Source organism: Aotus nancymaae, unplaced genomic scaffold (genome assembly GCF_030222135.1).
Source record: "Aotus nancymaae isolate 86718 unplaced genomic scaffold, 86718_ANA_hifiasm-v0.15.2.pri h1tg000049l, whole genome shotgun sequence".
Taxonomy (NCBI): domain Eukaryota; kingdom Metazoa; phylum Chordata; class Mammalia; order Primates; family Aotidae; genus Aotus; species Aotus nancymaae.
In genome coordinates this window covers 30655073-30727161 of record NW_026988463.1, presented here as the reverse complement: position 1 = coordinate 30727161, position 72089 = coordinate 30655073, and the positions used below count along the sequence as shown (strand labels likewise).

The 72089-nt window shown below is 37.9% G+C and overlaps 5 protein-coding genes across 5 annotated transcripts in view; 2 read left to right on the top strand and 3 right to left on the bottom strand.

Annotated features, from left to right (window-relative positions):
• Window positions 1-4036, top strand: part of LOC105733947 (insulin gene enhancer protein ISL-2-like) — a 10765-nt gene extending 6729 nt beyond the window's left edge. The window contains exon 2 of the mRNA XM_064362761.1: window positions 3432-4036. Within this exon, the coding sequence (XP_064218831.1) occupies window positions 3432-4036 (605 nt within the window). The remainder of the gene's footprint in view (window positions 1-3431) is intronic.
• An 8396-nt stretch (window positions 4037-12432) lies between these two features.
• On the top strand, window positions 12433-13639 carry LOC135269117 (serine/threonine-protein kinase 35-like). The gene is given in 2 exon segments (XM_064362903.1): window positions 12433-13614; window positions 13617-13639. Coding segments are annotated over 2 exon segments (1203 nt in total). The 5' UTR covers window positions 12433-12434.
• A 7634-nt stretch (window positions 13640-21273) lies between these two features.
• LOC105733952 (DNA-binding protein inhibitor ID-1-like) lies at window positions 21274-22242 on the bottom strand. Its single transcript, XM_064362901.1, has one exon. It carries the CDS (start codon window positions 22143-22145, stop codon window positions 21681-21683), a length of 465 nt encoding a protein of 154 aa, XP_064218971.1. The 5' UTR covers window positions 22146-22242; the 3' UTR covers window positions 21274-21680.
• Window positions 22243-31601: 9359 nt separating this feature from the next.
• Window positions 31602-70352, bottom strand: LOC135269116 (KRAB domain-containing protein 5-like). Its single transcript, XM_064362900.1, has 4 exons — window positions 70319-70352; window positions 69579-69674; window positions 37636-37770; window positions 31602-31621 (listed from the first exon to the last, which is right to left on the bottom strand). The coding sequence occupies exons 1-4, from the start codon at window positions 70350-70352 to the stop codon at window positions 31602-31604; spliced, it is 285 nt and encodes a 94-aa protein (XP_064218970.1).
• Window positions 36457-37122, bottom strand: LOC135269115 (prefoldin subunit 4-like). Its single transcript, XM_064362899.1, has one exon. It carries the CDS (start codon window positions 37120-37122, stop codon window positions 36718-36720), a length of 405 nt encoding a protein of 134 aa, XP_064218969.1. The 3' UTR covers window positions 36457-36717.
• Window positions 70353-72089: the final 1737 nt, after the last annotated feature.

The window sequence follows — 72089 nt, the reverse complement described above, 5'->3', positions numbered from 1 at the left end:
ATTCTTCAAATTTTTCTCTCAGCCATTAAATACTAATTTCTAATGACTAAAATACAGAACTAAAGGTACAATTGCACCCTCTACTGTCCAACTGTTCTACCCCATATTGAGCACCTTGCTGTGTGTGTTTATTTAACACATTCATTATAAAAGTAACAGGTAAATAACTGGTTTCCTTTTGACATTAATCAGTGAATCCTCAAAAAATTAAGTTCTAGTTATAAAATTTCCATAGTGATACAATTGGAAGTTTGCCACTTTTAAAGTTACTTGTGCTAAACTAATTTAGAAAATACTTCTTAGTAAGGTACAGTCATGCATCATGTAATGACTTTTCTGTCAATGACAGACTGCATATACAACAGTGGTCTTGTAAGATTATAATGAAGCTACTATAAATAGTTGTACTTTTTTATGTTTTATACCATATTTTTACAGTACTTTTCTATGTTTAGAATCACAAATATTTCCCATCATGTTACAATTGCCTACAGTATTCAGTACAGTCACATGTGGTACAAGTTTGTAGCTCAGGAGTAATAGGCTCTACATATAGCCTCGGTGTGTAATAGGCTATACACCATCTAGGCTTGTGTAAGTACACTTTTTGGTATTTGCACAATGACAAAATTGCCTAAAGACATATTTCTTACTATGTATCCCTGTTGCTAAATGATCCAACTGTACTTGAATGAAATATTCATTAACTTACTGATAATAAATAGCAATATAAATCTTTTCAACATTACTCATAACAAGGAAAAATATGAAATCATTCAAGCACACAATTGGTATATTTTTCTAACTGTATAAAGTTCACCAAATTTCATTTCAATTTAAAAATCAGAAAAATATTAATGTTTCTCTAAAACTGTGTTTCAAAGTTTTAAAAACTAGTTTTGAGTTGATTGGCAAAATTTGAAATACCATTATGAGCCAAAATTAATAGCTTATTTGTATTTTTAAACCTATCTTTATCATTTTAATAGAGACTGTTTTGAATTCAGAATAAATTATTATTCAACACTTGATCTTAGCCAAAAGGCTGAGAAGTGATATACATTATTATTCCAAAGATTATCTTATCAATTTCTTCTTCTGATGATGGAGGATTAGTTTACTGATAATCGACTCTCCTACCAAGATTAATTAGAAAAGCTGAATCAAAAAATATAAAAATAAGGCAGTGGAAAACTCCCAAGCAGCAAGCAATTGAGGGGCCAATATTCCAAAGAAAAGAGAAGTCTAGAGAGTTCAGCTCAACATTCAGTGTTTTTCTGAGGTATTCAGCAATTACAAAATACTCCAGAGAATATAAGTAAGTAAGCATAAATTAGTATCTGAGAGGTTAGAAAGTTGAGCAAAGCCTCTAACATCTAAAGTCGCTGGAGGGACAGATACTGGAATCAGGCCCAACCAATTGAAATCCAGGGAGGCTAAATTTTAACAAGTAATAACCGGGTACTCAATGAATGAACCCTGCTTTATATTTGTTCAATCTTTATAGGTGATCTGACCCTAGTCTTCCTGACCATCAAGAGCAAAAGTAAATCCTCCATGAAGAAAGATCATGTAATCCAGAGCCTCACACTCTCTCTACAATTTTTCATAGCTAATGTTGGGATTCGATAAAAAATAATTAGGTCTACCCAGGCAACACCCCATAACCTAAAACTGAGGAAAACGTAGAAGCCATGCAACAGAAGGAGAGGTTGTGATATTGGAATTATCAGAAATGGACTTTCAAATAATTGTGTCAAATATGTTTCAGAAATGTGGTAAAAATGTTGGTAATTTTAGCACAAAACTGGAAATTACAAACAACTTTTTGAAACTGAAATTTTAGAATTTAAAAAAAGCAGTAACTGAAATGTAATAACTTTATAGTCAAGTTTAATAACAGAAGACAGAATTAGTAAACTGGAAGATAAGTCCAAATAAAATAGCTACAGTAAATAAAGAAAATGAATTTAAAAAGATAGCAGAAAGGACATGAGATGTGGGGTCATATGAGAAATCCTAACCTCTACATAACTGTAGTCTCAAAAAACAAAAACAGGAGAGGATATGGCAAAAGCAGTGTTTGAAGAAATAATCACTAGAAACTTTTCAAAACTGATGAAAAATACCATGTCACAGATTTCAAGAGGCACTCTAAATGACTAGCACAATAAATATAAAAGACACTGATATAGTTTGGCTGTGTCCCAACCCAAATCTCATCTTGAATTGTAGCTCCCATAATTCCCACATGTCATGGGAGGGACCCAGTGGGAGGTAATTGACTTATGGGGATGGGTTTTTCCCATGCAAGTCTCATGATATTAAATAAGTGTCACAAGATCTGATGGTTTTATAAAGGGGAGTTCCCCTGCACATGATCTCTTGCCTGCCATGCGGTAAGATGTACCTCGCTCTTCCTTCATCTTCCATCCTGATTGTGAGGCCTCACCAGCCATGTGGAACTGTGAGTCCATTAAACCTCCTTTGTTTATAAATTACCCAGTCTCAGGTATGTCTTTATTAGCAGCATGAGAACAGACTAATACACACACACACCACACACACACACACACACACACACACACACACCCCTAGGTATAATACAGTAAAACTGCTACGATGAAAAACAGAAAACTCCTAAGGGCAGACAGACAAAAATTTCTGCAACCTTCAAATGAACAATAAGGTAACAGCTCTTTAATTGAAGCAGTGAAAGCCATAAGACAATAGAATACTATCCTCAAGGCTGAAAAATAATCTGACAACCAAGAATTCTTCACAAAAAATATTCTTGAAAAATCAAAGTAAATAAGTGTATTTTTAGAGAAACTAAAACTACAGAATTTGTTACCAACAGATCACACTAAAGGAGATAACAAAATGTTTTCTTCAGACAGAAAAAAATGAATCCACATGAAAGAACAAAGATTGAAAGAAAATATAAGTATCATAGAAAGGATAAATATGACGGTAAATGTATATAAATTATTCTGTATAAAACAATAACATCTAACAACAACAATATAAGAGATAGTAGGGGGCTAATGGAGTTGAATGTTGTTAGGTTATTTCACTAGTATTAATAAATACAATGATTTATCTCTAATTTTACTAATTCCAGGATATATTACATGTTGTACTCTCTAGAGTAACCACTTAACGAGTACAACTTGTATAAATAACAAATTGATGATGGGATAATTGAATATTAAAAAAACAGATTCATTAAAGTAGAGGGAAAAAAGGAAAGAAAAATTAGCATAGAACAAAAATAACAAACAGAAAACAAACAGTACAATGACAGAACAAAGCCAAAATGTACCAGTAAATAAACTAAACAGATTAAATACTCCAGTTACTAAACAAAGACTATCCAACTGAATAAAATGAAACTATATGTATCTTACGAAAGACAATTGTTAAATAAGGAAACACAAAGGCTTATAGGAAAAATGGTAAATATAAGCCAAACACAAACCAAAAGAAAGTTGATAGGCACGTGCACAAGCAGACGGAGAAGACAACCCGCGTGCGGACTGTGCTCAACGAGAAGCAGCGGCACACACTGCGGACCTGCTACGCTGCCAACCCACGGCCCGATGCTCTCATGAAGGAGCAGCTGGTGGAGATGACCGGCCTGAGCCCGCGGGTCATCCGCGTCTGGTTCCAGAATAAGCGCTGCAAAAACAAGAAGAAATCCATTCTCATGAAGCAGCAGCAGCAGCAACAGCAGCACAGCGACAAGACGAGCCTTCAGGGACTAACAGGGACTCCTCTGGTGGCGGGCAGCCCCATCCGCCAAGAGAATGCCGTGCAGGGCAGCGCAGTGGAGGTGCAGACGTACCAGCCGCCGTGGAAGGCGCTCAGCGAGTTCGCCCTCCAGAACGACCTGGACCAACCCGCCTTCCAGCAGCTGGTCTCCTTTTCCGAGTCCGGCTCCCTAGGCAACTCCTCCGGCAGCGACGTGACCTCCCTGTCCTCGCAGCTCCCGGACACTCCGAACAGTATGGTGCCGAGTCCCGTGGAGACGTGAGGGGGACCCCTCCCTGCCAGCCCGCGGACCTCGCATGCTCCCTGCATGAGACTCACCCATGCTCAGGCCATTCCAGCTCCGAAAGCTCTCTCGCTTTTGTAATTTTTCTATTGTTATTTAAGAGAGAGGACCGAGAGACACGGTCTGGACAGCCCAAGGCGCCAGGATGCAACGTGCTTTCACCAGACTGCAGACCCCTGCTCCGAGGACTCTCATTTTTCAAAACCAGAATTTGGGACTTACTAGGGCTAGCTCTGTCCTCTCCTCTCCGCACTCCGTATGGCCGCCACTCTGTCTCTCCACGCCCCACCTGCGTCCCCACCTCTGCCACCCCGAGCTCGCCTCCGCCGCCCCCCGCCCCCCGCCCCCTACCCCCCGGCGGCTTCTCCCGGCCTCTAGCGGGAAAAGGAAGGTGATAACGCAGAGGAACAGACACTCAAACCCCCAAAGCACATGATTGCTGGGAAACAGTAGAAACCAGCGTTGCCTTGAAAGCGTTTAAGTTATTCGACGGAGGACCGAGCGTGTGAGCCTTTGCCGAACAAACGTGTTATTGTTATTTATTGTGAGAACAGCCAATTCACGGGGGGACTCGCATTTTGATCTTAATAAAAAATCATACCCTGGTGAAAAAAAAAAAAAAAAAAAAAAAGAGTTGATACAGCTCTACTATAATACCAAAGAATTAAGAAGGTAAGTGTTACTAGAGTTAAAAAGGGTCATGTTGTAATAATAAAATGATTAATTCATCCAAAAGTCATAATAATTCTAAATTTATACACACTAAATAACAGCCTTCATGTTGGCAAAGGTAAAAATTCATAATGCTTACAGAAGATACAGAAAAATCTAATATCTTATTAGATTTTGACTCATCTCTTAGAATAACTAATAGACCTAGCAGGCAGAAATACAATCAGTCTACAAAAGGTAGAAACAATATACTTAACAAATGTGAATTAATTGTAGTACACAGAATACCTTGTCTCAAAATCGCAAAATAATCATGTTCTAGTGCATAGGTATATTTATTAAAATTGACTATTTGCTGGACCATAAAACAAATCTCAACAAATGTCAAAGGATTGAAATCATGGTGTCTTGCTGCAGAGGGATTACACTGGAAATAAATAAAAATGATTATCTCAATAATTATGAAAAAGCATTTCATAAAATTCAAAATCCATTTATAATTTTAAGACAATTATTAAAATTTTGAAATAAGCCAGATGTGGTGCTCATGCCCATAATCTCAGTACTTTGGGAGGCTGATGCAAGAGGATCACTTGAGCCCATGAGTTTGAGGCTGAAGAGAGCTATGATTGCATGACTACACTTGAGCCTAAATGACAATGCAAACTTCTACCTCTAAAAAAATAAATAAATAAATGAATAAATAATGGAAATATAAAGAGTACTTGTCTGATAAAATATACACACATACATGCACACAAAATCTACCAAAAAACTCATACTTAATGGTGAATTATTAAAAGACTTCTCTATGGTACCACCGAAAGAAACATATCTCCATAATAATTACATTCATTCAACATTATAATTGAGGTCTGACTACTGAAATAAGAAAAGAAAAATAAGTAAAATGAATAAAATTAGAAAGTATTCCATATTTATATAGACCTACATATAAACTATTAAAATAAGTGAATTTGAGAAGGTAAACATACAGAAGTTTTATGTTAAAAATTAAAAATACATTTCTATACCAGCAACAAACAGAAAAACATTTGTGGCATAAGGATAATCAAATGGCTCAATAGATTACAAAGGAGAGCTTGGAAATAAACCTACATACATATACTACTTAATATACAACACATGTGACACTACACAAATACAGTCTTTTAAATAGTACTGCATCAACTACCCATAAATAAAATAAATTTTGTGTCCCTTTTTATGCCATACACTATAATTCTATTTCAGATGAACTGTAGATCTAAATATGAGAGATAAGATAAGCTTCTAAAAGAAAACATAGGAGATAAAAGACAGTTTTCATTCACTTAGAGTAGGTAATAATGTCATAAACAAGAAAAAGAAAACACTCTAAGGAAAAATACTGATAAAATAAATAAACTAAAATGAATAAAATGAAAATAAAATGAAAAACATGATAAAATTTCCACATTAAATTTAGGAATTTTTTTTGACAAAAAGACATCAAAGTAGATGTGTATCATTATACATTTGTAGAAACCTAGAGAACCAAGAGTGAACCCTTGTGTGAATTATGAATTTGGAGTGATGATGTACCAATGAAGGTTCATTGATTGTAATAAATGTGCTACTCTGATAGTTGGGTAAGCTGTGAATACTGAGATAGGAGGTATATAGAAAATCTCTGCACCTTTTGCTAAATTTTGCTGTGAGGGCAAAACCTAAAAAATTAAGTATATTTTGCTTAAAAAAAAGAAAAAAAAAAGAAAGCAATCATTAAGACAGTCAAATGGCAAACTACAAAGTAGGGAAAGATATTTATAAAATATATTTAATTACCAAAAATGTTATCGTCAGATGCTATCTGGAATTCCTAAAATTCATAAGTCAAGACAGACAACCCCACAGAGAAATGGGCAAAATACTTGAACAGGCATTTCCTAGCAATAAGAGATTTCATCCATTATTAGTGGGAGTATAAACTGTTATGGCCACTTGGGAAAATTTAGGTAGAAATGTTTACCTAAACTTATTATATGGATATTTCATAATATAGGAAGCCCAATCCTAAGGATATATCCAAGAGAAATACATACCTATTATTATCAAATAATATGTGCACAAATATCTGTAGCAGCATCATTTATAATATCCCAAACTGGCAGTAGCACAAATGTCCATTAACATTAGAATAGATAAATATATATTCATCCAATAGAATATAAAGGACAATAAAAGTAAGTGAACACTGCTACAAGCCACACCACCAATAAAACTCAAAACAATACTCAGCAAACTATACCAGACATAAATGAATACATATCACATTGACAAAAAAATGTATGGTGAAGATAATAGTTACCTTTGAGAAAAAGGGTGGGTCTGGTGATTGCAAAATGGCATGAGGAAGGCTTTTGGGGATCTGGGAAAATTCTGTTTTGTAATCTGAGTGGTGATTACACTTGTGTAAGGATAACTCATTGAACACTTATGAATTATGCACTTTCCTTTATGCATGCTACAATGTATTACAAAAGCATAAAACAAAAGTCATATTGACTTTACTAAGAGCAACTGTCAAGGAATTACTGAATATAATTTTAGATATCTACTAGGTGCAAAGTCTCCATGTTCAATCCATAATCAAACATTTATATTACAGAATAAACTTCAATTCTGGAAAATAAAAGTTTCTTAGATATATATCCTTCCTGTCAGATATAGAATTATCTACATAAAACTGACTTGGACCATGATATGTATGTGTGTGTATGTGCTCACATACACACACATAATGTGTATATATACACACACTACATATATGTATGTATGTGTGTATGAATACAGAATGTTTACATTTTAGATCTCAAAAATATCTTGATTTACTGTATCTTAAATATTACAATAAAGGAGCTTAATAAATGTATAACTCAGGTATGATTTTCATGCATATATATTCAAGAAATCAGAAAAAAAACTTTTAGTGGGAATACGTCTTAAGAAATGGGATAGAACAGGAAAAGATTTCATTTGCTCTCACCTCAGAAGAATATAGTATGATGTAAATAGATGGAGGAAGAAAAGGAGATTTTTGAGGTGGGCTAGGAAGAGCATAAGAAAAGATACGATGTAGGGAAAGAGGACATGGGGCCAGGGGTTCATTTTGGTTGAGGAGAGCAGAGAGGTGAGCAGATGAAAGACAGATAGAAGGCAGAAAAGGACCAGACTGAAGAAGATCTTGGAATGCCAAACTGACAAATGTAGACTACATGAACTTGGTAATGGAAAGGTAGCTACAGTTTCAGCCAAATGTCACGATCAGAGCTGTGTTTCAGCAAAACTATTACAACAGCATGAGGTCAAATGAATTGGATACTGAAAAGATTAGGGTCAAGGAGACAGGTTAGGAAGCTGCTGCCATACTATAAGTCTAATTTAGATATGAAACTGGGAATGGAAGGAAGACATGGCCAAGGATAACTGCTGAAAACATTATTTCCTTAATATTAGTGTTAATTGATCTTATAATAAACAAGTACTACCAAGTAGTCACTTTGTAAACTGCTGCATGTTTAACAGTAAATGGAGATCAAGCTCCTGTGTAACCAGGTATAACTTTCTAAGAACGTTAACTCATCTCAATGAGAATCTTTTATGAGTACATCCAGTCTTTATAGAGCTAGAGCTCCTCTTCCAAATGGTGCATTTCCTGAAACCCAGCTAAACACAAACAGCATAGCTAGTACTACTTGGAGAATAAGTGAAAATTATTGAAGGGCTCTTGAGTGGGCAACCCTATCTATAACCTCACTCCATCTTAAGAGTGCCTTCATCACAACTGCTGCCCCTTCTTGCCCATCTGGGCCCATCTAGGCTCATCTCAGATATCTGAGCCCAAGACTCCAGATATTTTCTTTTGTTCCCCCAGTAAACCACACTAAACTAGTGAACTTATGGGTGTTCATTATTTGATGTTCATTATGGTGTTCATATTGAATTGATTGGCTCAGTCTTCCCTTCCCGCCACTTTTTGAGGAGAGGACTTTTGCTGGACCAATAGTCGGCCCATGTGTGATTTAGAATCAACAGAAAAGAAAAAGAGGAAAGGACCAGAAGACACAGGAGCTTAGAATAATGGTGAGACTTTTATTAAGATATGGAGATAGAGGAGAGCAGTTGCAGCATGGGATTGGAAGAAAAAAATGGGATTTGAAAGTATCCTCCTTTCAGGACACCTTAAAAATACAAACAAAATTCTTTTTAATAAACATTTGGTTATTGACCTGTCTATTTGACCCTCCACTGAGGTAATGGACCATAGAGATTATGGCCTTATAATATTATAGTGAATAAAATAATCTAAAGAACCTAAAATGGTACATGAAGACAATTAAGATTTTGTTAATAGAGGGAGGGGGAACCTTTGTTGAATTTCAAGTCAATCTGTAGGAGGCATCAGCCACTCCAATTCCTCTAACCCTGATTTTGCCTGGCAATTTGGGCAGGAACAAAAGACATGAAGGACTAAAGGAAGAACGAGCCAACCCCTGCCATTGAACACTGATGAAGCTTCACATGGCAACACATCCACTGGAGTACTGAATACCACTTCTGAGATCCTTTTAAATCAGACCAAGGAGTCAATAAAGCATTCCACTCATGTAGCACTCGGGATATATGTGTATTATACTCATCCAACCTGGAATATGGCCAGGGATATAGAGGAAATTGAGAGAAGGGGATCATAAAGAATTAATAATAATAAAATTAATCATTATAATACAACAGTACTTGACATTTACTGAGCACTAGTTATGATAGTGCCTTAGACATATAAGTGTGAAGATTGTGCTAAGTGCTTTTCATAGACCATCAGAAGCTTCACAGATGTATGAGGTGGGCATTTTTGCTATTATCCTAAGAACTGAAAATGATTTAACATTTCAGTAATTTCTCCAAAATCATATCACTTTCATATCACTTGTAGGCTTCAGATTCAGGATTTTCTGAATCCAGAGCTACAGTGCTTATAATGATGGTATCATGATCCAACAATTATAATAATGATGATAATAAAATGTTCATTAAACTCTATTCTATGCACACCTAGATATGCCCATCACCAGAACTCATGCTTTGACAATACTCACACCATTGTCTTCTCAGGATTTGTCCCCATTAAGGTTATAATAACAACTACCATAATGTGGACTTAACTTCATTCTTAAGGTCATGAGAGGCTTCCTCTAGAATTCTGGAACTAACTTTATTGGAATAGGGCATCTACTTCATGACCTGTATCAATTAATTAAGCTAATTCTATAACTGTATAGCATCAGCCCCCCGGTAACATTTAATTTTCAGTCAAAATAAGTATTGAACTTTTAAAAAGTTTAAACAAATTCAATCATTTTAAGGAGCTTATTTTATACTTTATTCTTCCATTTGCTAGTTTTGTAACTCTCATGATGCCTCCTCTGTAATTGCATTTTAAAAACAGAATTGTAACACATTTCTCAGAGCTAGAATTCTCCATGGACTGTTTTTTTCTATGAAAACTTTGTGCGAAAATAAATGCTTATATATGTATAGTTTAGTTCAAAATAAGGTTTAGTTTAAGATGAGAAACTTTCTCAGAACTAGGACTTACTATCAAAATTTATAGCTCAAAGGGGCACAATAAGATATTGCCGATTAGAACAAAAGGAAACATTTTAACATAAATGATGATTTCATATATAGTCTTCTATTAACATGTTTATATTTAGTTATATCATTTTTATTGTACTTAGCTTTGAAAACTTTAAGTTGGACTCAACATAAAACAGTACACTAGAGAAGCAGTTATAAGTAACTTCATTTCACCAAGAGGTGGAGAAAAGCCATCTCCCAATATAAAATTCCACAAACCACCAACTTTTCCAAAGTTCAGTTCCACGATGTCTAAATATATTCAAAAGTTAAAAAAATTAATGTAACTACTGAGAACTGTGAGGCTGTGTGGCCTGGCAATTATGAAGCTTAAACTATTTAAACTACTTTCTTACAGTTTAATCTTTTTGATAAATTGCTCAGATATTAAACCCAAAGTTTGAATGTTTTTCTCTTTAAAAATAAAGATGCTTTTTTTTGTCACTTGTGAAGATTAAAATCTAGTTCCCATGTTACTAAATGAAAAGAAAGCTTATCCCTAATCAGATTTGCAAGTGTACCACAGAAATGTCATCCGTTACTCAGGAGGTGCAGACCCAGGGTTCAAGCAATTCTCCTGCCTCAGCCTCCCGAGTAGCTGAGGTTACAGATGAAGATCATTAAAAAGAGCCAACCATATGGATCCCATGTGACACGAAGTTGTCAGGATAAAAATACAATTTCAAAAATTCTGTCTTGTAGCCAAATTACACAGCACCAAGGTTTTCTTTGGAGAGTATATCTCCACACATCTCTGCTATTAAATGGTAACAGTAATTAGTACTTAGAATTATGAGGTGGGGGCCCGGTGGGGTACAGTGGAAAATGGCTACCTTTTTTTTTTTTTTTTTAAATGAGACAGAGTCTTGTTCTGTCACCCAAGCTGGAATGCAATGGCCCACAGCAATGCCTAACTCCAGGACAAAATTTTTAGTTTTCAATCAAGCAATTCTCCTGCCTCAGCCCTCTGAGTAGCTGGGATTATAGGCATGTGCCACCACACCCGGCTAATTTTTGTATTTTTAGTAGAGACAGGGTTTCACCATGTTGGCCAGCCTGGTGTTGAACTCCTGACACCTGGTGATCCACCTGCCTTGGCCTCCCAAAATGCTGGGATTACAAGCATGAGCCAATGTGCCTAGCGACAATTTTTTAATATCTACATTTTAATAATTTGAGTATCATCTACTAGTTATTCCAAAAAATCACCGTGGGCTGTCAATCTGATGGCCTTTATCAGACCCTTTATGTACCCAAACCCTTTATCTACCCGATGACAGGTAAAATGGTAAAAACTACATGGACAGTTAACTGGTTTGGTGATAAATCTCTTATCACAGAGCAAAACTTCTATATTGTGCATAGAAATATTATTGATGAAGCATTCAATGACAAAACTGATTTCAGATTAGGAAATGATCTTTATCAGCCATGTATTCTCTATCATTGGTGTTGTTATTAATTCTTTACACTAAACGAAGTTGTGTTTACTCAACAGAAACCAATGTGGAGTATGGAGTAAGGGCTAAAGGTAGTTAAAAATAAAACAAAGGTACACACTTACATTCTACATAATTTTCCCACAGTCAGTATTTTATTTGGGCAACCTTCTTCTTAAAGCTTCTGAGTAATAAAAATGGCAAAAAAGGAAAGGGGCCGCGGCGGCCGGGGGAGGAGGAGGTGGGACACTCTGCGGCCTACTCTCCTGGCCTCCCCGCCTCGGCCTGGTCGTTTAACCGATTCTTTGGCCCGCAGGTTACAATCCAAGGTCCCGCTCCTCCGCGTCCCGGGGCCGGACGGAGGGATGAGGCAGGGAGGGCCCGGGCAGCGCCGTTGCTGCTCCCCACCCCGCCCCACCGCCGTCCGCAGCCATGGAAACGGGGAAAGACGCCGCCCGCAGCCATGGAAACGGGGAAGGACGCCGCCCGCAGCCATGGAAACGGGGAAGGACGCCGCCCGCAGCCATGGAAACGGGGAAGGACGCCGCCCGCAGCCATGGAAACGGGGAAGGACGCCGCCCGCAGCCATGGAAACGGGGAAGGACGCCGCCCGCAGAGGTACAGAAAGCCCGGAGCGGAAAAGGCGAAGCCCAGTGCCACGGGCGCCCAGCACGAAGCTGAGGGCAGTGGCGGCGGCCCAGGCCATGGATCCGGTGGCGACCGAGGCCCCGGGCGAGGCCTACCTGGCGCGGCGACGGCCGGAGGGCGGTGGCGGGTCCGCGCGGCCGCGCTACAGTCTGTTGGCGGAGATCGGGCGCGGCAGCTACGGCGTGGTTTACGAGGCAGTAGCCGGGCGCAGCGGGGCCCGAGTGGCGGTCAAGAAGATCCGCCGCGACGCCCCCGAGAATGTGGAGCTAGCGCTGGCTGAATTCTGGGCCCTCACTAGCCTCAAGCGGCGCCACCAAAACGTCGTGCAGTTTGAGGAGTGCGTCCTGCAGCGCAACGGGCTAGCCCAGCGCATGAGTCACGGCAATGAGAGCTCGCAGCTTTACCTGCGCCTGGTGGAGACGTCACTGAAAGGGGAAAGGATCCTGGGTTATGCTGAGGAGCCCTGCTCTCTCTGGTTTGTCATGGAGTTCTGTGAAGGTGGAGACCTGAATCAGTATGTCTTGCCCCGGAGGCCGGACCCAGCCACCAACAAAAGTTTCATGCTACAGCTCACGAGCGCCATTGCCTTCTTGCACAAAAACCATATTGTGCACAGGGACCTAAAGCCGGACAACATCCTCATCACAGAGCGCTCTGGCACCCCCATCCTCAAGGTGGCCGACTTTGGACTGAGCAAGGTCTGTGCTGGTCTGGAACCCCGAGGCAAAGAGGGCAATCAAGACAACAAAAATGTGAACGTGAGTAAGTACTGGCTGTCCTCAGCCTGCGGCTCAGACTTCTACATGGCTCCTGAAGTCTGGGAGGGACACTACACAGCCAAGGCAGACATCTTTGCCCTGGGCATCATCATCTGGGCAGTGATAGAAAGAATCACTTTTATTGACTCTGAGACCAAGAAGGAGCTCCTGGGGACCTACATTAAACAGGGGACTGAGATGGTCCCTGTTGGTGAGGCGCTGCTAGAAAACCCAAAGATGGAGTTGCACATTCCCCAGAAACGCAGGACTTCCATGTCTGAGGGGATCAAGCAGCTCTTGAAAGATATGTTAGCTGCTAACCCACAGGACCGGCCTGATGCCTTTGAACTTGAAACCGGAATGGCCAGGTCACTTGTGCTGCTTAAAATTCAGGGCTAAGCATTTTGGGTGATTTTAAACAAGGTCGATCCCTCGGGACCCACAGTCTCACCACGTCTCCTACAGAGGATGGCAGAGGGTGCAGGTGGTGGCTTGGCCGGCTGGCGCTCTCCTGACAGCTGGATCTCCGGCAATGTGAAGCTTTTGCTTGGGTTCACCCCTTCCTTTTAGCTTTGCTTAATTTTTCTTCTTCTTCTTCTTTTTTTTTTTCTTTTTTTTTTTTTTTTGGTCTTTTCTTTTTAATTTAAACCATTGAGACTTCAGAACAGGAAGTAATGCTGTGGTATGGACAGGCACCAATTTCTTTGAAGAAATTCAATATGGACAAGGCATATGCATAAATTTCACTTTTAATTTGTATAAAGGGTTAGGGAGCTATTTTCAGTTTTGTCCTTCACTTTCTCTCTGTCTTCCTTCTTTATATTTCTCTCAGTTCTATTTATGACACTTCACTTCCCCAGAGAAGGCCTGCCTCCCCATAGAGAATCTGGGGATTTCTCCTGGAATGGGGCATGAGGACATAAGGAGGCCTCTGGGCCACACCTCCCTACCAGATGCAGGAACTCCTGGACTCCTTGGTGGGCTGGCCCTGGCTAGCCCTTGGGCCTGAGAGATAATCAAAAGCGAAGAATCGCCTGGAAGAGGAAGACCAGGGTTTGGCCAGAACTAAAAAGGTCTCAACTCTGGGCTTTGTTCTCTTCAAGCTATTGGGAGACCCAGGCCACACCAGGACTTACAGTGGTGGGAATCCATTCCTCTTCCACCCTGTATTGCAGGGAACTGGGAGGGAAGGGTGGAGAGTGACCATCTCACACTTGCTGGTGGTCAAGCAGCCATCCCACCACTCTGTATACCTGCCTTTCTGTTGGGAAAAACTGTTGTGCCAAACTCTGGGACACAGCTGGGTCTTCAGCAGGCATCTGTCACTGCTGCGAGGTCAGCACCCCTCACAACTGCCTCCTGGATCATCATCTTCCCAGATGTGTCCCATAGTGTCCACGTGTCACAGAGATGGCCTGAGGCCATAAGATCTGGTTGCGACATTGTCATGATAACAGGGTGTCCTGAACTGGCTGCCATTGTGGTGTCCTCACAGTGCAGGGTGTGCCCTGTATGCTGTAGTCCATGGTGTCATATCAAGCGCCATTCCCCTCACCCGCAGAGACTGTTAGGTGCCTGTCCTCAGCATAGACCTATCTGATGGGAAAATAGCAGACCTGCCCAGAGCAGGAGGTGTGGGAATGGGTAGACCCGCTGCAGCATTAGGGGCCCATTTGTTGGCTCACCACCTTCAGGCTTCCCCAGCCATGATGCTTCCACTGCCACCACTGCCTGTCTGTCACAGCCATGCTTGCACTCTCCAGCAACCCTCTTGCACTTCCCTAGGGAAGCCTCCCTGCCCCTGGGCTGCTTCACTGAACCCATCTGTTCTGCCACTGCAAGAAGGGGCCCCGTGTTGTCCCTCTGGATGGGACTGGCCACTCCGAAGACTTTTCACCCCATTATGGCCAAATAGTATAGGGTCACTGGGGAGGGGCAAGGGAATCCCTTTATGTTCATTTTTGGTTTTTGTTTTACCTTAACCAGCATTGGATGGATAGGGGAGAGGGTTGGAGGGCATTTCAGTTTCTATGTGACCAAGGCAGGGGCTTTTACTTGCTAAGCAGCAATCTTTTGGCCCTGAGAATTTGGGAGAGAGCAGTGCATCAGGCCAGCCTCGGCAATACGTTTGCACACATTCTTTCAGCCTTCTCTCAACCCCCTCAATGCCAAGCTTTCTTCCTTCTTGTGGACGGAGGGTTGGCTGCTGTTAGCAGGATCCCACGTGATAACCAAGCCCTTTCCTTCCTGGGCTGAAACCCATTATGACTGCCTGTCTCTCCTGTCTCTGACTTCTCAGGCAGTCTCCAGAGTGCACTGAGTTGTAGCCAAGAGGTTGGGAACAGCGGCATCCCCTAATTGCAGTGCACGTTCCTTCTCTGCCCTCCACCCTGCCTTCCCTGGGGGGCAGCTGTCTCTGTACATGAGCAAATGGGAAAAAGAGTCCCCAAACCCAGCACCCCCGTCTCCCTGGCTGCAGCCCATGCTGTAACATCCCTAGTGAGCTCCAGCCTAATGAGCCCCTTGCTTGCTTTTTCTTCCCTACCCAGGTCTCGTAGCTCCAACTAAATAAGTTCTTGGAGCCATTGTGCTTCCCCTTTGTAATTTTTCTTGCTCTCAGAATATCCCCTGTAGGTGACAGGTGGGCAGCCGGTAGGGGTCACCAGCCTCCATGCCCCCTTACCTTCCAGGACTCCCAGCTAATTCTTGCTTAGTGGCACGACCTCTTTCCATAGTGCAAATGCAGGCCAGCTCTTTAGCCTCAAGTGCCTGCCCCTCCTCCCTCCCCTGCTTTCTCAACACTTGCCCACTGCAGGCACTCAGTCCTGAGTAGATGCAGGCTCTGCCATGGTGAGAACTGGCTGTGGCTCAGCCCCTAGTAGCACCTGTAGTCTCAGTGCCACTCCACTGTCCCCATGTGGATCGGCTTTTGCTCACTGTCATGTCCCCCCTCCTGTCTCTTCACTGGGTCTCAGGCTGCCGGCAGCTCTCTGGTGCATCATCTCGGCACCACCAAGTTTGTAGGACCCACCCAAGTTCTAGGAGTTTTCAAACTTTAAAATGGCAGTCATTCCTTCTCCTTGGCTCTGTGGCAAGGATAGACCATTGGAGGGGGCTCTTGACCTCGGCTGTTAGGGATCTGAACTTGGGTTTCCCATCAGAAGAATCAGCAGGACAGATTGTAGTGCCTTATTCCATTGTCCTCCCCTGACCAGGCTCCTGGCTCAGCTGGAAGTGCGTGGCTTCTTTCTCCCTTTCTGTGTCCTCTGTCACTTGCTCTTTCACCAGCTCTCATTCCCAGAGAGCCATCGGGGAGGGATCACCCCCTTACCCCCAACATCCTCCTTCTGAGGGCTATAGCCAGGTCTGCAGCTCCCCACCATCACCAGGGCACTCACTTGCAGCTATAGCCCAGGACAGAAAAACTGTGCTTTGGACAGTTGCACACTCTGCCTCTTACCTCTAGCCAGGAGTACGCTTCAGTCTGTTCATTCGAGACTGGCCCCGTCTGAACCCTCTCTGGGCACTGGGGACTAAGGTTGAAGGCCTTAGCCTCATCTCATCCCAGAAGCATTGGGTCAGGAGAATGAGAACTTTTTTCCTCCCACCTGGACATAGTTTGCCCCTATGGCTGCCTTTCTGAGGGAGTATATTAAATGTTTACTTAAGAAACACCCTGTTTACAGCCAGAAGACAAACACACCCAGCACTGGGTGGAGATTTGACTCTGGACGGGGCCTGGCCTCCTTGGTGGCACTGCCGGGGGAAGCCCCAGAGCGAATGAGGGCAGAAATGGGCGAACACCCTCCGCTCCCTCTGCTCCCGACCCTGTGGTGCTAGGACCACTCCCCACCTTCCTCACGGCCTCCTCGCCCTGCACATTCCCCGCCTCCACATTCCCTTCCTCTAGGATCTCAGCTCCTTAACATGTCAGTTGTCTTCTAGCCTAGAAAAGCAGTGTTTGGAGCAATAAGATGATTGTGTTTGCTTGAATCTTTTTCTAAGAGAAGGAAAAGAGCTGGCATTGTGGGAATTTTCTTTCTTTTTATGCTGTTGGCTGTTTACCTTCTTAGAAGACATCTTAATACATGGATGTCTGGGATTTAGCCTTGGGGTATCTTTTGGAAACTTAGAAAAGCAGGAGTCAGCCTGCCACCCCCTAAAGAGGGACCCTAACTTTCTGCCCTTCCCTGGATCCATATGGCTCCTTTCAGCCCTGCCCACCAAGTGCAGCTCCCACTCTCCATCCTGCCCATGCACCCCCCCTTCCCCCCACATCTGGGGGCACTGGTGGCTCTTACGCTAGGTGGGTATCAGACTATCCCTCCCCTTGACTGGTTTTCCCTCCTAGGCTTGTAGGACATAGCTCCTGGGAATCTCCTCAGTCCTGGCAACCTTGGAGGAGCTAAGCTGACATTTTTTAGGTCTTTAGGCCACTGGATTTTGGAGGCAGAAATCCAGAGATAACTGGCTCTGCCAACCTGTCATACTGGGCTGTCGCACAGCCTTCGAGACAACACAGGTGCATCTCTGATCCTGCCCTACTTGGGCTTTGAGGGCTTCTGTCTGGAGAAATGCCCTCAGAGGGTAACCACTAGGTGTGGCAAAGAATTGGCCAGTGTTAGCATCTACAGCCATCACCGAGAGATGAGTCCACTGCCATCGCCTGCCTAAGGTTGCAGAGGGTATCAGCAAGGAGGCCACCCTGGTGGTTTTCTAGAGGAGGTTACAGGAGGAAGGGAGCATCTTCAAGGGCACTGGAATCTTTTGTGCCAGGGGCTTCTTTTCATCAGAGCCAGGCGGTACATTTCAGTGACTTCTGAAACATTGGTGTGGGAGAGGCATGAGCGTGAGGGAGGTTTTAAGCCAGGCACAAAGTTAGTTTCAAATACTAGTTAATAAATCTATTTTTCTTCATTTCCTTTTTTGCACAGAAGCTGGTAATCTAGGACCTACGTGTGAACAACTTTATATGAATATTTTTTGTACTTGGTTTACTTGGGTTGGTATGATACATTATATTTAAGGTCCTTGAACACTGTGGATCCCCCTAATGTGTATGAATGACTGAGGCTTTGTAAATTAAGGGATGTTTGTGTGAATAAAGTTATTTGATGGGGTCAAAGAAGCCATATGTGATTTTTAAAAAAATGGCAAAAAAGTATTTGTGCACATCTGTTGATGTATTCAAAAGAAGAATATTCAAACTTGGCATTAGTCCATGGGAAATCCAGTCCACCAAACACACTTCTCATTTATTAATAAGGAAACTCCAAGTTAAATTCTTGCCAAAAATGTTTCCTTTTTTTAAAAACTATCTTTGGTAATATTTTATATTTGATTTACTCCCTTTTGTTATACCCGAGCGAATTTAAACAGAAGCGCCACGCGCTGAGTTTGTTGAGAGTCCACCTTTATGTCGGAGTCCGAGAGTCAGCTAGAACTCAACCCTTTCAGCCAAGAACAAAGGGCAGTCGACATTTTTATACCAGCTTAGGGTCAGGGGGTGGTAAGCAGATTATTACAGAAGCAGAAGGATCAGGTTAGGGGAAGGGGGGTTGCCTAACAAAAAAGTTCTACTTAAAGTTGTTTTTTTACTCAGAATGTGGGGTAGCAGTTACACAGTTGCAGATACAGGATGTACAGGGCAGGTGGGCCCTGTTTCTCAGAAAATTGGTTACAAAGATGCCAGGTGTCTCAGACCACAGGCTTTCAGGACAGAATGCCCTACATAGCTCAGGGTGGGCAAAATGGAGTTAGCAGGATTGTTTAAAATGTATTCATTATAGCCAAGCTAGGGTATTTCACTTTGGTGTATAAAAGAAATAAAAGGCCTGCAGTCCAATACTAGTGGTTGGAATTTGTCTGAACTCTGGTAAAAGAAATATAAATCTATTCACTGAAATAGTTTTTGAGAAACAATAACATTTTAGAAGATGTGCTTATTGTCGTTTATTTTTATTGTACTATAAAATTCATATGCATTTTGCTGTAAATCATTTTCAAAACGTCTTTTAAATAAACACAATTAAGTCTCTTATAGTTTTTCTATTACCAATAATAGTAACTCATATTTTAAGTTACTATTTAAATTTAAATTTCTTTTTCTTTTGAGATGGAGTTTTGCCCTTGTTGCCCAGGCTGGAGTGCAATGGTGCTATCTTGGCTCACCTCAACCTCCACCAGGTTCAAGCGATTATCCCTGCTCAACCGACCAAGAAGCTGGGATTACAGTCATGCACCACCACTCCCAGTTAATTTTGTATTTTGAGTAGAGATGAGGTTTCTCCATGTTGGTCAGGCTGGTCTTGAACTCGTGACCTCTGGTAATCTGCCTGCCTCAGCCTCCCAAAGTGCTGAGATTAAAGGTGTGAGCCATTGCACTCAGTCTTAAGTACCAATTTTTATTTATCAAAGTGTTTTAATATCATTTAATCTACTCACATGTGTTAGGGTTAATACTTACTTGTGGTATTATCCTGGATTGATTTTTCTCAAGCATAGGAATGTGCTAATTTGAAGGCTTGTATACAGAAGTGCAACACTGCAATGTGAGCTAAGTGATGTTTGTTCTTCATATAAGACATTAACAGGTGGTAGCAGGCCAGTGTATTATGGAGAATAGTGAAGGAAGTAGATTCTTAGCTTATTAAGGTTTATTTATGGACAGTAACCCTTAAAACCTAATAAAACCATGAACAATATTTTTAAGTAAAGGTCGGTTGTAGCTAAACCTGAATGTACATATGTGTTAACAGATATACTGTAGTCCTGGGATCATGTAGGAATTATTTTGAAGAAGTTAGAGAAAAAGATTTTTAATGATGAAAACAAATATGATTGGCAAATATGGAAAATAAGGGAGTACATTTTATTGATAAATGAAGTAATGAGTCAATTAATTTTCAACAATGATGCCAAGAATATTAAATGGGGAAAAGATAGTCACTTCACTAAATGCTACTTGGAAAACTGAATATTAACATGCAAAAGAATAAAATTTGACCTTTTTTCACATAATACAAAAAATCAACTCAAATGGATTAAAGGCTTACATGTAAAACATGAAATGATAAAACTCTTAGAAGAGCACATAGGGGAAATCTTCTTAACATTGGCCTTGGCAATGATTTATTGGATATGATATCAAAAGTACAGGCAAGAAAAACAAAAATAGACAAGTGGGATTATATCAAACTAAATACCTTCTGTACAGCAAAGAAAACAATCAACAGACTAAAAAGACAACCTACATAACACGCAAAAATACTTTCAAAGCATTTATCTGATGAGGTGTTAATATCCAAAATATATAATCAACTCCCACAACTCAAAAGAAAAAACAACAAAAAAACCCAACTAAAAAGTGAGCAAAGGACTTGAAAAGATGTTTCATCAAAAGAAGACACACAAACAGCCACGAAGTAAATGACAATGTACTCAACACTAATCATCTGGAAAATCCAAATCAAAACAACAATTAGATGTCACCTCACACCTGTTAGATTGACTAATATATCAAAAAAAAAAATCAGAAAACAAGTATTGGTGAGGATGTAGCAAAATTGAAACCCTGTTGGTGGAAATGTAAGTTGGTGTAGTCGCTATAAAGAACAATGTAGAGCAATCTCACCTTCTGGGTATATAGCCAGAGGATCTCAAAGAGATGTCAGCATGTTCATGTTTATTACAGCACTATTTACAATAGCAAAGACATGGAAGCAACCTAATATCCATAGATGGGTGAATGGGTAAAGAAAATATGGTGTATGCATACAATGGAATATTATCTAGTCTCAGAAAAAGAAGGAAATGCATTGCAACAACATGGATAAACCTGGAGAGCACCATGCTAAGTGAAATAAGACAGTCATAGAGTGACAATCCTATGTGATCCACTTTTATGAGAACTCTAGAATAGTCACATCTATAGAGGCAGAGAGTACAGTGGTGCTTGCCAGGGACTCGAGGAGGGGAAAAGAGGGAGGTATTAGTCAAAGGGTACAAGATTTTTTTTTTCCATCATCTAAATTATTTGTTTAATAACAAAAAAAAAGCCCCACAGAACTATTGTAAAACAATATCAGTCGGTGATCATTGTAATATACAATACAAAGCAATTTCCTCAGAAATCTGAGAAGCCCCAAACGTAGCCATTTTTTAAAATGTCTGCTTTTCAAAAAATAGAAACACACGAGGGGAATCCCACCCGCTAAAGTCTATGGTGACTGGTAGGTGTGGAGAGAGGGTCGGCCTCTCCTCCCCAGTCCCTCAGCCCTGGGCTGGATGCTGTAAGGGAGCGGTAGCCGCCGATCTGTCTCGTTCGCCCCCAGATCCGGCGAGGCGCGTTGGGGAGACACACAGAGCAACTTGATTCCTCTTGTCCCCCTGGAGGGCCGGGGTCCGCCGGTCCCTGGGGGAGGCACTTCAGCGACACAAGATGCGATCGTCTGCAGGAACGCATGCCGCCTCGGCCGTCAGGGCGCTGATCTCGCCATTGAGAGGGCTGAGCGGAGCCCGGACTGGCAGCCGTCGGCCCCCGGCGGTCCCGACTTCGGATTCTGAGTTCAGCTCCAACTGCAGGTCCCTGATGTAGTCGATGACGTGCTGGAGGATCTCCACCTTGCTCACCTTGCGGTTCTGGGGCAGGGTGGGCACCAGCTCCTTGAGGCGCGAGTAGCAGCCGTTCATGTCGTAGAGCAGCACGTTCACCTGCTGCTCGTCCAGCAGGGCAGGCAGGCGCGTCCCAGCGCCCCCGGCGCACCGCGAGATGGCCACGCTCTGCTCCGACAGGCAGCGCACCACCTCGCCCGCGCCGCCCGCAGTCTTGCCGGCCTTCAGCGCGCAACTGGGGCCCGCGGCGGCGGCGGCGCTGCCACTGGCGACCTTCATGATTCTGCTGACTGGCTGAAACCGAATGCGCGAAGCGAACGGAGGAGCTAGGAGCCCGGAGAAGCAGAAGACGACGGAGCAGTTAAGAACGTGGAATCAGGGTACAAGATTTTTATTATGCAACATGAATATGTCCTAGAGGTCTAGAGGCACAGAATAGTTCTTATAGTTAACAGTACTGAATTGTGTACTTAAAACTTTGCTAAGAGAGTAGATCTTATGTTAAATGTCTCTATCATAAATAAAATAAAATGCATAATAAAATATGTCAGTGTTTTCAAGAGAAAACATGTAGAAAATAGTGTTTTCAAGAGAAAACATTTCACCCTTTTGGGATGGAGGACAAAATAATATGTAGACAAGATAAAATCCATTGAAATAGGAGAAGCAATTGACAGACCCCATGACCTGAATTTAATGACAGGAAAGGAAACCGGAATTCTACATGCCTCCGTAAATGGAAGTGGTATTCTTACTTGAGCTCTAATTTTATGAGGTCTACAATTTATTACTATGTTTGCAATCTAGAATACCCTTTCCATGCATATGGACACTTTTGGATTTTATTTTAATGTCCATAAACCAAGACTTGTTACAAAATGAAATCTTAATATATTGAAATGGACAATACACAAAAATCCATACCAACTAGAATCGGTAATTATATGCTGGTGTAAGACCCTGTGAAGGTGTCATTAGGTGGTAGAATACATAACAGAGAACATAGAACTTTTTAGTAGTAGTAGCAGTAGTTGCAGCAGCAAAAACAGTCATTCAGATCTCTTTCTGTATGGTTATGTGGAAGTATAAAAGGAAAGTATGAAATGAAAAAGGTTTGCACATGCTTGAGCTGCCACTTTTGCAGAGAGACCACAGGTCTTAAACAGAGGCTGCTGCAAGGTTCACTACACACTGAGAGACTGTCATACCAGCAGAAATGACCTCAGCCTCCCCGAGTAGCTGGGACTACAGTCCCATGTCACCATGCCTAGCTATTTTATTTTTTTCATTATTAGTAGAGATGAGGTTTCACCATGTTGGCCAGGCTGGTCTTGAACTCTTGACCTCAGGTGATCCTCCCACTTCGAAATCTATTTTAAAGTTATGTCTTACCATTATAAAGAAGCTATTTTTAGTTTTCAATTTTTTTTCTGTCCTTGTCCATATGCACACGTACATTTTCACAATGAAAAAAGTTTCCATATTTAACCTCTGGGATTTTGGTCAGTCAAACACATATGTATATGGTTTGAGATAGAGTCTCCCTCTGTCACCCAGGCTGGAGTACAGTGGCATGATCTTGGCTCACTACAACCTCTGCCTCCTGGGTTCAAGTGATTCTCCTGCCCCTAACTCTTATCATATAGAAAAATCACATCAAAATAAATTAGGACCTTAAATCTAAAACTGCAAATTATGAGACTACTAAAAAAACATTGGGAAAACTCTCCAGGACATTGGTCTGGGCAAATATTTCTTGAGTAGTACCCCTAAAGCACAAGCAGCCAAAGCAAAAATGGACAAGTTAAAAAACAAAATGAAACAAAAAACACACAAAAATCTTCTTCCTAGCAAAGGAAACTATCAAGGAAGTGAAGACACAACCCACGGAATGGGAGAAAATATTTTCAAACTACCCATCTGACAAGGAATTAATAACCAGAATATAAGGAGCTCAAACAACTCTGCAGGAAGAAAAAAATCTAATAATCTGATTAAAGGCTGAGCAAGGATCTGAATAGACATTTCCTAAAAGAAAACATGCAAAATGGCACACAGGTACATGAAAAGTTGCTCAACATGCCTGATCATTAGAGAAACGCAAATCAAAACGACAATGAGATATCCTCTCATCCCAGTTAAAATGACTTTTATCCCAAAACAGGCAATAAGAAATGCTGGTGAGGATGTGGAGAAAAGGGAACCATCATGTACTGTTGGTGAGAATGTAAATTGGTACAGCAACTACAGAGAACAATTCGGAGGTTCCTCAAAATACTAAAAATAAAGATACTATATAATCCAGCAATTCCAGTGCTAGGTGTATGCCCAAAAGAAAGGAAGTCAGTATATCAAAGAGATGTCTGCCCTCTCTTGTTTTCCTTCATTAGGAAATTGCCAGCTGACATCAGAGAAATGTTCAGGTCTGTTTTTTAATACAGGCCTTAACAAAAATGTATTTTTCTTCTTGTTGGGATTCTTACTGTACCTATTGTGCAAGCTTAAAAGAAATTGTGGGTACATAGTTTATGAGTTGGATAAGATATGTTGATAAAGTCATGCAATGTGTAATCACATCAGGCTAAATGAGGTATCCATCACTTCAAGCATTTATTTGCTGTTTATTGCTGCACTATTCACAATAGCCAAGATTTGGAAGCAACCTAAGTGTCTATCAATAGATAAATGGATAAAGAAAAGGTGGTACATATAGACAATGAAGTAAATTCAGCCATCAAAAAAAGCAAGACCTAGTCATTTGCAAGAACATGGATGAAACTGGAGGACATTCTGTCAAGTGAAATATACCAGTCACAGAAAGACAAACTTCCACGCTCTCACTTGTTTGTGGGCGACAAAATTTAAAAGAATTGAACTTGTGGAGCTAGAGAGTAGAAGAATAGTTACCAGAGGCTGGGAAGGGAATTAGGAGATGGGTAAGGAATGGGGAAGGTTAACGGGTACAAAAATACAGTTAGATACAATGAAGAAGATTTAGTATTTGACAGCACAACAAAGTGACTAGAGTCAACAATAATTTATTGTACATTTTAAAATAACTAAAAGAGAATAATTGTATTGTTTGTAACACAAATAAAGAATAAATGCTGAAGGTGATAGATACCTCATTTACCCTGATGTGATTATTGTGCATTGCATGCTTGTATCAATGTATCTCATCCAATTCATACATTTATACACCGACTGTGTACCCACAATTTTTCTGTAGGGTTTGCATAATGTGTAGAGTAAGAATACTAACAAAAAGAAAAATATATTTTTGTTAAGACCTGTATGAAGAACACCACAAAGATATTCCTCAAGAAGAGCAACCCCAAGACGCATAATCATCAGATTCATTAGGGTTGAAATGAAGGAGAAAATACTAAGAGCAGCCAGAGAGAAAGGTCAGGTTACCCACAAAGAGAAGCCTATCAGACTTACAGCAGAAACCCTACAAGCCAGAAAAGAGTGGGGGCCAATATTCAATATCCTTAAAGAAAAGAAGGAAAAATAAAGTCTTTTGTGAACAACCAAGTACTTAGAGATTTCACCATCACCAGGCCTGCTTTACAAGAGCTTCTGAAAGAAGCACTACACATATAAAGGAACAACAAGTATCAGCCTTTCCAAAAATCTATCAAAAAGTAAAGAGTATTAACATAATGAAGAACTTACATCAACTAATGGGCAAAACAGCCAGCTAGCATCATATGGCAGTATTAAACTTATATATATTATTAACTGGATAAAAAGTCAAAACCTATTGGTATGCTATATCCAGACCCATCTCACATGCAATGATACACAGACTCAAAACAAAGGGACGGAGGAAGATTTACCAACCAAACAGAGAGCAAAAATAAATAAATAAATAAAAAGCAGGAGTTGCAATTCTCACCTCCGATAAAATAGACTTTAAAGCAACAAAGATCAAAAGAGGCACAGAAGGCTTACCCTTCCACACAATAATAGTGGGAGACTGTAACATCACATTGTCAATATTAGACTAATCAATGAGATAGATAATTAACAAGGACTTGAACTCAGACCTGGAACAAGTAAACTTAATAGACATTTATAGAACTCTCCACTTCAAATACACAAAACACACATTCTTATCAGTACCATATCATACCTATTCCAAAAGTGGCTACATAATTGGAAGTAAATCACCCCTCAATAATTGCATAACATTTCATAGGTTTAAATGAAACATTGGTTGGCTGCTTGTTTGTTATTTTCTTCCCTTATTCCTTCCTGTCTCCATTGTTAAGCACAATTATTGGCATAAAAGGGGTTTTCAATTCCCATTTTTAGACTGCATTCTAGCCTGGGCAACAAAGCAATACTCCCATTCTCTCTCCCTCTTTCTCTTCCCTTTTCTTCCTCTTCTTCATTCTTTTTTTTTCTTTCTCTCTTTCTTTCTTTTTTTTTTCTTCTTTAAAAAATAAATTTTCCTCTTGACACTGCCTTAGTTTCATCCCAGAGATTCTGGTATGTTATATCTTTGTTTTCATTAGTTTCAAAGAATTTCTTTATTTCTGCCTTAATTTCATTGTTTACTCAGAAGTTATTCAGGAGCAGAATTGCTTAATTTTCATGTAATTTTATGGTTTTGAGAGATCTTCTTGGTATTGTTTCTACGTTTGTTGTGCTATGGTCTGAGAGTGTGATTGGTATGACTTTGGTTTTTTTTGAATTTGTTGAAAATTGCTTTATGACCAAGTGTGTGGTCAATTTTAGAGTATGTGCCATGTGCAGAGGAGAAGAATGTATATTCTGTTTTTGTTGGTTAGACTGTTCTTTAGATGTCTGTTAGTTCTATTTGGTCAAATGTCAAGTTCAGGTCTTAAATATCCTTACTAGAATTCTGCTTCAATGATATGTCCAATAATGTCAGTGGGGTGTTAATAGTCTCCCACTATTATTTTGTGATTATTTAAGTCTCTAAGAACTTGTTTTATGAATCTGGGTGCTCCTGTGTTGGGTGGATATATATTTCAGATAGTTAAGTCTTCTTGTCAAATTGAACTCTATCATTAGTAATGCCCTTCTTTGTCTTTTTTCATCATTATTAAAGTCAGCTTTGTCTGAAATAAGAATAGCAACACCTGCTGTTTTCTGTTTTCCATCTGCTTAATAGATCTTTCTTCATATTTTCACTTTCCTATGAGTGACCCTGCATGTGAGATTGGTCTCTTGAAGGCAGAATACAGTAGGATTTTGCTTCTTTATCCAACTTGCCAGTATGTGCCTTTTAAGTGGGAATGTTTAGTTCATTTATGTTCAAGGCTACTATTAATATGTATGGATTTAATCCTGTCATCCTGTTGTTAGTTAGTTGCTATGAAGACTTGATTGTATATTTGCTTTACAGTCTCAACAGTCTATGTACTTGAGTGTGTTTTTGTGGTGGCTGTCAACAGTCTTTTATTTCCATGTTTCACACTCCCTTAAGGAGCTCTTGTAAGGCAAACCTGGTGGTAGACAGTGTGGTTACTCATCAAGGATTTAGAAATAGAAATTCCATTTGACCCAGCAATCCCATTACTGGGTATATATCCAAAGGATTATAAATCGTTCTACTATAAGGACATATGCACACAAATGTTCATTGCAGCACTGTTTACAATAGCAAAGACCTGGAACCAACCCAAATGCCCATCGATTATAGACTGGACAGGGAAAATGTGGCACATATACACCATGGAATATTATGCAGCCATCAAAAAATGATGAGTTCATGTCCTTTGTAGGGACATGGATGAACCTGGAAACCATCATTCTCAGCAAACTGACAGAAGAACAGAAAATCAAATTCTGCATGTTCTCACTCATAGGTGGGTGTTGAACAATGAGAACACATGGACACAGGGAGTGGAGCATCACACACTGGGGTCTGTTAGGGGGGACTAAGGAAGGGGCAGCAGGGGGTAAGGAGTTGGGGAGAGATAGCATGGGGAGAAATGCCAGATATAGGTGAAGGGGAGGAAGACAGCAAATCACGCTGCCATGTGTGTACCTATGCAACAATCTTGCATGTTCTTCACATGTACCCCAAATCCTAAAATGCAATAAAAAAAAAAGAAAAAAACAAAAGAAAACAGCATGACAACTGGAAAAAAAATACAGAGACCCAAATAAATACTACAAGTTTCTATTTACATGGAGCATAAACTCTAGTAAGCAGGGTAGAAAGACATGTACAAAAACAAATGAGTCTCTGTATGTAAAAGCATTTGGAAAACTGTGAAGTATACCACAAGGCTTGTGAACAACAATGAGGCATTATTGATTTTCCCTAACATCATCATCTTGCTGCAGACTTTCTAGTAGTTAAGGAGAGAGAAATATATTCTTAGTCATGGGTCCTTGTAAATCTCTTAGTTTATAATCAGAAGTAAAAACACTGCTGCAATGCTGGCTGCTCCTAAAATGAACAAATGTGCAGGAATGAATTTCTCTTTAGGCTAAAGGGAAGAAATGTGTTGCTCACATTTTCAAAATCCATGTGTTGACTTCCAGTTCCTGGTCTTACATGTAAGGGTGGTGACTTGGTGTAGGGGAGCTATGCATAGGTGGAACACAGATGGTTTTCTGGGCAGTGTAACTGTTTTGTATGATACTACAATGGTGGAAGCATGCCATTATACATTTGTCAAAAACTCTCAGAATGTACAACATCAAGGGTGAACATTAATGTAAACTATGGACTTTGGGTGCTAGTGGTGTGTCAATGGAGGTTCATTAATTGTAAACTTGTGTATCATTCTCATGTGAGATGTTCATAGCAGTTGGGTTGGGTGTATATAGGGACAGAGGGTATATGAGAACTATCTATACTTCCTTTTAAATTTTGCTGTGAACCTAAAACTGCCTTAAAAATAAAGTTTATAATTAAAAAAGAAGAATTCCTATTTCCACATGGTACATTTGAGAGGAATGTTCTGAATGAAGATATGAGATATCTCATAAGATGCTGCTGTATGCAGTGGAATGTCTACTGAAATATTTTACTCATGTACACTGTGGATACTTGTGCTTTTAGGAAAAATGTTATATATTATTAAATATTTTAATATGGACAACTGAAAAATCCTCAAGAAGTAACAATAACCTTTAAGTTGCTGAATGGAGTTAAAGGAAAGTATAAGAACTTGACAGGAGCAGAAGTAAATACAGAGAATGACCCAGAGTCAAACTAAGAAAAAAATGCTCCCTTCATATACTGGCTGATCACAAGGATGTCAAATTTGTGTGTGTGTTCATCTTGTTCCCAGGGAAAATGGAAGAAACACTGGAAATCATATGACTACAGACACCTGAGATATGGTATCTCCCAAAGGTGAGAACCAAAGGAAAAACTGAGTGACATAATAAAGAAGAAATGTCAGAAGAAAAAATATGCAACAGCTTTGCATATTAGAATAATATTTTAAATTTTTAAATGAATACAATGAAAAGTAGAAAATCAACACTTATTTTTGTGGAAAGAACAAGAAACTAAAGTTTAAAAGCCACATTTGTACAACAGCCTAATAGAAAATAAATAATATAAAATTGAGTTACTAGACAATGTATAGGTTCACCACTAAATTAAACAGAGATGATAAAAGGACTAGTGAACTAGAATAATGAGCAGAATAAATATATCCAAACACAGTTGAAATAAAATTTCATAAAATATAATGTTAATTTTAATTAAAGACTAGAATGAGGAACAAACATGCCTAATTTTTGTACTAAAACAATGAGTATGAATTGGCCACAGTAAATAAAGCCTGTCAGATCCAAGGATTGGATAAACGGACTCTTTCCTTCCATGGGAGTAGCTAAAAGCACACATTTCAATGGGCATGGATAGAGAGAGGAATGAACTGTTCTCATTCCTGCAATCAATATCATTATGCCTTTTCTTGTATAACTGTTCCAAGTCAAGTAAATAGCCTATTAAGAGGCTTGGATGGGACTCAGGGTCAACTCTGCCTGACTCCAAACCCATGAACTCCATGAGCCCTTGAGGTTCTGGAGAGTGCCACTTCGGTGACAGAAGCAGGATTCCTTAGACATTCTCATCCATCTATTGCCCTTCACTAGAAGCAGGATTCCTTAGACATTCTCATCCATCTATTGCCCTTCACTATTGGGAATAAGCTCCTTTGGACAATGCTTCTGAAGCAACTTGGAAGGTCTTCAAATAATTTGAGAAAGTGTCTGAGAACTGAGCTTAGGACAAAAAGGCCCAACGTTATTCACTTCTTATCAATAGAGAAAGTGGAAAATACATAAGAGCACACTCCACATCTTCACAAATTCTCAAGTTTGCAAATTCTTTCATTTTAGTATGTTCAGGTTATTTATGCTTTCAACAAAGACTAAATCAAATCACTAAGTCTGAATAGCCTCTTACTCTAAAAGCAAGTAATATAAAATATAGATCGGTAGACAGACATTTCCTAATGCTGAAATTTCCAAGACTCCAAATGCAGGAGTGGTCATAAGGCAAATACCTGAAGCACACATGGAAATCACACACAGCTAATGCATTCCTCACACTGAAACAGTGGTCTCACTCCTGACTCCACATTATCGAGTCACATGTGGGGGTTTTACAATTCCCAAAACCCAAATTGCAACAGGCCAATAAAATCAAAATCCCTGGAGTAGGGCCCAGACATCAGTATTATTTAAAGTTCTCCGGGTGATTACAGAGTGTAGCCAAGCCCCCAAAGTACTGCTTTAAGCCAAATGTTTTTGGTGTACTAGTTGCAAATTGTCTCCTGCATGAACATAAAATGTTTACCCCTCAGTTGCCACCTTTCAGTCATACCTGTATTAAATCTACTCATCTTTTGCAGGAACTGACCTTTGCTACTCCTTTTGTTCCTGATCAACATGCTCCACATGTACTGAGTGCAGACTGTGCCCAGGGTCCTGTGCTGGGTGTCCTGGCCTTCAGAGCATCACCGTGGGGAAAAGACTTTGCTGGGAAAATTTTCATCTCAAAAAATCAAAACCACACCACTTACCAAATTAAGGCAAAAATGGAAAGACCCAAGAGGTGTCCAAAAGATCAGGACATTAATAGATACTTTAGAATATTCAAACCCATCTGATAATGCCATAAGAGATTGTGTTCCACTTCACAACAAAAGAAAACATTAACAATATTCTGAGATAGTGAGTTAGGATTGTTGTGCAAATATGTAATATTTAACTTTTTTATTGCTATACAATATGCATACAGAAACATTCATGTAAAACTTTATGGATTATAACAGACACTTTACATAACTGAGGAGTGGAACCAGCTTTACTCCTGCCCAGAAAATAACTTTCTCTCTCCCTCCCTGTCCAAAAGTAAACAAGATTCTGAGCTAACATTGTAAATGAATATTGTACATTTATACAAATGCTATTAACACATAAAAATAAAATGGGATATAGATCTGTCACCCAACTTCAGCTACTAAACATGTACAACTTCTGCTTCATCTGTACTTCAATCCTTTCCCTACCCCCACCAGCTTAACTTTTTTAAGATATGTTTTGTGAAGATGTACATACATTGCAGGGCATAAACCTTAAATGGAACTTTTAGACAAATAAATAGACCCATATAAACTTCACCCCTTTTCAAAGCAATATTTTTATCATCCTCAGAAAATTTACTTGTCTTTTGTCCCAGATAATTTTTTTTTCTCAAGAAGATTATCTCTGTGTTGATTTCTTTCACCATAGGATTATTTTGCCTGAAATAATAAAATATACAAATACATAAAGTACAATTTTGCATCCAACTTTTCTCTCATTGAGCAGGTTTATGAATTTTATCCAGGATATGTGCTTGTTTTTTTGTATTCCTGAGCTGTATTTTGTTCTAAATGCTATACAATTAGTTCATTTTCTTACTGATGGACATTTCGGTTGTTTCTTGTTTGGGGCTATTATGACTAAAAGATACATATTCTTGTGCAAATATGTATTTTAATTTGATTCTTTTATTAGTGTTTATATTATACTTCTTTGCATCTTTTAGTGGTTGCTGCAGGGAATAAAATATGAATCTTTAACATACCAACCAAATCTACCTTTAGAGTTAATACTATACTGTCTTAAATATAAAACATGAAAACGTTGCTACAGAACAGTTCCATTTATCTTCCTATTCCACGTGTTACAAATTTTACAACTACAAATTATAAATCCTACAATACAGTGTTGTAATTTGTTTCAAATAGTCACAAGTCTAAGAAATTAAGAAAAAATGTATTAATATTAGACAGTAGATACTTAAAATATGCAAATACACTTTTCCTTCTTTTTTTTTTTTGATACAGAGTTCTGCTCTTGTCACCTGGGCTGGAGTGTAATGGTGCAATCTCAGCTCACGGCAACCTTCACCTCCCAGGTTCAAGAGATTCTCCTGCCTCAGCCTCCCAACTAGCTGGGATTACAGGCACCTGCTGCCATGCCTGGCTAATTTTTGTATTTTTAGTAGAGATGGGGTTTCACCATGTTGGCCAGGCTGGTCTCAAACTCCTGACCTCAGGTGACCCACCCTCCTCAGCCTCCCAAAGTGCTGGGATTACAGGCATGCACCATCACAACCAGCCCAAATACACTCTTTAGTGTTAAGTTTTTCCTGAAATGTTTGAATTCCTCAGGGAATCTTGCCTACAGTAATTATCACTGTGATGTTCTAGTGTTGATTTACTTTGTGTTATGCAACTACATTGATTTATATTTTGAATACTGCAAGATTTTCTTCCTTCTTTACTTACGTATTTAATCTCTTTTATGTCAGTAGAGATGTGTGAATATTACTTTATTCTCTGGGCCATAATCCAAAACTATCATTATTTATTGCTCATATTGTTACAGTTTGGACCATTGGGAGGCCTTTCAGGTTGACTCCCTTTGACAAGTCCCCAACAATTTTATTTAGCACTTTTTCTTTGTGACTTTAAAAGATACTCTAGCTCAATTTGTATTTTCCAATGTCAGCCCTAGAATTATCCATTTTTACATGTAGCCTTTGTTCCTTTTAACAAATGGTGTTTAGAACCCGAGACAGTAGACCTAGGTACATTCATTGATACTAGATGTCACTGCTTCTTGGCACTCAAGAGTTTAGAACTCTTATCTATCTCTGAATATTCTATCTATCATCTATCTATCTATCTATCTATGTATCTATGTATCCATCCATCCATCGATGCATCCAGATATGTTAGACATGGGTTCATTCTGATGCTTCCAACTTTAGGCTAGGACCACAAGATTCATTCTAGCATTCACCCTTTAACTTTTGTGAACTACACTGAAAACAGCCTCCATATATTATATAATAACATAAAATAGTTTCAAAATAGCTAATTCATATCCTTGTGGGAAAATAAAATGTTACTCAGTATAATACAATGTTTGTGTAGTCTCACAGTATTAAATCAAAATAGTTTCAAAGTGACTTAGATCTGGAACTTTTATCCCCATCCTCTTCAGAATGGTTATATCTATAGGTAGATGACAGATAATTTTTCTGTTTGTTTTTAGACAGAGTCTCATTCTGTTACCCAGGCTGGAGTGCAGTGGTGCAAACTTGGCTACTGCAACCTTCATCTCCTGGGTTCAAGCAATTCTCCTGCTTTAGCCTCCTGAGTAGCTGGGGTTACAGGTTTGCACCACTACACCAAGCTAATTTTTATATTTTCAGTAGAAACAAGGTGTCACCATGTTGGTCAGGCTGGTCTCAAACTCCTGACCTCAAATGATCCTCCCACCTCAGCCTCCCAAAGTTCTGGGATTACAGGTGTGAGCCACCAGTCCCGGCCAGATGACAGATAATTTGTAATGCAATGAGATTCATTTGTCACTGTGTGCATTACATATGTATTTCCCCAGCATCCTGGTTAATTTTTTTAAATTTGCATTAAGTAAAATTTACTCTTTGTGGTGTACAGTTTATTGGGTTTTGACAATTGTGTAGTCACATATCTACTTCCACAATACCACACTAAACTGTTTAATCATCCTCTAAATTTTTTCTTGTTGTTGCCCCTTTGTAATCAATACCTATTTTCCTCCCATACTTTGGCAACCAATAATAATTTTCCATCCCTCTAATCTTATATGCAATGTCATATAATAAAATCATATAATATATAGCCTTGTTGATCAATAGTCTTAATTTAGAGAAATGTATTTAAGATTCATACATGTAGTAATGGAGATCAATAGTTTGTTCCTTTTTGTTAACAACACAATTCTTTTATATAGATGCATCACAGTTTATTATCCATTCACCTACTGAGGAACATAAAATTTATTTCCAGTGTTTTGCAAATATGAATATAGTGGCAACAAATATCCACAAACAGGTGTTAATCACTAGTTTTCAGTTTTGTATAATAAATGCCTATGGTTGGGACATCTGTTTCAAATAATAAGTTTATGACTAGCTTTATAAAAAAATGGTTAAACTGTTTTCCAAAGTTACTATGTTATTTTGTATTCCTAATTTGAGTTGCTCCAAATCCTAATGAGCACTTGGTATTCACATTATTTCAATTTTTTTTTTTTTACCATTTTCACAAGTGTGTGATATCTCACTGTGGCTTGATTTCACTCTATCACCAGGCTGGAGTGCAGTGGTGTGATCTTGGCTCACTGCAACTTCTGCCTCCCAAGTTCAAGCAATTCTTCTTTCTCAGCCTCCTCAGTAGCTAGGATTACAGATGTGCACCACCATGCCCAGCTACTTTTTGTAATTTTAGTAGAGAGATGAGGTTCTGTTACTAATATAGTAACAGAAAGAATACAATATAGTTACTATGAGAATATTATCAAAATTATTGGAAGTTTAAGTCCTCTGAAAAACTTATATTAAGTATATTTATGATCTTTCAGATATGAGTTTTCACTTTTCTCTGATATCTGTGAAGACGTTTTTATTTTTAACATGTCAAATAATATTCAAAATTACTACTATATTGTACTACAGAGGTATGTCAGTATTTTAAATAACTGATCAGTTTTTTTCTACTTAAGGAACAACTGATGTAATAAATAATTTCAGGATATTCCACTTAATAATGCCCTAAATACATACTTATGCTTACACACATTACTATTTTATAATTCAAACACAAAGACCATCTTTCTTTAGATTTTCTTCATGCATTTTACATTTGACATTAAATTTCCATGAAAATAAATTGATGTTAATGATGTTCATCTAGCATAGAAGGACCTCTCACACCTCTGATGCAGAAAAAGTAGACTATATATTTTTATATAAACACTAGACATTAAAAGTATAACAACTAATTTGAGAATTGAATTATTGTTTGCTTTATACAAATCTCAAATGTTTTCAATACAAATAATGTACTTACTGCATAATTTAATCTGTAAAGTATGTTTTCCTATAAACTCTATGGTGATTCTTAAGTTCTCAATTTTAGATAAAACTCTTTCTGCATTTATTACAACTACAGAGATTCTCTAGTATAAATTCTCTTATGTCGAGTAAGAGTTGAGCATCGATTAAATAATTTGCCACATTTTTCATATTTGTCAGGTTTCTCTCCAGTATGAATCATCTGATGTCATCTAAGGTTTGAAGACTGGTTAAAGGAGATGTCACAATCCTTACATATATATGGTTTCATTACAGTATGAATTATCTAATGCACGACAAGATATCAGGAACGAGAGAAAGATTTGCTACATGTGTTACATTTGTAAAGTTTTACTCCAGTATGAATTCTCTGATGTTTAGTAAGTGATGAACTACGGTTAAAGGCTTTACCACATTCTTTACATATGTAGGGTTTCTCTCCAGTGTGAATTCTTTGATGTTGAGTAAGGCATGAACTGCAGTTAAAGACTTTGCCACATTCCTTGCATTTATATGGTTTTTCTCCAGTATGAATTCTCTGGTGGACAACAAGACTTGAGAAATGGGAAAAAGATTTGCTACATGATTTACATGTGTAAAGTTTTTCTCCTGTATGAATTCTCTGATGTTTAGTTAGATATGACCTACAGTTAAAGGCTTTGCTGCATTCTTTACATTTGTAGAGTTTCTCTCCAGTATGAATTCTCTTGTGTTGAGCAAGGGCTGAAGACTCTTTAAATGATTTACCACATTCTTTACATTTGTAAGGTTTCTCTCCAGTATGAATTCTCTGATGCACAAGAAGATTTGAAGAATGAATAAAACATTTGCTACATGCTTTACATTTGTAAAGTTTTTCTCCAATGTGAATTTGCTGATGCCTGTAAAATATGAACTAGAATTGAAGGCTTTGCCACATTCTTTACATTTGTAGGGTTTCTCTCCAGTATGAATTCCTTGATGTTGAGTAAGGTGTGAACTATGGTTAAAGACTTTCTCACATTTTTCACATTTGTAATGGTTCTGTAAGAAATGAGTTTTCTGATGTCTTCTAGGGCTTATGCCTCGGCTTACTGTTGTATCAGATTTATTGTACTGATTATTCTCTGCAGTACAAATATTCTGGTAATTATTCATGGTAGAGTCCTGTTTTAAGGCTGTCAAAGTTTTTTTTTTTTTTTTTTTTATTGCTTAACTGATTTTAATAACATGACATAAAGCCCCTAGACTTGATATAATCGTTATGCAAAATACATAGGTGAATACTGTCTTCTTTTAAAAATATAAAATAAATAAGCAAGACATGAAAATAGGCAAGTTTCCATGAAATAAATGAAAATTTTAAAAAAAGAAAGTTTTGCTTTCCATGTCATTTGAAGAAGGGAAATTATCATTTTAAACAATATTCAAGTTTATTAAACAAATAAAAAAAGTATTATAAAACGTTTAACTTTCATCGGCTTCAAGGTTTATGTTGCTCCCAAATTTTGCATACAACTGAACTTTCAAATCTGCTAACACCCGCTGAATTGATTCCACTCTGGATTCTAAGGCGTCAATTTCTTCTTGCAAATTTTTCTTTGCTTCTTCTAACATTTCTTGTGTTTCTTCTTGAGAATGGCTAATGAAAACATCACCAATTTGATAAGGTATCATTAAGCAGTCATCATCTGCAAGCATGATGTCATCACAAGCATCTTCTAAGTTTTGGAGTTGTTTCTTTTTTACTTCTATTTCTTCCTTCAGCTCTGTGATTCTACTCGTATTCCATGCAAATTTGTTTATCTTTTGTTGATCTTCGAAAGTAACATTGACATCTTCTGCAGCCGCCTTCTTCATGGTGGCCGCCATCTTGGGACTGGACCCAAAGTTTTATTATATGTGTGATGTTTTCCCAAATTATCTATTCCCTGATGTTGATTAAGCAATGATGAATGAATGAAGACCTTTCTATATTGATCACAGGCAGAACAATGTGTTACTTGTTGGTGAAACAAACTTTTAACAAAGGACCCATCAAATTGATCATATTTAGAAATCACCTCTTCATTTTTAAATCTCTCCTTTTCAAAAATATTTGACTGAAAATTTACTCCGGTTCTATATTTTAATTGATTCATATGATTATTTGAAACATGGACTAAGTCACTATTCAGATTTTCCATATTCCCTTTCAAAGGAAAGGTATGTTTCAAAAATTGATGTTGACATTTAGTTACAGAAACACATGGTTCAGAAAAAACAACCGACATAGATTGAGTTTTTTCATGTTTTTCACCTCTTGTACACCAATGTTTTTGTTATAGGCAATTGTCCTACATTTTGTATGTCCATTATAACAGCCGTTATGACCTTCACACTTACCATCACCTTCACAATCTTTCCTTAAGTGTAAATTCTGAAGGCCACAGCTCCCATATCCATCTAACATCACTTGTTGTAATGATGCTTCTATGTGCTTCTTTCTCAAGAAGTCTTGAGTATCATGAGAAAACACATCTGAAAGATACCAAAAGTTTTGAAAATTCCAAAAACTAAATTTAGGTGAAAATCCTTTATAAATCTAATATACAAAACTATACCAAGTTGAGAACACCATGATAGCTGAATCAAAAACTTGAGGCCCCTTTGTTTTCTCAATTGATATGTTAACTTAAATACAACAGAGTGACTAAAACCAGTTGAGTTTGCAGCATCTAGGTGAACTCAAAGTCAAGAAAGGTCACATTTAGAAGAAAGAAAGTTTGTTGTATTTGTGCACCATGGCGCAATGCAGTTACACAAAAACTTTTCACATTCTGTTTTGCCCTCAGGGAAAAAAAATAAAAAGGAGTGAAACATATGTCCAAAGTTCTGGGTTGTTCTGGGGCTATCTAAAGACTGGTCATTGCTTCCTTTAATATGTGATGCTGAAGAAAATGGTGATAAAGTTGAAATGACATGCCAGGTCAACAGAGAACAAAGATGAATGCTTGTTACAACAACAGAAAGACACTCACCAAAGGGAGAGATTAAAGGCTCTTATGAGAAAAAATGCAAATCTTTTTAATAGGAAAATACACACACGTAGTCCAGAAAAGACACATCCTGACAACAGTTTGAAGAATCTCCCAGAATGACTAGAATGCCTAATGGGTTATCGGTTTTCCAATATACAAATTCATTCCATAAAAGATGGAATAGGTAGCTGTCTCTTAATTGATCAAAATGCCAACAAAATCACAAGGTATCAAAGTAACCAAAAACAAGGCCCAATCAAAGGACCAAAATGAAAGTAAATCTAAAGAAGCAGAAATTTATTAACTAACATATTAATATTCAAGTGAAGCTAGAGAAATAGAAATCTATTAACAAATTACAAAATAATTTAAAATATCTTTGTCTTACAGACAAGGTCTTGCACTGTCACCAGGCCAGAGTGCAATCATAGCTCACTGGAACCTTAAATTCCTGGCCTAAAGCAGTCATCCCACCTCACTTCCCCAAGTGGCTATGACTACAGGAGGGCATCATCATGTCAGAATAACTTTTTTAACTATTTTACAGACAAGATCTTGCTAAGTCACCTAGGCTGGTCAAGGATTCCTGGTCCCAAGGAATCCTACAGCTTCAGACTCTCAATATGCTGGGATAACACCAGCAAGTGCACCTGGCATTCTCTCTTATCTAAAAAATGAGGACATTAAGACAAAAACCATACAAAATGACAAGGATATACTACATACTGATAAAGGGTTCAATTTAACAAGAATACTTAAATATGCTAAACACCTATCCACCAAACTTTGGAGCACCAATATTCATAAAACAAGTACTTCTAGACCTGAGAAAAAAATTAGTGACATAATAACAGTGGGGTACTTCAACACCCCATGGGCTTAATTACATCATTGAGGTTGAAAATTAACAAAGAAATTTTGCACATCAATTCCACATGGCCAACTAGACTTAATAGGCATCAACAGAATAGACCAATTAGACCTAACAGACATCTACAGAACTCCACCACCCACCAACCACAGAACACACACATCTTTCACTTGCACATAATGTAGAAAATCTAGAGGAAATAGATAAATTCCTAGAAACACACAGTCTCCAAAGATTGAATAAGGAAGAAACTGAAACCCTGAACAAACCAGTATCAAGTTCTGATACTGAATCAGTAATAAAAAACCTACCAACCATAAAAAAGCCCTGGACAAGATGGATTCACAGCTGAATTATACCAGAAGTATAAGGAAGAGCTGGTATCAATTCTACTGAAACAATTCCAAAAAATAAGGAAAAGGGAATCCTCTCCTCTCATTCTATGAGGCCAACATCATTCTGTTACCAAAATCTGGCAAAGACACAATGAACAAAGAAAACTACAGGAGAACATCTCTGATGAACATGGGCACAAAAATCCTCAACAAAATAACAGCAAACAAAATCCAGCACCACACCCAAAGTTAATTTACTACAATCAACTAGGCTTTATTCCTGGAAAGTAAGGCTGCACTAACATATGGAAATCAATAAATACAATTCACCACATAGAATTAATATTTAAAAAGCTGGGCATAGTGCCTCACACCTGTAATCTCAGCACTTTGGAAGGCCAAGGTGGGCAGATCACCTGAGGCCAGAAGTTTGAGACCAGCTTAGCCAACATGGTGAAACCCTGTCTCTACTAAAAATACAAAAATTAACTGGGTGTTGGTGGCATATGCCTGTAGTCACAGGTACTCAAGAGGCTGAGACATGAGAATCTCTTGAACCCAGGAAGTGGAGGTTGCAGTGAGCACTCCAGCCTGGGGGATAGAGTGGGATTCTATATCTCCAGAAACAAAAATAAAAAATAAATCAAAATAAATCACCATTTCAATAGATATGAGATAAGCTTTTGATAAAACTTAACATCCCTTTATGATTTTTAAAAAACTCTCAATGAACTAACCACTGAAGACCTCCAAATAATGAGAGCTATCTTTGGCTATTTGGACTCTTACTTAGTTCCATATTTTTTTTTCTAATTCTGTGAAAAATGACATTGGTAGTTTGATAGAAATAGTATTGAAATAATCAGAGCTATCTATGAGAAACCCACAGTCAACATACTGACCAGGCAAAAGCTAGAGGCATTCCCCTTAAAAATAAGAACAAGACAAGAATGCCCACTCTCACCACTTCATTCAATATAGTAATGGAAGTACTAGCCAGACAAATCAGCCAAGAGAATGAAATAAAGGGCATCCAAAGAGGAAAAAAAGAAAGTAATATCATCTCTATTGATATGATGCTACACTTGGAAAGACTGTGCCAAAAGGGCTCCTAAAGCTGATAAGGAACTCCAGTACAGTTTCAAGATACAAAATCAAAGAACAAAGATCAGTAGCATTTCTAAATACCAATAACATTCAAACTGAGAGCCAAATCAAGAACATACTTCCATTTATAATAGCCATGCACACAAAGAAAAAACCAAATACCTAGGAATAGATCTAACCAATGAAATTAAAGATCTCTACAAGGGGAACTATAAAACTGTTGAAAAAAATTACAGACAACACAAACAACTGGAAAAGCATTCCATGCTCACAGAAGAATCAGCATCATTAAAACAGTCATACTGCCCAAAGCAATCTAGAGATTCAATACTATTCCTATCAAACTACCAATGTCATTTTTCACAGAATTAGAAAACAACTATTCTACAATTTATATGGAACTAAGTAAGAGTTCAAATAGCCAAAGCAATCCTAAACAAAAAGAATAAAGCCAAAGGCTTCACATTATCCAATTTCAAACTATATTATAAGCCTACAGTCATCAAAACAGCATGGTACTGGCACCAAAACAGACACACAGGGGTAGGGCCAAGATGGCTGACTAGAAACAGCAGTGTTCAGAGACTCCCATCAAAAAGAACCATAATAAGTGTGTGAATCCTTCACCAACAACCAAGTTATCCAGGTTCTCCCATCAGAATTGACTAGGAGGGTGGCATGATCCACAGAGAAGAAGTAATAACAGTGTGGTGTGGCAGCCCACCTGAGGGCCACACGGGGCAGGAGAGCCCCCTCCCACCAACCCAAGGAGGTGGTGACTGAGCATGCTAACCAGCCAGGGAAACCATGCTTTTTCCACAGAACTGCGCAACCATGGATTGGAAAATCCCACTTTTAAACTCACGCCACTGGGGCTTAGCATCCCAACACGGGCTGCACAGATTCTCAACAGCCTCTCAGCTAGAATCTGCTTAAGCCTATGGAGCACCTGCAGGGAGGGGCGACCAGAACCACAGCTGCAGCTGCCTGCTGTCTAGCCATTTAAGCTCCTTGGTGGAGGGGCAGCAGCCAGCACTGGGACTCACACCTGCCTAACATGCTAAGCTCCCTGGGTGAGGGAAGGGCAGCATCCACCTCTATAGCTCCAGGCTGCATTTTCCCCTTCTGGAGTCAGGACCGCTGCATGGCTTCGTCCCAAGATGTGCCCCGACAGCCCAACACACTGGTTGTGGCAGACTTCAGCCAGAGTGCCTCTTCAGGCCTGACCCTGACCCATCCTTCCTCATTGGGTGGGGCTTCTCTGCAGAAACTCCAGCAACTCCAGCCAGAGGCTCAAGGACAGAACCTGGATCTCCCTGGACCTGAGCCCCTACAGAGAGGGGTGACAGCAGTCTCTGCAGACCAGCAGCCTTAGCTTTTCCTCCTGGTAGTTCTGAGGAATCCAAGCAGCCCAAACAAGTGGGTTTCCCCTCAGTGAAGCACACCCCTTTCACCGAGGGACAAAGTGTTTTGTTAAACAGGTCCTGTTCCATGTGCCACTCAACTGGGTGAGACTCTCCAACAGGGTTGTTAGATACCCTATTCAGGAACAATCTTACTGGCATCAGGATGGTGCCCCCCGAGCCCAGTAGAAGGAGCAGGCACCCATCTTTTCTGTACTCCAGCCTCTCTGAGTGACATCTCCAGGTGTGAGAGTGAATCAGATGAATAGGGCTTGAAGTAAACCTCCAGCAAGCTGCAGCAGCCCTATAAAAGTAGGATCTGACCATTGAAAGAAAAACAAACAAAAACCAACAACAGCAGCATCAACAACAAAAACAATGCCACAAAATTTCATTTAAGGGGCAGCACCCTTAAAGATCAAAACTAGACAAACACAGAGATGAGAAAGAATCATCAACAACAAAAATGCTGAAAACCCAAAAAGCCAGAGTGCCACTTCACCAAATGATTGCAACAACTCTCCATCAAGGACACAGAACTGGATGGAGAAGAACTGACAGAAGTAGGCTTCAGAAGATGGGTAATAAAAAACTATGCTGCAATAAAGGAGCATGTTCTAATCCAATGCAAAAAAGCTAAGAACCTTGATAAAAGGCTAGAGGAACTGCCAACTACAATAAACAGCTTAGAGGGGAAGATAAATGACCTAATGGAGCTCAAAAATACGCATGAGAACTTCATGAAGCATACACAAGTATCAATAGCCAAACTAATCAAGTAGAAGAAAGGATATCAGCATTTGAAGACCACCTTGTTGAAATAAGGCATGCAGACAAGACTAGAGAAAAAAAGAATAAAAAGGAATGAACAAAGCCTCCAAGAAAGATGTGACTTCACAAAAAGACTAAACTTACAATTGACTGGATTACCTAAAGGAGATGGGGAGAATGGAAACAAGCTGGAAAACACATTTTAGGATATTATCCAGGAGAACTTCCCTAACCTAGAAGTCAGGCCAACATGCAAATTCAAGAAATATAGAGACCCCCGCTAAGATACACCATAAGAACATCAGCCCCAAGACACACAATCACCAGATTCTCCAAGGTCGAAATGAAGGAAACAAATGTTAAGGGCAGCCAGAGAGAAAGGCCAGGTCACCTAAAATGGGAAGTCTATCAGACTAACGGTAGACCTCTCAGCAGAAACTCTACAGCCAGAAGAGATTGGGGGCCAATATTCAACATTATTAAAGAAAAGAATTTTAAACCCAGAATTTCATATCTGGTCAAACTAAGCTTCATAAGCAAAGGAGAAATACAATCCTTTCCAGACAAGCAAATGCTGAGGGATTTTGTTACCACCGGGACTGCCTTGCAAAAGCTCCTAAAAGAAGCACTAAATGTGGAAAGGAAAAACTGGTACCAGTCACTGGAAAAACATACCAAAATATAAAGACCAGTGACACTATGAAGAAACTGCATCAACTAGTGCACAAAACAGCCAAATGGCATCATAACGACAGGATCAAATGCACACATAACAATACTTACCTTACACATAAATGGGCTAAATGTCTCAATTAAAAGACACAGACTGGCAAATTGGATAAAGAGTCAAAACCCATTGGTATGCTGTATTCAGGAGGCCCATCTCATGTGCAAAGACACATACATATAGACTCAAAATAAAGGAATGGAGGAAAATTTACCAAGCAAATGAAAAGCAACAACAACAACAACAACAAAAAGCCAGGGTCACAATCCTAGTCTCTGACAAAATAGACTTTAAACCAACAAATATCAAAAAAGGCAAAGAAGAGCATTATATAATGGTAAAGGGAACAATTCAACAAGAAAAGTTAACTATTCTAAATATATATACACCCAATACAGGAGCACCCAGATTCATTAAAAAAGTTCTTAGAGACTTACAAAGAGATTTAGACTCCTACACAATAACAGTGGGAGACTTTAACACTCCACTGTCAATATTAGACTGGTCAATGGGACAGAAAATTAACAAGGATATTTGGTACTTGAACTCAGCTCTGGATGAAGTGGACCTAATAGACATCTACAGAACTCTCCACTCCAACAGAACATACATTCTTCTCAGTGCCATATGGCATTTATTCTAAAATCGACCACATAATTAGAAGTATAACACTCTTCAGCAAATGCAAAAGAACTGAAATCATAACCAACAGTCTCTCAGACCACAGTGCAATCAAATTAGAACTCAGGATTAAGAAATTCACTCAAAACCATGCAATTACATGGAAATTGAAGTCTGCTCCTGAATGACTCCTGGGTAAATACAGAAATTAAGGCAGAAATCCAATGAGAACAAAGAGACAACAAACCAAAATCTCTGAGACACAGTTAAAGTGGTATTAAGAGGGAAATTTGTAGCACTAAAATGCCCACATAAGAAAGCTAGAAAGATCTTAAATCAACATCCTAACATTACAATTAAAAGAGCTAGACAGGGAAGAGCAAACTAATCCAAAAGCTAGCAGAAGACAAGAAATAACCAAGATCAGAGCAGACTTGAAGGATATAGAGACATGAAAATCTCTCCAAAAAATAAATGAATCCAGGAGCTGGTTTTTCAAAAAAGTTAACAAAATAGATTTAACTGCTAGCTAGACTAGTAAAGAAGAAAAAAGAGAAGAATCAAATAAACACAATCAAAAATGATAAAGGGGATATCACCACTAACTCCACAAAAATACAAATGGTAAAGTGGATATCATCACTGACCCCACAGAAATACAAACTATTTCCAGAGAATACTATAAGCATCTCTACCCAAATAAAACTAGAAAATCCAGAAGAAATAGATAAATTCCTGGACACATACACCCTCCCAAGACTAAACCAGGAAGAAGTCAAATCCCTAAATAGACCAGTAACAATTTCTGAAATTGATGCAGTAGTTAATAGCCTACCAACTAAAACAAGCCCAGGACCAAATGGATTCATAGCCGAATTTTACCAGAAGTAGAATAAGGAGCTGGTACCATTCCTTCCGAAACTATTCCAAACAATTGAAAAGGAAGGACTCTTCTCTAACTCATTTTATAAAGCCAGCATCATCCTGAGACCAAAATGAGGAAGAGAGAAAACAAAAAAACCCAAAACTTCAGACTAATATCCCTCATGAACATAAAATACTGGCAAATTGACTGCAGTAGCACATCAGAAAATTTATCCACCATGATCAAATCAGCTTCATTCCTGGGATGTGAGTCTGGTTCAACATACACAATCAACAAATTGTAATCCATTACATAAACAGAACCAAAGACAAAAAACACATGATTATCTCAATAGATATAGAAAAGGTCTTTGATAAAATTCAATATCCCTTCATGTTAAAAACTCTCAATAAACTAGGTACTGATGGAACATATCTCAAACAATAAGAGCTATTTGTGACAAAAACATAGCAAATATCATATTGAATGAGCAAAACCTGGAAGTATTCCCTTTGAAAACCGGTACAGGACAAGGATGCCTTCTCTCACCACTCCTATTCAACATAGTATTGGAAGTTCTGGGGCAATTAGGCAAGAGAAAGAAATAATGGGTATTCAAATAGGAAGAGAGGAAGTCAAATTGTCTCTGTTTGCAGATGACATAATTTTATATTTAGAAAACCCAGTCATCTCAGCCCAAAAACTCAAACTGATAAGCAACTTCAGAAGAGCCTCAGGATACAAAATTAGTGTGCAAAAATCACAAGCTTTCCTTTACACCACCAACAGACAAGCAGAGAGTCAAATCATGAATGAACTCCCATTCACAATTGCCACAAAGGGAATAAAATACCTAGGAATATGGCTAACAAGGGATGTGAAGGACCTATTCAAGGAGAACTACAAACCACTGCTCAAGGAAATAAGAGAGGACACAAGCAAATGCAAAAATATTCCATCCTCATGGATAGGAAGAATCAACATCGTGAAAATGGCCATACTGCCCAAAGTAATTTATAGATTAAATGCTATTCCCATTAAACTACCATTGACATTCTTCACATAAGTAGAAAAAACTAAAATTTCACATGGAATCAAAGAAAACCTCATATTACCAAGACAATCCTAAGCAAAAAGAACAAAGCTGGAGGCATCACACTGCCAGACTTCAAACTATACTACAAGGCTACAGTAACCAAAACAGCATAGTACTGGTACTAAAACAGATATATAGACCGATGGAACAGAACAGAAACCTCAGAAATAACACCACACATCTACAACCATCTGATTTTCCACAAATCTGACAAAAACAAACAATGGGGAAAGGATTCCCTATTTAATAAATGGTGCTGGGAAAACTGGCTAGCCATATGCAGAAAACAGAAACTGGACCCCTTCCTTACACTTTATACAAAAATTAACTCAAGATGGATTAACGACTTAATGTAAAACCCAAAACCATAAAAACCCTAGAAGAAAATCTAGGCAATACTATTGAGGACATAGGCATGGGCAAAGACTTTATGATGAAAACACCAAAAGCAATTGCAACAAAAACCAAAATTGACAAATGGGATCTAATTAAACTAAAGGACTTCTTCACAGCAAAAGAAACTATTATCAGAGTGAATAGGCAATCTACAAATTGGGAGAAAATGTTTACAATCTACCCATCTGACAAAGGTTTAATATACAGAATTTACAAGACAAATTTACAAAATTTACAAAAAAAAAATCCCCATCAAAAAGTGGGCAAAGGATATGAGCAGACACTTCTTAAAAGAAGGCATTTATGCAGCCAACAAAAGTATGAAAAAAATCTCAACATCACCGATCATCAGATAAATGCAAATCAAAACCATAAGGAGACACCATCTCATGCCAGTCAGAATGGCAATCATTAAAAAGTCAAGAAATAATAGATGCTGGTGAGGCTATGGAGAAATTAGAACGTTTTTACATTGTTGGTGGGAATGTAAATAAGTTCAACCACTGTGAAAGACAGTGCGGTGATTCCTCAAGGATAGAGAACCAGAAGTACAATTTTACCCAGAAATCCCATTACTGAGTGTATACCCAAAGGAATATAAATAATTTTACTATAAATACGCATGCACACGTATGTTTACTGCAGCACTATTTACAACAGCAAAGACATGGAACCAACCCAAATACCCATCAATGATAGGCTGGATAAAGAAAATGTGCTACATATATACCATGGAATATTATGCAGTCATAAAAAAGAATAAGATCATGTCTTTTGCAGGGACATGGATGAAGCTGGAAGCCATCATCCTAAGCAAACTAACACAGGGAGAGAAAACCAAAACACTACATGTTCTCGCTTATAAGTGGGAGTTGAACAAATGAGAACACATGGGCACAGAGAGGAAAGCAACACACACCAGGGCCTGTTGGGGGACAAGGGGAGGGAACATATAGGATGGGTCAATAGGTGCACAAAACCACCATAGCACACATATACCTATGTAACAACCCTGCATGCTCTGCAAATGTATCCACCCTTTTTTTGCTAAAGGAAATAAAGAAAAACAAAAATTTAATTGAAAAAAAAAAAAGACACAAAGACCAATGGAACAGAATAGAGTACCCAGATATAAATAGAGGCACACACTTAAAATCATCCAATCTTCCACAAAGTCAACAAAAATAAGCAATAGTGAAAGGACTCCCTATATAATAAATGGTTCTGGGATGACTGACTAACCATACACAGAAGAATGAACATAGACTCCTACCTTTCACCGTATATAAAAATTAACTCAAGATCATAAAAGATTTAATTTCAGAACCTCAAACAACAAAAATACTAGAAGAAAACCTGGCAAATACCATTCTAGAACAGAAGATATTCACAAACTATGTTCCTGACAAAGGCCTAATTCCAGAATCCATATGAAATTTAAGACAAAAAAAAAAAAATTCCCATTAAAAACTGGGCAAAGGGCAAGAGCAGACACTTCTCAGAAGAAGACATACAAGCAAGCAACATGCATATGAAAAAATGTTACACATCACTACTCATCAGAATAATGCAAATCAAAATGACCCTGAGATACCATCTACACCACTCAGAATAGTGATTATTGAAAAGTCAAAAAACAGATGCTGGCAAGTGCTGTACAGTAAAGAGAATACACACACTGCTGATGGGAATGTGATTAAATGAGCTCAGTCACTGTGGAAAACAGTTTGGAGATTTCTGAAAGAACTTAGAACTATTATTTGACCCAGCATCCCTATTACTCAGTGTGTACACAAAGGAAAATGAATTGTTCTACCAAAAAGTCACATGCACTCATATGTTCATCATAGTACTATTCACAACAGCAAAAAGATGGAATCAGCCTAGGTGTCCATCAATGGTGGATTGGTTAAAGAAAATGTGCTACATAGGCACCATGGAATACTATGCAGCCATTAAAAAAAGAATAAAATCATGTCCTTTGCAGCAACATGGATGCAGCTATTATCCTATGTAAATTAACAAAGAAATAGAAAACCAAAGACCATTTTCTTATAAGTGGGAACTAAACATTGGGTACATATGGACATAAAGATGGGTAAAAGAGACAATGGGGACTTATAGAGGGTGAGTAAAGGAAGGAGGCAAGGGCTGAAAAACTACCTACTGGGCACTATGCTCATTATCTGGGTGATGGGATTATTCATACCCCAAACCAGTGTCATGTGATATACCCATGTAATGAACCAGCACACGTACAACTTAAATCTGAAATAAAAGTCAAAATTATATTTAAAAAAAAGAAAAAGTGGGGTCTTACTCTGTCACTCAGACTGGAGTACACTTGTAAAATCATAGTTCAATGTACCCTATCCTCAAATTCCTGGGGTCAAGCAATCCTCCTGACACACCCTCCTGAGTCACAGGGACTATAGGCACATGCCACAACAACTAACTTTTTAAAAAATCTTAGACACAAGGTCTTGTAATATTGCCCAGGCTGACCTCAAGTGACCTTCCTGCCTTATCCTCCAAAGTAGCTGGGATAACATGCACATGCCTCTGTGCCTAGAAAAATGTCTATTTTAAAGATGCTCAATCAGTTAAAGGGGAACACAGACAAACAAACAAAAGAAGACAAAAATGCATGAAGAAAATGAGCTTATCAACAGAGATTAAAACTATAAAAACACAAAGTGTGGAACTGAAAAATAACTGAATTTAAGGATTCACTAGAGGGTTCAACAGCAAACTTGATTTAGCGGGGAAAAAAACCAACAAGCGCAATAACAGGTTATTTGAGAGCGTATGGTCAGGACAGCAAAAAGGAAATAAAATAAATGAAAACAAGAGTGCCTAAGGGACTAATGGGGTACTGTCACCTAGGCCAATATACTCATAATGGGAATTCTAGAATGCAAAGAGAGAGAAAAGAGTAGAAAATTTATTTGAAGAAATGATGGCTGAGAATTTTCTAAATTTGAGGGATAAAATGGCCTAAAATGTAATGAAACTCTACCAACTCTAACTAGTAGCAACACAGAGACCCACAACAAGACACATTATAATCAGAGATTGAAAAGTTACAAAGAGAATCAGAAGCCAGATAAAAAACAGTGACTTGGCATATACACGGCCCACTCCTATAGGATGACCAGCAGATGTCTCAGCAAAAAATCTCTCAGGTCAGAAAGTTGAAGAATGATATATTCAAAGTGCTAAATAATGACAACTACCAATCAAGAAAACGTTATCTGCCAAAACTATCCTTTAAAAATTTGGAAATAGGCCGGGTACAGTGGCTCAAGCCTGTAATCTCAGCACTTTGGGAGGCCGAGGCAGGTGGATCATGAGGTCAAGAGATCGAGATCATCCTGGTCAACATGGTGAAACCCCATCTCTACTAATACAAAAAAAAATTAGCTGGGCATGGTGGCACATGCCTGTAATCCCAGCTACTCAGGAGGCTGAGGCAGGAGAATTGCCTGAACCCAGGAGGTGGAGGTTGTGGTGAGCCAAGATCACGCCATTGCACTCCAGCCTGGGTAACGAGTGAAACTCCATCTCAAAAAAAAAAAAAAAAAAATTTGGAAATAAAGAATACTCAATATCAACAAAAGCCAAATGAATTCATATCCACCAGATCTGTTCTAAGAGAAGTGCTAAGTAGAGGTAGTTCTTCACATTGAAAAATAAAATGATGGTAAATAGCGACACAAATTATATAAAAATAAAAAATTTTCTGGTAACAGTAATTATATAAACAAGTGAAATATTCTGTATTATAATGACGGTGCACAGAATACTTTTAATTCTGCTATAGATTTGAGAAGTCAAACACTTAAAAATAACCATAAATCTGTGCTAATGGATTTATAATATAAAGTGATGGAATCTGTGATATCAATAAAATACAATGGATGGTTCATAAAGAGGCAAGATTTTTGTATGCAATTAAGGTTACCAGCTTGAGGTAGATTGTTATAACTTTAATAACATCTATATATTTAATCTAGATATTTAATAATATCTATAACTATAGATATTATGTTTTACATAATATCTATAGTAACCACAAAGCAAATACCTATAACAGATACACAGAGAGAAGTGGGAAAGGAAGTAAAACATGTCACTACAAAAATCAACAGAACACTAAGGAAGATAGAAAGAGAGGAAAACAGGACCAAAATAGATACAAGACCTAAAACAAAAACGTGAACAAAATGCAACAGTGAGTCATTCCCTTTCAGTAATTACTTTATGTATAAATTAATGAATTCAAAAGATATAATTTGGCAGAATAAATTCAACAAACAAGATCCAACTCCATGCTTTCTACAGAAGATCAACTTTAGATCAAAGAACACACATAAGCTTAACATGAAAAAATGGAAAGAAAATAGTGTGCAAAGTAAAATACTGTCATATTAGTTAAAATACATGTTTTATCAAAACATGTCAGAAGAGACAAGAACCGGCATTATATAATTATAAAAGGGTTCATTTTCCAGGAAGCTATAACAAATATTAACATATATGTACCTAACATCACAGCTCCCAAATATATGCAGCAACCAGCAAACTTTTACAGAATTGAAGCAATAAATAGCCAGCAGTACAATAGTAGTAGGAGACTTCCATACTCCACTTTCACTAATGGGATGAATGAAAGAGACAGCAGATCAATAAGGAAAGAGAGGACTTGAACAACACTATAGACCAGACCTAACAGTCATATACAGAACTGACCATTCAACAGCAGAATACACAATACCTTTAACCATACATGAAACATTATCACAGACAGCCTGTTAAGCTGTAAAAAATGTCTTACTGAATTTAAGCAGATGAAAATCACACAAAGCATTACTTCTTGCTACAGCAGAATAAAACTAGAAGTTAAGAACAGAAAGAAAAATGGCAAGCCCACGAATATGTGGAAATTAAATAAACTCTCAAACACACCCTTTTTCAAGAGTTTGAAGACAATATTGTTAAGATGTCAATACTACTGAAAGTAAACTACAGATTCAATGTACTCTCCATCAAAATATTAATGGAACTTTTTGCATAAGTATTAAAATAGTCTAAAATGTCTATGGAATCTCAAGAAACCACAGATGGATAAAAAATCTTGGGAAAGAAAAACAAAGAGGCATCATACTTTCTGATTTCAAAACATACTACAATACTATTGTACTCAAAACAGTATGCTACTGACATAAAGATAAATAAAAGATGAAACAGATTGGAGAGTCCAGAAACCCTCATGTATATAGCAAACATATTTCCAAGAAGGGTTCCAATAATTCACAATGAGGAAACAACAGCCTCTTCAGCAAACAGAGCTGGAAATATCGGAAATCCACAATGGAAAAAATTAAGTGGACCTTACCTTCCACATTTACAAACATGAACTAAAATGGACTGACTTATTTTTGTAGCTACAATAACTTGCATTTTTTATTTTCTTTTTCAGATGGTTTTCTATCAGCACACAGAGATGCTACTGATATCTCTATATTGATTTTATATCCTGCAACTTTACAGAATTCATTTATTAATTCTAACAGCTTTTTGGTGTCATGTCTATGTTTTTTAAATATACAAGGTCATTTTGTCTGTAAACAAGGATGATTTCACTTTTTCCATTCCAATTTGGATGTCTTTTATTTCTTTCTCTTGACTAATTGCTTTGACTAGGACTTCCAGTATTATGTTGAGTAGGAGTGGTGAAACTGAATATCCTTTTCATGTTCCAGATCTCACAGATAATGCTTTCAACTTTTCTGTGTTTGGTATGTTAACACTGCCTTGTCATATATGTCTTTACTGTTTTGAGATACATGCCTTCTATACATAATTTGCTTAGAGGTTTCACTATAGAGAATATTAAATGTTGTCAAATACTTTTTCTGTTTATACAAATAATTACAAAAAATTAAGATACCCAGCAATAAACTTAAATAAAAAGGTAAATGATCTCTACACTGAAAATCATAAAACATGAATTAAAAAATGAAATACATGTGAATAATGAAAATATATTGTGTTTATATATTGGAAGAATATTATTAAAATGGGCATGCTGCCCAAAGTGACCTATAGATTTAATGCAAATTCTATCAGAATACCAATGGCATTTTTCACAGAAACAGAAAAAATAAAAGCTTAATGTACATGGAACCACAAAATACCCTGAATAGCCAAAGCAATCCTGAGCACAAGGAACAAGGCTGAAGGCATCACACTATCTGACTTCAAAATTTGCTACAAAGCTACAGTATCCCAAACAGCATTGTACTGGCATTAAAACAAACACATAGACCAATATGCCCAATGAGTACATAAATAAACTCATGTACCTAAAGTTGACTTATTTTCAACAAAGATGCCAAGAACACCCTTTGAGGAAAAGAGAGTCTCCTTAATAAATGGTGCAGGAAAAATTGAATATCCATATGCAGAAGAATAAGACTAGATCCCTAACCCTCATCATATATAAAAATCAATTCAAAATGGATTAAAGACTTAAATATAATGCCCTAAACTATGAAACTGTTAGATGAAAACAGGGCAAATACAACATTGAACTTGGAAAGACTTCAAAGCAAAGGCAACCTAAAAAAAATTGGCAAATGAGATTACATGAAACTAAAACACTTCTGCATATCAAGTGAAATAAGAGAATGAAGAGACAACTTAGACAATGGGAGAAAATATTCACAAACTATACATATGATAAGAGGTTAATATCGAGTATATAAGAAATCTGAAATCTCAAAATATTTTAAAATGTGCCAAAGACCTTTATAGACATTAGCAGAGAGAAGACTTACAAATGGCCCACAGGTACATAAAAAGATGATCAACATCACTAATCATCAAATAAATGCAAATGTAAACCACAATGAGATACTACCACACTCTAGTTAAAATGACTATAATCAAAAAGACAGAAAATATAACTAAAACAAGTACTCGTGAGAATGTGAAGAAAAGGGAACATGTGTATACTGTTGATGGGATTGTAAAGTAGTATGGCCACTATAGAAGAATATGGAGTGGAGGTTCCCAAAAAATTTAAAATGCAGCTGCCATATGATTTAGCAATTCCACTATTGAGTATATACCCAAAAGAAAAGAAATCAATGTATCAAAAACATAGCTGCATTCCCATGTCTACTGCAGCACCCTTTATAATAGCCAAGATATGAAATCAATCCAAATGTATGGCAAGAGATAAACAGATAAAGAAAATGTGGTATTCAAGCACAATTAAATACTATTCAGCCATTAAAAAATAAAATCCTGTCCTTTGCAGTAATATGGATAAACCTTGATATATCATGTTAAGTGAATGGGCCATATACAGAAAGATAAGCCCTTCTTGATCTTACTCAAACGAGTAACCTAAAAAACAAAAAGAAAGAAAAAAAGGGCAGGGTGCAGTGGCTCATGTCTCTAATCCTAGCACTTTGGGAAGCCAAGGCGGATAGATCATTTTAAGTCAAGAGTTCAAGACCAGCCTGGCTAACATGGTGAAACCCCATCTTTACTAAAAACACAAAAAATTAGCTGGGCATGGTACTGTGTGCCTGTAATCCCAGCTACTCAGGAGGCTGAGGCAGGAGAATAGCTTGAACCCAGGAGGTAGAGGTTGCAGTGAGCTGAGACCACACCACTGCACTCCAGCCTGGGAGACAGAGCTAGACTCTGTGTAATGAAAAAAAAAAAAGTTTATGTAAGTAGAGAGTATAACAATGGTTACCAGAGACTGAAGGGAAAGGAATAGAAAGAGGTTGACTAAAAGGTATAAAGTTACAACTACATAGGAGAAATAAGTTCTAGTGTTCTATAACAGAATAGGATAACAATAGCTAATAGGAGGGTATTGTATATTACAAAACAGCTAGAAGAGGCCAGTCACAGTGTTACATGCCTGTAATCTCTGCACTTTGAGAAGTTGAAGCAGGAGGACCACTTGAGGTCAGGAGTTAAAGGCCAGCCTGAGCAACATAGTGAGACCCCACCTCTGCAAAAATTTTTAAACATTAGCCAGGCATGGTGGCACATGCCTATAGTCCCAGCTACTTGGGGCGCTGAGGCAGGAGGATCACTTGAGCCCAGGAGTTTGAAGTTACAGTGAACTACAATTGTGCCACTGCACTTCAGTCTGGGTGACAGAGTGAGATTTTGTCTTTACAAACAATAAAGATTAAAATACAACAGAAGAGAGACTTTTGAATGAATGCTCTCATCACAAAGAATTACCAAATAGCTGAGGTAATACAATAAACACCCTGTTGTGATCATTATAAAACACACACATATATATATAATTGGACCCCATAAATATGTATAATTAACATTGTATCAATTAAAAAAGCAAACTAAAACTTAAACATAAACCTATAAATGTAAAACTCCTAGAAGAACACATAAGGGGAAAGCTTGGTTATGAAAACTGGTCTTGGCAATGAATTTTTAGATATAATATCAAAGAGTGAGGCAACAAAAAGCAAGAACATACACATGGCACTACATCCATATATCCAAAATCTTCCAAACATATTCAAAACAGAACATGGAATAGATATTTGCAAACCCATGCACCCTGCAGCATTACTCACAAAAGACAATACCTGGAAGCAATCAAAATGTCCCTTTATGGATGAACAGATTACACAAATGTGGCACACATATACAACAGAACATTACTGAGCCTTAAAAATAAGAGACATTTTGCCAGGCACAGTGGCTCACACCTGTAATCCCAGCATTTTGGGAGGCCAAGGCAGGTGGATCAGGAGGTCAGGATCATCCTGGCCATGGTGAAACCCCGTCTCTACTAAAATTGAACAAAAAAGTAGCCGAGTGTAGTGGCACATGCCTGTAGTCCCAGCTACTCAGGAGGCTGAGACAGGGGAATCGCTTGAATCTGGGAGACGGAGGTTGCAGTGAGCCAAGATCGCACCACTGCACTCTAGCCTGGTGAAAAGAGCAAGATTCCGTCCCCCCTCAAAAAATTAATAAGACACACTTTGACAGGTTGTATAATAAGGACAAACCTTGAGAACAATTATGTTAGGTGAAATAAGATAGTCAAAAAGGGGCTGGGTGTGGTGGCTCATGCCTGTAATACCAGCACTTTGGGAGGCCGAGGCAGATGGATCACGAGGTCAAGAGATCGAGACCATCCTAGACAACATGGTGAAACTCTGCCTCTACTAAATACACACACACAAAAAAAATTAGCTGGGCATGGTGGCACATGCCTGTAATCCCAGCTACTCAGGAGGCTGAGGCAGGAGAATTGCCTGAACCCAGGAGGCGGAGGTTGTGGTGAGCTGAGATCATGCCATTGCACTCCAGCCTGGGCAACAAGAGCAAAACCCCGTCTCAAAAAAAAAAAAAAAAAAAAAAAAGATATTCAAAAAGGAAGAGACACCATTTGATTACACTTACATCAAGTATCTAAAGTAGCCAAACTCACAGAAACATTTAACTGAATGGTGCTCTTCAGGAAAGGACAACGTGTTGTTTAACCAGTATTAACTTTGACTTTTGTAAGATAAAAATGGTCCATCAAAAAGTGGGCGAAGGATATAAACAGATACTTTTCAAAAGAAGACATTTTCATAGCCAACAATCATGAAAAAGTGCTCATAATCACTGGTCATTAGAGAAATGCAAATCAAAACCACATTGAGATACCATCGCATACCAGTTAGAATGGCGATCATTAAAAAATCTAGAAACAACAGATGCTGGAGAGAATGTGGAGAAATAGGAATGCATTTACACTGTTGGTGGGAGTGGAAATTCATTCAACCATTGTGGAAGACAGTGTGGCAATTCCTCAAGGATCTAGAAACAGAAATACCATTTGACCCAACAATCCTATTGCTGGGTATATACCCAAAGGATTATAAATCATTCTATTATAAAGACACATGCACATGTACATTCATTGTGGCACAGTTTACAACAGCAAAGACTTGGAACCCACCCAAATACCCATCAAAGATAGACTGGATAAGGAAAATGTGGCACATATGCACCGTGGAATATTATGCAGCCATAAAAAAGGATAAGTTAATGTCCTTTGCAGGGACATGGATGAATCTGGAAATCATCATTCTCAGCAAACTGACACAAGAACAGAAAACGAAACACCACATGTTCTCACTCATAAGTGGGTGTTGAACGACGAGAACACATGGACACGGGGAGGGGAACGTCACACACTGGGGTCTGTTGGGGGATGGTGGCTAGGGTAGGGATAGCAGGGGGAGGGGAGGTTGGGGAGGGATACAATTAGGAGAAATAACTAAGGTAGGTGACAGCGGGATGCAGGCAGCAAACCACCATGGCATGTGTATACCTATGTAACAATCCTGTAAGATCTGCACATGTACCCCAGAACTTAAAGTAAAATAAAATTTAAAAAAATGGCCTACAAACCCCTTGTAAAACAATATGACTATACTTAACACTAATAAACTTTATACTTAAAAAAATTATTAAGATATAAATCTTAACAATTACAAGTTTAAGTTCAAGGCCAGCCTGGGCAATGTAGTGAGACCATATCTCTGCAAAAATTTTTAAACATTACCCAGGCACGGTGGCACATGCTTCATCTAGACAGAATAAAGCAATCATTAACAGCTAAGAGAAAAAAAGTATACAAGTCATGAACAAAGTAGAGGCAATATTTCTACAGGTGAAGAACACATAGTTTTGTTTTGTTTTGTTTTTTTTACAAGCAAGAGACATATAGCTAATTCATATATAAATTAAACATCATATTGTCTTAAAGTGTACAGAGTTGAAAATGATCATCCAATTCACAATACCAAAGTTGAAAGGCAAAACTACAATTAACTGATCTAAGAAAACATATCTGAAAAAAAAGAAACACAATCAAATGGAATCGATAACAAGAGTAAGAGAAATTTTAGTGTATAAAATAATGAATACCACATATATATTCTATTAAAATATAATTCTATAGATATTTACAATTATCAACTGTGCTTACCCAGGAAGAACAGGCACTTTGAATCATTGGCATACAATGAACGGCAGTAAAATGTCACAGAAAATGCATTACAATCATTAATAATTAGCTCTAATGAGAAAATTTTAAAGAATAAATATTTAAAAGACACCAGGAAAACTTCTTTATCGTGTTATCAATATATTGGTGTTATTCTTAAATAAGATATAATGGCATTGATAAAGACTTTAGAAGCTAAGGAAAGCTTTATATTTCCAAATAAAGGAACAACATAAAGTTGCAAAACACAGTGAGAAATACTGAAATATAGAGTCAGTATTTGGGATTAAATTGTACATCATTTAAATACAGGCTAAAAAAAGGATGTAAATCTTAATAATTCTTTTTTGCTTACAGTAAATTTATAATCAAGCATATTAATAAATATGTGATGCCCACTAGTCATCTAATTTACATCTTATGCAAAAATGTGTACATTTGAGAATTTTATTTCAGAACTTTTGAATCTAAAAATCAGAGACAAATTTGATATATATTTCAGAAAGTGAAACTTATAGGATTAGTAACACAAGCAAGATGACCAAATAGGAGGCCCCCACACATGTTTCTCACAACATAATGAGGCAGCTGTGCCAAGCACAACTGCCTTTATGAGAGCTTTGCGATCCAGGTCAGAATTTGTGATGCCTGTGGAGCCCAAGATCAAAGAGGACAATTTGAGGACAAGTCCTTAACTGAAGGGTAGCTTATTGATCATGGTTCTGGGGACACACACACACACACACACCATATCCCACTGTAGATTTAGCTGTAGCTCACTTGGCCTTGGTCCTGCCACTCAAAAAATCTGCCAAGAAACCAGGGGGATTCATTCCAACCTGAGATTCAGGTGACAGGCCTGAAAACCCTGGTCCTGTCTGTGGCCCCTGAATAAGGCAAAAATCTATCTCCCTCACCTCTCAGTCATGGTCTGGAAAAAACTCTGTCCACACAGGGAGCCTAAAGAAGAAATATCCATCTGTGACCCTGGATTTAGGAGTGTCAACACTGACCTGAATGGGAATCAAGTAGTGACACTGAAACTTTGTTCCAGTTTCATACAGCCACAGTTCAGGAGTTTTGCTCAACATGAAATCTGCCTAAAAACACACACATCTGTTCCCCTGGAGCTAGACTTGCTGACATAAATCTCACTGTTAATCTTAAAGCAGCCCTTAAAGTAGCCCTGTAACCTAGCTTTATTTTCTGTTAGCCAGGGTCTGGGAGCAGTCCTACTCACCCAGAAACCTGGAGGGAGACATGCCATGGTCCCAGAGGCAACTGAGACTTTTGTCTCAGCTGTGCATCCTGCAGCAGCCCTATAAATCAGTTCCAGCGGTCAGTCATGTCCATTGGTGACTTATTCAATGACTGGATGAAAGCACTTCCAGAGACTCAGCAGGAGCCACACCTGTCCACATCTATTCTATCAGCAACCCCACTCTGCAGAAACAACTGCAATTCCTTATCTTAGAAACAGCCCCAATGCTCAAGATCCTGAAGAAAGTTGTCTTCCCAGAGAACGGACAGGATCCATGACTGTCTATGCCCTGCTAATGGGTCTGTCAACCATAAAATCCATTGCAGATCCAGTAGCAGTCATGTGACAGCTCCAACACACCTGACTGCAATCTTAGTCAAAATCTCATCTGCTCAGAGATCCAAAAGAAAAAAGTATTTATTTCCCAAAACTAGTCTATAATAACTGGAAGAGATGTTTACTCCTTCACATTCAGGGACATAAACATAATGGTACACAGATTATAAAGAATAGAGCAAACCACCACCACCAAAGAAACCTAAAAATCCCTAGTTATCATCTCCAAAGAAATGGTGATCTGAAAGTTGTCTGATGAAGAATTCAAAATAATCATCTTAAAGAATTTCAATGAGATGCAAAAGAACACAGATAGATAACTAAAAAGTTTTATAATACAATACTGGAACAAAATGAGTTTTAATAGAGAAATAGAAACCATTAAAAAGAACCAAACAGAAATCTTGGAACTAAAGTGAAAAATGGAAGAACTCAAAAAAAAAACAGTTTTAACAAGAGATTCAGTTTTGTAAAAAAAAAAAAAAAAAAAATCAGCAAATGCAAAGACAGGTCACTTGAAAGTAATCACATTCTCTGGGTATGCTAAAAAAAAAAAAAAAAAGAAAAAGGAAAGAAAGTAATCCATTAGAAAAAAAAATGAAAGCATAAAGGAAGCATATAGGCTGTATAGTATATCATAAAGTAAACAAACATACATATTTTTGGATTTTCAGAAGAAGAAAGAAAAAAAAGATTATTTTAAGATATAATGTCTTAAAACTCCTCAAATCTGTAAAAGGATATGAACAACCAGTTTCACAAAGCTCAAAATACCTACCTATGGTAAGAAGAACCTAATGAAGACCTCCCTGGGACATATTAAAATTAACTTGTCAAAATTCAAAGACAAAGCAAGAATCATGAAAGCAACATGAGATAAGAGATTCTTCATATACAAGGGAATCTTTATAATGTTATCAGTAGATTTTTTAGCAGAAACTTTACAGACTAAATGGGAGTGATACCATATATTCAAAGTGCTGAAAAAAGGAAAATATATTTTTTTAAAAAGGGGTAGCTAACAAGGCTATATATAACAAAACATCTTTTAGAAATAAAAGAGAGATGAAGACATTTCAAGACCTCCAACTCCCCCCCAACAAAAAAAGTTAAGGGAATTCATCATCACTAGACCTGTCTAGAAAAGCTAAAGGACTAAAGGGAATTACCCAAGTTGAAATGATGAAATGCTAACTAAATATGAAAACATTAAAAATACAAACATCACTGGAAATGATAAATATATAATGAACTTCAGAATACTCAAATACTGTAATGGTGGCACAGAAATCACTTTTAATTCCAGTATAAGAACTACAAAACAAAAGTAGTTTTAAAAAGTATAGCTACTTTTTATTTAAAAAGTATAATTTGTTAATGAATACACAATATAAAAAGTTTTAAAGTGTGATATATATAGTATAAAATGTATGAAGGGGAGGAAATTTAAAGAGTTTTTCTATGAATAAAAGTTGAATTATTATCATCTTAAACTAAACTATTATATGATGTCTTATGTAAGTCTTATAACCACTAGGGGAAAAAACACTAGTTGATACAAGAGAAAGAGAAAGTAATCAAAGTATACAGAAACAAGACAAAAAATTAACAAAACCAAAGGGAAGACAGCATAAGAGGGAAAAATAAACAAATGAAGTGTAAAATAGAAAACAAAATTATAAGTTACCTATCAATAATTACATAAAAAGAGATTAAATTATCCAATAAACAGATACCGATATAGACTGAATGTCACTTCCAAACTTTAGCTTAAAATTTAATAGCAATTGTGATAGAATTAAGAAGTGGGGCTTTTAAGAAGTGATTAAGCCATAAGAATTCTGCCTGCATGGATGTATTAATGTCCTTATCACATCAGTGGGTTAGTTATCACAATGTGTGTTTGTTACAGAAGAGAGCTCTCTCCCCCTCATGCCTTTGGCCTTGTTATTATGCAGAAAAAGGTCTTTACCTGATGCCAGTGTCATGTTCTCTGCCTTCCCTGACTCCAGAATCATAAGCAAAATTAATTTGTATCCCTTATAAATTATCCATTTCCTTATAAAATACCCTGTGATATTCTGATATAGCAGCACAGATTTAAAACAGAGAGTGGCTGAATGAATTTTGAAAAATTGAGTGATAGGTTGCTTACAAAAGACTCAGTTTTGATTTAAGGACAAACATAGGCTAAAAGGGAAAGAACTGGAAAGGATATTCCATACATACGATAAAAAACAAAAATAGAGTGCAGGCAGGGGTAGTCATACTTTCATTAGACAAAACAGACTGTCAGACAAAATCTGTCACAAGAGACAAAGGAGTTAATTATATAATAATAGAGAGGTTAATTTGCCCAGAGGATAGAAAAATTAAATAGACATATGCACCCAACACTGGAACACCTAATTATAAAAAGCAAACATTAACAGAACTGGAAGGAGAAATATAAAGAAATACAATAAAAGACAATGTTAGTACCCTACTTAAAATGGATACCTCATTCAAGCACAAAATAAAGAAAACATGCAGTCCTATAACATTACAGACTAAATATACATGTAATATCCCATCTAACAATATGAAAATACACATTCTTCTAAGAATACATGAAACATTCTCCAGGACAGAGCACATGTTAAACCAAAAGTAAAAAACAGTATGTATTTTCAAATTCAAAAAAAAATAAAATTCTATCTATTATTTTTTCGGATTGCACTGATATAAAACTGAAAATCAATAGCAGGAACAAAACTGGAAACTCACAAATACGTCAATATTAAACAACACACTCCTGAAAAATCAATGGGTTAAAGAAGAAATCAAAAGAAATATCAAACGCATCCTGAGATAAATGAAATTGGAAACACAAGAAACCAAAACTTCTGGGATGCAACAAAAACAGTTCTAATAGAGAAGTTTATAATAATAAAGTCATACAGTAAGGGAAAAAAATGTGTTGAATAAGCACTCTAACTCTAATCCTCAAGAATGTCAAACAAGAAAAATAAAATAATCCCAATGTTAGCATAATTATGGAAATAATAAGAATTAGAACAAAAAGAGACTAGAAAGACAATAGAAAAGATCAAAGAAACTGAATTGAGTTTTTTAAAGAAAACAAAATTGAGAAACTTTTGGCCAGATTAAGCAGAGGAACAAAGAGAGGACTCAAAAAATTACAAATGGCTGGGTACACCTGCTTATGCTTATCCCAGCACTTTGGGAGTCCATGGTGGGTAAATCACTCGAGCCCACAAGTTGTAGACCAGCCTGGGCAACATGGTGAATCCCCTCTCTCCAAAAAATACAAAAATTAGCTGAGCATGGTGGTATGCATGTGTAGTCCCAGCTACTTGGGAGGTGGGAGAATCACCTGAACCCAGGAGGTTGAGGCTGCAGAGAGTCATGATCATGCCACTGCACTTTGGCCTGGCCATCAGAGTGAGACCCTGTCTCAATAAATAAATAAATAAATAAATGAAAGAAAGATGAGTCATTACAACTGATCCCACACAGAGAATAATACGAGACTACTATGAACAATTATAGGATAACAAATTGGATAACTTAGAAGAAATAGATTCTTAGAAATGAATGACTGACCAAGATTAGATCATGAAGAAACAGAAATACTGAACTGACCAGTAATAAGAAAGGATATTGAAGCAGTAATAAAAAAAATCCAATGAGAAAAAGTCCATGACCAAATGACTTCATTGGTGAATTGTATCACACATTTAAAGATGAATTAATGTCAATCCTTCTCAAATTCTTCCAAATAATTGAAGGGAAAAAACATTGCCATTGCCCCTTAGTTTGCATGTAGGGAAAAGTGGGCATGTTAGTACATGGCTGCAGAACTGCTCCCCTCAGCACACTGCCTACAGGGGAGCCTTGTTCCACAGGAGCAGTCATAGAGCTGCAACAGTGCCAGCTCAATAAAGCTGTTTTCTTCTACCACTAGCTTGTGCTTCAATTCATCCTGAGTGAAGCCATGAACCTCACCAGGATAAGCCCCAATCTGGAGGTTCAACTGCCCTGCAAGAAAAGCAATTAAGAAAAAGAAATAAAAGGCACTCACATCAGCAATGAAGAATTAAAATTCTCTCTGCTCGCAGATTAGGTGATTTTACATATAGATAACCCTCAAGAGTACACAAAAAGAGTTAGAGCTAACAAACTCATTCAGTAAAGTTGAGGTCACAAAATTAACATGCAAAGATTAGTTGCGTTTCTATATACTAACAATAAATGATCTGAGAAAAATGTTAAGTAGACAATCCAATTTATAATAGCATCAAAAATTATAAAATTCGTATGACTCCATTTAACAAAGGAGATGAAAGATCTGTTCAGTAAAATCTATGAGACACTGATGGATGTAATTTAAAAAGACACAAATAAATGGAAAGATATTTCTTGTTCATGGACTGGAAAAATTAATGTTAATAAAATGTCCACACTACACAAAGTGATCTACAGATACAATGTAATCCCTATTAAAATTCCAGTGTCAGTTTTCAAATAGAAATAAATTCTAAAATTTACTTTTTCTTAATATAGTTTTTGAGACAAACTCTCGCTGTTGCCCAGGCTGGAGTGCATTGGCATGATCGTGGCTCACTGCAACCTCTGCATCCTGGGTTCAAGCAATTCTCTTGCCTCAGCCTCCCAGTAGCTGGCATTACAGGTATGCACCACCACACACCTGGCTAATTTTTATATTTTTAGTAGAAATGGGGTTTCACCATGTTGGCCAGGCTGATCTTGAACTCCTGGCCTCAAGTGATCCACCTGCTTTGGTCTTCCAAAGTGCTAGGGTTACAGGTGTGAGTCACTGCATCTGGCCTTCAAACTTCTATAAAACCACAAATGTCTCCAAATAGCCAACACAATCATAAGAAAGAAGAATAAAGCTGAAGGCATCACACATCTTCATTCCAAACTATTACAAAGCTATACTAGCCATGAGTATTACACTGACCTAAAAAGACGCACAGACCAATGGGACAGAATAAGGAAACCAAAAATAAACCCATGTGTATACAGTTAGCAATCTTTGACAAGGGCACCAAGATACACAAAGGGAAAAGTACAGTCTCTTCAATAAATGATGCTGGAAAAGATGGATATTCATGAGCAAAAAGATGAAATGGAACATTTATACCATATACAAAAATGAACTGAAAAATAATTAACACTTCAATGTAAAACCAGAATCTGTATAATTTTTAGAAGAAACACAGGGAACAAGCTCTTTGACATCAGACTTGGTACTGATTTTTTAAATTTCACACCAAAAAAGCACAATCAACAAAATCAAAAAACAAAAACAAGTGGAACTCTATCAAACTAAAAGTGTCTGCACAGCAAAGGAAACAAAGAACAACATGAAAAAGCAACCTAAGGACTGGCTTAAGGACTGGGAGAAACTCAATCTAATCAGAGTTTCATATCCAAAATACATAAGAATCTCACACAACTCAATTGCCAAAAAAGTCAATCTGACTTAAAAATATGCAAAGAACCTGATTAGAAATTTTTCCAAGGATGACATAAAAGTGGCTAACAGGTTTAAGAAAAGGTGCTCAACATAATTAATCATCAGGGAAATGCACATCAAACCTCAATGAGACACACCTCACATTTACAGAGAGATACCACAATGAGATATCAAATCATGAGATATCACCTCATACTGTTAGAATGGCTATCATCAAAGACACAAAAGATCACAAATGTTGGTGACTGTGGAGAAACAGAAACCTCATACACTGTTGGTGGAAATGTAAACTGATCCAGCCATTATGGGAAAAAGGATGGAGGCTCCTCAAAACATTAAAAATAGAAGTACCATATGAACCTTCAATCCCATTTCTAAGTATATACCTAAAAGAAATACAATCTGGCAGGTGCTGTGGTTCACGCTTACAATCCCAGCGCTTTGAGAGGCCAAGGCAGGCAGATCACTTGAGGCCAGGAGTTTGAGATCAGCCTGGCCAACATGGGGAAACCCCGTCTCTACTAAAAATACAAAAAAATTACCCAGGCGAGGTGGCACACGCATGTAATCCCAGTTACTCAGGAGGCTGAGGCACCAAAATCGCTTGAACTGGGGAAGCAGAGGTTATAATAAGCCAAGATGGCACCACTGCACTCCAGCCTGGGCAACAAAGTGAGGCTCCATCTCAAAAATAAATAAATAAAATCGGTATGTTAAGGAGATATCTGTACCCCTATGTTGACAGCTGATTATTCAAAATACATAGTGGAATATTATTCAGCATAATGAAGAAGGTAATCCTGCCATTTCTGACAACAAGGATGAATGAACCAGGTGGACATTATGGTAAGTGAATAAGATAGAAAAACACAAATACTGTATAATATCAGTTATTTGTGGAATCTAAAAAAGTTGAACTCATAGAAGCAAAGTGTACAACAATAGGTCCCCATAGCTGAGAGGTGGCAAAAATGGGGATACTCTGGTCAAAGAGTACAAACTTTCATTTAAAAGGTAAATAAATTCTGGGGATCTGATGTATAGCATTGTGAATACAGTTTACAATACTCTTGTATACTTGAGATTTGCTAACACAGTAGGTTTTAAATGTCTTCTCCACAAAAACCTGGCAACTATATGAGATGATTAATGTGTTAATTAATTTCATTGTATTAATCATTATACAATATGTACATAAATAAAATCAAATTATCAGGATGTATCCCTTAAATATATATAATTAACAACTGTGGGGAAAAAATCTACATGAAAGAAGGAAGCAAAAGAAAAAAGAAAAGGAAAAGAAAGAAAAGGAACATAGGGGAGAGATCCAAGATGGTTGATTACTAGCAGCTCAGGATTGTAGCTCCCAGTGAAAGTGCAGAGAATGAGAGGATGCCACACTTTCAGATGAATATTTGTTGCTCACAGACCAGGAGATTTCCAGTGGAGGAGACCCATGGGTTGCCAGTGCAACTCTTGTGACTGGCGTGGCAGTTTTGCCAGTGCCCTGGTGCGGCAGTTCTTGGTGCAGAGTAAACAGGACTGGGTCCCCTTTTGGTCGACATTTGGAGGTCCAGGAAGGCAGAGTCGCCTGTTCAGCTGATTGAAAAAGGGACTCAATAAGGAAGCCAGACCGGAGATTCCCGGGCAGAAAAGCACCATCAATCTTAATGCCGCTGTTTTGGCTGGCGCAGTGGATTGCTCAGATTTCCGCACTGGGAATCAACAAATTGGACATCCACTCAGAGACCTAAATTGAAAGTTGGTAATTACAAAGATGACAGGTGGATAAATTTACAATAATGGGAAGAAACCAGTGTAAAAAGGCTGAGAATACCCAAAATCAGAATGCCTCTCCCTCTACAGGGGATCACAGTTCCTCATCAACAAGGGATCAAGGCCTGATGGAGAATGAGTGTGTTCCAATAACAGAATTAGGCTTCAGAAAGTGGATAATAAGAAACTTCTGTGAATTAAAAGAACATGTCCTAGCCCAATGTAAAGAAACTAAGAACCTTGAAAAAAGGTTTGACGAAATCCTAATGAGAATAGACAATTTAGAGAGGAATATAAGTGAATTAATGGAACTGAAGAATACAATAGGAGAACTCCGTGAAGTATGCACATGTTTTAACAGTCGAATTGATCAAGCAGAAGAAAGGATATCAGAGGTCAAAGACCAACCTAATGAAATGAAACGAGAAGACAAGATTAGAGAATAAAGAGCAAAAAGGAATGAGCAAAGTTTCCAAGAAATATGGGACTATGTGAAAAGACCTAATTTACATTTGATAGGTGTACCTGAATGTCATGAAGAGAAGGAATCCAAGCTGGAAAATATTCTTCAGGATATTATTCAGGAAAACTTTCCTAACCTAGTAAGGTAGGACAATACTCAACTCCAGGTAATACAGAGAACACCACAAAGATATTCCTTAAGTAGAATAACCCCAAGACACATAATTGTTAGATTCACCAGGGTTGAAATAAAGGAGAAAATTCTAAGAGCAGCTAGAGAGCAAGGTCAGGTTACCTATAAATGGAAGCCTATCAGACTCACAGCAGATCTCTCAGCAGAAACCCTACAAACTAGAAGAGAGTGGGGGTCAATATTCAATATCTTCAAAGAAAAGAATTTTCAACTCAGAATCTCATATCCAGCCAAACTAAGCTTCATAAATGAAGGGAAAATAAAATTTTTCACAAACAAGCAAGCACTCAGAGATTTCATCACCACTAGGCCTGCTTTACAAGAGCTTCTGAAAGAAGCACTATACACAGAAAGGAACAACCAGTATCAGTCATCCCAAAAACTTACCAAAAGGTAAAGAGTATCTCTATAATGAAGAATCTACATCAACTAATGGGCAAAATAGCCAGCTAGCATTAAACAACAATATTAAACTCACAAATATCAAGATTAATCCTAAATTTAAATGGATTAAATGCCCCAATCAAAGACACAGACAGGCAAAATGAATAAAAAGTCAAAACCCATCAGTACGCTGTATCCAGATCCATCTCATAAGCAAGGACACACAAAGACTCAAAACAAAGGATTGGTGGAAGACTTACCAATAAATGAAGAGAAAAACAAAACAAAACAAAAAAACAACAACAAAAAAGGAGTTATAACTTTCATCTCTGACAAAATAGACTTTAACAGTAACAAAGACTAAAAGAAACAAAGAAGGACATTACATAATGGTAAAAGGATCAATGCAACAGCAGGAGTCAATGATCATAAATATATATGCACCCAATATAGGAACACCCAGATACATAAGACAAGTTCTTAATGTCTTATAAAGAGACTTGGACTCCTGTACAATAATAGCAGGAAACTTTGACACCATATTGTTAATATTCGATGGATCAATGAGATAGAAAATTAACAGGGACATCTATGATTCGAACTCAGACCTGGAACAAGTAAACTCGGTGAATATTTATAGAATTCTTTACCCCAGATTCACAGAACATACATTTTTCTCAGTATCACATTACACCTATTTTGAAAGTAACCACATAATTGGAAGTAAATCACTCTTCAGCATTTGCATAGCATTTCACAGACTTAATGAAATATTGGTTGGCTGTTTGTTTGTTATTTTCTTCTCTTATTCCTTCCTGTCTCCGCTGTTAAGCACAATTATCGGCCAAAAAAAAAAAAAAAAGATGGTTTTAACACCTATTTTTAGATTGCATTCCAGCCTGGACAATAGAGCAAGACTTTTGTTCTCTCTCCCTCTCTCTTTCTTTCTTTCAAAAAAAAAGAAAGAAAGAAAGAAAGAAAATGAACATAAAGAACACATTATCATTAACCTTCACACTTAACTAGACAAAATTATAAAATACTGTTAATTTATAAGGTAAGAGTTGAGAGGTTACTATATACTGGGCAATGTTCTAAGCTCCCCACAGACATTCATTTAGTTAAGAATTCTACATAGTAAGTAGCATATTAAATGATTTTATATCTGTGGAATTTGTGCATGTAGAGCTTATATTTCTAATCTTAGTTTAGGCTAGGAAAGATGAAAAGTTGAAGTGAAATACAAGATCAGGTTTTTTTTATATTTAGGAAGATGCTGCATGCCCTGATGAAATTACTGAGTCTCAATTTTTGTAGGATCATCTTGGAAACCACTGTAGGTTTAGAAATTCAAATACCAGGCCGGGCGTTGTGGCTCACGCCTATAATCCCAGCACTTTGGGAGGCCAAGGTGGGTGGATCACGAGGTCAAGAGATCGAGACCATCCTGGTCAACAAGGTGAAACCCTGTCTCTACTAAAAATACAAAAATTAGCTGGGCATGGTGGCACACACCTGTAATCCTAGCTACTCAGGGGGCTGAGGCAGGAGAATTTCTTGAACCCAGGAGGTGGAGGTTGTGGTGAGCTGAGATTGCACCATTGCATTCCAGCCTGGGTAACAAGAGTGAAACTCCATCTCAAAAAAGAAAAAGAAAAAGAAAAAGAAATTCAAATACCAGAAAATATGTGACATCTGTCCACAGAATTCCTGGAACTTCTAAAAAATAAAATCCCACTGTCCATCACTGCCCTCGCACACTTCTGACATGAGGCAAAAACAGAACTTTAAAAGTGGTTTCACATAGAGGTTACAAACATGCACAGACTTTCCCAAAGCCCCCACATCAATCAAAGAGCAGCCAGATTATGTAGGCCCTCACAGGCCAAGGGAGCACTTTGGCTGTCACTGTGAATTTGATGGTGGATCACAGAAGGTGAAGGAGAATCATTAGATCATTTCAAAGCATGAGACAGAAGATGTCCCTCTACGACAGCAAGAGAACTAACTCAGGCATCTAAAAAATCATTTCCACTGGAGAACTTCCCAATCCACACATCAATGTCTGGTTCTTTCCTGACCTCTGGACCTCTCACCCATGTCATCTATTCATTCACTCTCACCTACCTGGCTGGATGGCTACTGTCTCTGCACTCTTCACATTCCAGGGCTCTTTCCTTTGTTTCAAAAAGGTGATCAGGTCTGGCTTAGAGACAGCAAGACCTATTTTATGAGAAAAAGTCACATGGCTCTTGCTGGGAGTTCTTTAATTGCCAACTCAGTAGGGTACTCAGTAAAGAGGGAACATTGTAGAGGATCTAGAAAATTACTTCCCCAAATACTGTTTCCTGTCAGCTTCTTTCTTTCTTTCTTTCTTTATTTTTTTATTGCATTTTAGGTTTGGGGGTACATGTGAAGAACATGCGAGATTGTTGCATAGGTGCATACGTGGCAGTGTGCTTTGCTGCCTTCCTCCCCTTCACCTATATCTGGCATTTCTCTTTAGAATATTTAGGAAGCATTTTAAATATGGGAATCCTGAGCTTCAATTCCAAGTATGACTGAATCAAAAATAAGAAGAAGGAATTGGATTTTAAACTGTGGGCAATGATAGGTTATACCACTCAATTTCTAGAATCACCACTAAACTAGAGTGAGGTTTGTACATCACCTCAAGAAAGAAGGCAAATGTCAAGATCAAATATGAGGAAGTTTTTCCTCCAACAAACCCATCATTTTTTTTTCCTAGAAGCAGGAATCTGAATTCATTCATATAAAGCATAAGCTCCCAAGAGACATTCTACAAAGGAAAGAAATAAACCCTTAGTTATTAGATATTAGATATTCCAAAGCCAAGTTATCCTCACCCAGACAAACCAGGTTTCTGTAGTTCTCTAACATCACATCACCATATAAATTTTTCTGATTTGAGTCCAGGTGTTCCCACTCCTCCAGAGAGAATTCTATGGCCACATCCTTGAATTTCAACTGTCCTTGAAATAAAAATAAATAACATATTGACCCAAGATGAAATAAGAGAGTTAAGAGAACTGACTCTGATTTATATGAGTGACCTGAAATAATAAAATACTTTTAAACACAGTAATATTTTCTAATGTATTCTCTAACTCTGTGGAAAGAGAATGACATAAGATCCACAAGACCAGTGTAGATACTATGCCTATATGGAATGTAAAATATAAAAGTAAGGCATCAGGGCTGGGCACAGTGGCTCATGCCTGTAATCCCAGCACTTTGTGATGTCAAGGTGGGTGGATCACCTGACATCAGGAGTTTGAGACCAGCCTGGCCAACATGATGAAACCCTATCTCTACTAAAAATACAAAAAATTAGCCAGGCATGGTGACGGGCACCTATAATCCAAACTATTCATAAGGCTGAGGCAGAAGAATCACTTAAACCCAGATGTGGAGGTTGCAGTGAGCCAGGATCACATCACTGGACTCCAACCTGGGCAACAAGAGCAAAACTCCATCTCAAAAAAACAAAAACAAACAAACAAAAGAACCAAAAAACTAAGGGATCAACATAGGAATATACATTTTTGAGACCTATATTTACATCATCCACAATCAGTTGTGTGTAATTTTCAGGTGGAAAAGTCATGGTGACTTAGAGACATACTTGTCAAATTTTATTGTATTCAAAAATAAACTAGAGAACTTGGTCAAATGCAGATTTTGATTCAGAAGATCTGGGGTTGGAACTGAGTTTCTGCATTTTTTTTTTTCCTTTTTTTAAATTGCATTTTAGGTTTTGAGGTACATGTGAAGAATATGCAAGATTGTTGCATAGGTACACATGTGGCAGTGTGATTTGCTGCCTTCCTCCCCATCACCTATATCTGGCATTTCTCCCCATGGTCTCTCTCCCCAACTCCCCAGCCCCCACTGTCCCTCCCCTATTTCCCCCTGACAGACTCCAGTGTGTGATGTTCCCTTCCCTGTGTCCATGTGTTCTCATTGTTCAACAACCACCTATGAGTGAGAACATGTGGTGTTTGATTTTCTGTTCTTGTGTCAGTTTGCTGAGAATGATGGTTTCCAGGTTCATCCATGTCCCTACAAAGGACAAGAACTCATCATTTTTTATGGTTGCATAGTATTCCATGGTGTATATGTGCCACATTTTCCCTGTCCAGTCTATCATCGATGGGCATTTGGGTTGGTTCCAGGTCTTTGCTATTGTAAACTGTGCTGAAATGAACAGTCGTGTGCATGTGTCCTTATAGTAGAATGATTTATAATCCTTTGGATATATACCCAGTAATGGAATTGCTGGGTCAAATGGAATTTCTGTCTCTAGGTCCTCAAGGAATCACCACACTGTCTTCCACAATGGTTTAACTATTTTACACCCTACCAACAGTGTAAAAGTGTTCCTACTTCTCCACAGCCTCTCCAGCATCTGTTGTCTCCAGATTTTTTAATGATCGCCATTCTAACTGGAGTGAGATGGTATCTCAATGTGGTTTTGATTTGCATTTCTCTAATGACCAGTGATGAGCATTTTTTCATATGTTTGGTGGCCTTATGTATGTCTTCTTTTGTAATGTGTCTGTTCATATCCTTCACCCACTTTTGAATGGTCTTGTTAGTTTTTTTTCTTGTAAATCT

What these genes read in the sequence shown, in the direction of transcription:
- LOC105733952 (XM_064362901.1), bottom strand. Translation starts at nt 22,145, where the DNA reads ATGAAGGTCGCCAGTGGCAGCGCCGCCGCCGCCGCGGGCCCCAGTTGC.
- LOC135269115 (XM_064362899.1), bottom strand. Translation starts at nt 37,122, where the DNA reads ATGGCGGCCACCATGAAGAAGGCGGCTGCAGAAGATGTCAATGTTACT.
- LOC135269116 (XM_064362900.1), bottom strand. Translation starts at nt 70,352, where the DNA reads ATGTTAGAGAACTACAGAAACCTGGTTTGTCTGG. An exon ending in GACAGTAGCCATCCAGCCAG is followed by an intron (nt 37,771 to 69,578) that starts GTAGGTGAGAGT and finishes GGTATCTTTCAG; the next exon opens with ATGTGTTTTCTCATGATACT. An exon ending in GAAAGATTGTGAAGGTGATG is followed by an intron (nt 31,622 to 37,635) that starts GTAAGTGTGAAG and finishes TTATTATTTCAG; the next exon opens with GCAAAATAATCCTATGGTGA.